The sequence below is a fragment of the Spea bombifrons genome, chromosome 2, assembly GCF_027358695.1.
Source record: "Spea bombifrons isolate aSpeBom1 chromosome 2, aSpeBom1.2.pri, whole genome shotgun sequence".
In the NCBI taxonomy this organism is placed as follows: Eukaryota; Metazoa; Chordata; class Amphibia; order Anura; family Pelobatidae; genus Spea; species Spea bombifrons.
This window is the reverse complement of record NC_071088.1, coordinates 62461743-62533831: the sequence shown is the minus strand read 5'-3', so window position 1 is coordinate 62533831 and position 72089 is coordinate 62461743. Positions and strand designations below refer to the sequence as shown.

The 72089-nt window shown below is 41.8% G+C and overlaps 2 protein-coding genes across 2 annotated transcripts; both read right to left on the bottom strand.

The window, feature by feature from the left end:
• Positions 1-28536: 28536 nt before the first annotated feature.
• SLC30A2 (solute carrier family 30 member 2) lies at positions 28537-35313 on the bottom strand. The gene is made up of 8 exons (XM_053454512.1): positions 35045-35313; positions 32295-32509; positions 31354-31500; positions 31045-31198; positions 30731-30914; positions 30224-30329; positions 30006-30140; positions 28537-29025 (listed from the first exon to the last, which is right to left on the bottom strand). The coding sequence occupies exons 1-8, from the start codon at positions 35086-35088 to the stop codon at positions 28880-28882; spliced, it is 1131 nt and encodes a 376-aa protein (XP_053310487.1). The 5' UTR covers positions 35089-35313; the 3' UTR covers positions 28537-28879.
• Positions 35314-35596: 283 nt separating this feature from the next.
• TRIM63 (tripartite motif containing 63) lies at positions 35597-44057 on the bottom strand. Its single transcript, XM_053454517.1, has 9 exons — positions 43769-44057; positions 42892-43055; positions 42495-42663; positions 39057-39152; positions 38736-38969; positions 37476-37498; positions 36937-37061; positions 36315-36377; positions 35597-35986 (listed from the first exon to the last, which is right to left on the bottom strand). The coding sequence occupies exons 1-9, from the start codon at positions 43925-43927 to the stop codon at positions 35964-35966; spliced, it is 1056 nt and encodes a 351-aa protein (XP_053310492.1). The 5' UTR covers positions 43928-44057; the 3' UTR covers positions 35597-35963.
• Positions 44058-72089: the final 28032 nt, after the last annotated feature.

The following is a 72089-nucleotide window of genomic DNA, read 5'->3' as shown; positions in this document are numbered from 1 at the left end:
ATAAATAAACATAACAGACCACAAAACAGAACAGGCAGCACCAAAGCAACCACGCGCCGTGAGTGTGAGCAGTTAAGGACAAGGCAGATTTGCCCGCTTGAGTGAAGATGTTGGGTGCATCAGCTCTGGAGTAGCTATGCTGGAGGAAGCTGTTCCTTCTCATAGCCAAGGGAACAGCCCCTCTAGTATGAGTGGGGTTGAGAGCGTAGGAAAGGCTAGACAGGTTGTGGTGGTAGGGGACTCTATTATTAAGAGAGTAGATAGGGTAATCTGCCGCTCTGATAGGCTCAACCGGACAGTTTGCTGTCTACCGGGTGCTCGGGTCCGGCATGTTGCTGACAGAGTGGATGGATTATTGCGAGGGGCTGGGGAAGACCCGGCTGTCATGGTCCATATCGGTACCAATGACAAAAGTCAGTGGAAAATGGAAGGTCCTAATGAATAAGTTCAGGGATTTAGGAAATAAACTGAAGAAAAGGACCTTCAAGGTAGTATTGTCAGAAATATTACCTGTGCCACGCGCAACACTAGAAAGGCAGTGGGAGATCAGGGAGGTAAATGCGTGGCTAAAGTCATGGTGTAGGAAGGAGGGTTTTGGCTTTCTAGAGCACTGGGCTGATTTTGCGCTTGGGTACAATCTTTATAGGGGTGATGTATTGCACCTAAACGGAAGAGGGTCTGCTGTGCTAGGGGAGAGGATGGCTAGAAGGCTGGAGGGGTTTTTAAACTAGTGGTATGGGGGGAGGGACACAGAGATCTTGAAAATGGAGATAGCACAGAAAGAGGAGGGGCTTCAGATCAGAACAAGGGGGGTGGAGATGGGGGAGGGGCAAGATCAGAACAGAGGAGGTATGTATTAATAAAAATTCTCATAAAATTCAAGAGAATCAGGATAATATTAAATGTATGCTTGCTAATGCAAGGAGCCTAAATAACAAAATGGGAGAACTAGAGGCAATAGCATACACTAAGCAATATGATATAATAGGCATAACAGAAACATGGTGGGATGAGACCCATGACTGGGAAGTTAACTTAAAAGGTAATACGTTATATATGAAGGACATGCTTGTATGTTAAAAACGAGCTAAAGTCAAATATTAAGCCTCTTGAATGCGACGAGGGAAATGTGGGTAGATATCAACTTGGGGCAAAAAAAAAAAGGAAATTAACTACTGGTTGGGATATGTTATAAACCACCTAATGTTAATAATGATGAGGAAGAGCAGCTGTTAGAACAAATTGAGAAAGCTGCACATCTGGGTAACGCGTTAATTATTGGAGATTTTAATTACCCGGACATAAATTGGGATAGAGGGACTAGTAGCTCTGCAAGGGGATTGAACCTGTTTTTGCACCTGTTAAATGACTCCTTCATGTCACAACTGGTACAAGCACCAACTAGAAAGGATACTTGTTTGGATCTGGTGATAACAAACAATGTTGATCTTTTATCTAACAGTCAAGTGGGGGAGCACTTGGGTAATAGTGATCACAATATGGTCTCTTTTGAAATAAACTCAAAAAAGAAATTGCCCATGGGGTATACTAAAACGTATAATTTTAGGAAGGCCAATTTCAATAAGATGATGGCAGCTTTACAACTTATTGACTGGCAAAAACTTTTCAGGGATAAAAACACTGAGGAAAAATGGAGTATTTTCAAACAAATATTAGCAGGGTACACTTCTCAGTATGTACCACTAGGAAACAAATATAAAAGAAACAAATTAAACCCGATGTGGTTTAGTGGGGACGTTAAGCAGAAAATTAAAAAGAAATTGGCTTTTACAGCATTTAAATCAGACGAATCAGAGGCATCCTATATAAGATATAAGGAAGCCAATAAAGCATGCAAAAAGGTGATTAGATGGGCTAAGCTAGAAAATGAGAGGGTGATTGCCAAAGAGAGCAAAACTAACCCCAAAAAATTCTTTAAGTACATAAATTCTAAAAAAAACAAAAAATGAAAACGTAGGTTCATTAAAAACAGAGATGGGAGTGTTGGTTAAGGAGGACCAGGAAAAAGCAGAAACTTTAAATAACTATTTTTCCTCAGTATATATTAAGGAGGAACCTATGGCAATGGATATACATAGGACCACTGAAAAAATTTTGCAGTCAGACTGTGATTGGATGGCTCAGGACAAGGTGCTGCAGCAACTAAATAAAGATAATGTCAACAAAGCTCCGGGGCCTGACGGTATTCACCCACGAGTACTTAAGGAGCTGAGTCAGGAAATAAGTGAACCTCTGTTTCTAATCTTTCGGGATTCTTTTCTTTCAGGAATTGTACCAGAGGATTGGAGGAAGGCAGATGTGGTTCCTATATTCAAAAAGGGTTCAAACTCTGTGCCCCGGAAATTATAGACCTGTGAGCTTAACTTCTGTGGTTGGGAAGGTATTTGAAGGGCTGTTTAGGGATAATATTCAAGAGTTCATTGGGAAGAACAGTATTATTAGCAAAAATCAGCATGGTTTTATGAAACATAGGTCCTGTCAAACTAATTTAATTGCATTCTACGGAGAAGTAAGTAGAAGTGTAGATCAGGGTGTTGCAGTGGATGTAATCTTCTTGGATTTTGCCAAGGCGTTTGACGCAGTTCCACACAATAGGTTAGTATTCAAACTGAAAGAAATTGGTCTAGATGCAAATTCTTGTTCTTGGGTAGAACATTGGCTTAGAGGTAGAGAACAGAGAGTTGTTATAAATGGTACATTTTCAAGCTGGTCAAAAGTGGTAAGTGGTGTCCCTCAGGGTTCTGTTCTGGGACCAATTTTATTCAACATATTTATAAATGACCTGGCAATAGGCGTTGAAAGTTATGTTTCTGTGTTTGCAGATGACACTAAACTAGGTAAAGTTATACAGGGCGAGCAGCATATTACTGTGCTGCAGAGGGATCTAGATAGACTGGGGGACTGGGCTACCAAATGGCAGATGAAATTCAATGTAAATAAATGCAAAGTTATGCACTTCGGGGTAGGGAATGCACAAGCAACCTACACCCTAAACGGTAGTGAATTAGGGGTAACGACAAATGAGAAGGATTTGGGAATTGTTATAGACAACAAACTAGGCAACAATGTGCAGTGTCAGTCTGCGGTTGCTAAGGCCAGTAAGGTATTGTCGTGTATAAAAAGGGGCATCAATTCGCGGGATAAAAATTTAATTTTGCCTCTGTATAAATCAATGGTAAGGCCGCACCTTGCAATTTTGTAAGGATTCAGAGGGAAATTTAAAAAATTTGTTTTTTTTTCTTCGCTAGTTTTTACTAAATTTCTCATTCTAAATTTTCAGCTAATCATCCAACTATGGTATCACAAGAAAGCTCTATCTCTCCTTGAAAAAAACAATATATAGTTTACATGGGTACACTATTCACAGGAAAGGAGTCGCTGAACTGGCATAGCGCAAAAATGGCAAAATTGCTCTGGGACTTGAGGTACCAAAACCCCCTGGGATTGAAGGGGTTAAACCAGGAAGAAGTTGTCATCTTGTCAAAGCTACTTGCGTAATGGTTCTTGGAACTGCAATCCCTACAATCACACTTGAGTTTGTTTAGCAACCTTTAGAATGTTAAATACCCTAAAGTTATATATGTCACTTTCTGCTTTGGCAGCATATGTATTCGCATTGGAACTTAAAATCCGCTGAGGTCAAATAGAGAAAAAAAAGGTCAAATAATTTATGCAGTAACTTCCAACCTGTATTGCTAAAGGGGCAACTGATCTCTGGGTTGTAATTTTTTAAATATTTTGCGCCATTAACAAAGCCTTTACATCTGTTTTCATTGTGCGTGGGTTTTTTTTGTACATTCACTTTCTGCATACATGTTTTGAGCTGCTACATTACTGGACCACTGGACTGTACTTGCACTTGAGACCAAATGTTTTCTTTATACGGCTTATATCAACTTTAGTTTCAAGCAATGTACAAAGGAGCCTGTACTATTTGCCAGCCACAGAACAATAGCTTGGAGAAAGTATGATAAAGATAGGATATTACAGGAAATTATTTAAAATGTTAATAAATCGTAAGACAAAAAGCCACATATTAATGTTAAGTTCATATCATATGAAATACAACAATTCACAGGGATTTGAGAAACTGAAGAAGCAGAAATAATCAAGGTCCCAGATGCATCTGTACCTTTCCTTATCCTGCTCACACAGAATGAAGAAATAATGCAGGACAGGGTCGTCAAAAGGACCTGTTCCAGAACTCTGCAAAATATACCTTCTGCCATTTCATCTCATTTGCAGCCCCCTTGCCCCTTGACCATGGGAACTCTCCAGGTTTGTCAACACCCGAATGGTCCAGATCGCGTGAGTGGGGTCCTGACACGCCCTACTACTCACCCATTTCCCCTTTAAATTGGGGTGTTTCCCAGGATGTCAGCGGGCACATCCACTGATGTCAGTGGGCAGTACTAGCTGTGTCATGCAAGGGTAGGCTCCGAATAATTGGAGCCCAGAAGTTTCCAGGTATGCCCTTGACTTTTGAACAATGCTTTTCATCTTTAGTATATAATCCGCTACATCCACCCATTCCCCGACAGTGGGGGGGCTGAGGTCAGTCTCCACTGTCTAGGTTTGACAGCTTTTGCTGCATTATGCAGATAGACTGTCAGGGATCTTTTGTAGGTATCTAGAGCTTCATATGCGTGGAATAATAAATTAATAATGGCATTAATTATTGATGCTTAGTAGAGCTGATTTTTTACACACCTGGAGAGACCCTCTTGGAAACTTTTGCAACTCTGTGCTCCGAAGAGGCAGCAGAAGCCCAATACGAAACTGGGTCCCCACAAGGGGAACCCAGACAAATTCCCCCCCCCTTCCCGCAAGGAAGTAGCCCCCTTTAGGCTTCACCGCCAAAAGGCAGTGTCCAAAACAAAGGTGCCAAATCGAAAAACAAAAGGTGAAACGTGGCCTCGCAAAAGGGTTTGGTGACCGTGAAAAACCAAAAAAATGAATTGGCACACGTGCTTCCACACATCGTGTTTATATAAATAATAAAAATAAATAAGGGCAGGCCATGACTGACCTAGCCAGGTTCAAAAATAAATTTCACTCCATACCCATATGGTGTGCGTTAACGCCACGGGGAGGGGCCAGACATGGCCCTTGATGCCGCTCTTGGTGTTGCTGAATGCCTCAACATCTAATGAATATCTACCAAAATCCATTAAAAAGTTCCAAATTTCAGTTGAGGGGGGGGGCAACCCGTAGGTATTCCCATCCCCTATACACAAAATAGGATTGTGAATACTGCCTCCTGTGTGATAGATCTAACGAAAAAAACAGTTGATCTTACCGGATCTAACCAATATCTACCAAAATCCATTAAAAAAATCTAAATTTCAGTTGAGGAGGGGGGGGCAGCCCATATGTATACCCACCCCCCCGCACACAAAATAGGATTGTGAATATCGACTCCTGCGTGATAGATCTAACAAAAAAAACAGTTGATCTAACCAGATCTAACGAATATCTACCAAAATCCATAAAAAAAATCCAAATTTCGGTTGAGGAGGGGGGGCAGCCCATATGTATATCCACCCCCCCGCACACAAAATAGGATTGTGAATACCGCCTCCTGTGTGATAGATCTAATGAAAAAAAACAGTTGCTCTTACCGGATCTAACCAATATCTACCAAAATCCATAAAAAAAATTCCAAATTTCAGTTGAGGAGGGGGGGCCAACTCGTATGTATACCCATCCCCCTCACACAAAATAGGATTGTGATTACCGCCTCCAGCGTGATAGATCTAACGAAAAAAACAGTTGATCTAACCAGATCTAACGTATATCTACCAAAATCCATTAAAAAATCCAAATTTCAGTTGAGGGGGGGGCCAACTCGTATGTATACCCATCCCCCGCACACAAAATAGGATTGTGAATACCGCCTCCTGCATGATAGATCTAACGAAAAAAACAGTTGACCTAACCTGATCTAACGAATATCTACCAATATCCATAACATTTTTTCCAAATTTGAGTTGAGGGGGGCCAGTCCCCCTCATTAAATATGCAATACCTCAGTAATAAGACTAGATCTAACAAAAATGTTGTCTGATCAAACCTGATCTAATGCAGAGCTATCATAATCAGTAACATTTTGTTGAAATCAGAGCTGGCCTTAGGTGTTCTGGCGCCCTGTGCGGACTACTCGTCTGGCGCCCCCCCCATCCCAAAAAAAGAAAGGAATCAAAACTTGTAACAAAACCCCAATCACTATATACTACGCCAAACATTGATGTGGTGTAGGCCTACCACTTCATTGTCTGGCTTAGTAGTAGGGATGCACCGAAACGAATTCTGGACTGAAACCAAAAGTGCAACATTTACCTGGCCGAAACCGAATATGACCCCCCCCCACACACCATAACACATAACAAAACAATTAAATAACAATATTTATATATATATATATATATATATATATATATATATATATATATATATATATGATTAACAGCAATCACATTCTTATCATGCCCGCAGATTCCAGGATGTACTCGTAGACTACTTGGCATGATAGGAGTATGATTGCCCTATGTACCCCGTCTCACTCCATTCTCCCTATCTACCCCCTCCTAACTATCTACCCTCTCCCTCTTTGAAGTTCACTTACCTTTCAGAAGTCCTGCGGTGAGGGTGCAAGGCCTCTGCCTCCCAGCTCTGCCACTGTATGGAACAGTATAGAGTGATGGGAGTTATGATGTACTTTAGAGCATAATTATATAATGAAAAATACATTGGAAATGGTACAGCATAACACCCATCACTCTCACACCCTTACCAATCCACACACATACACCAATCCACACATATACACCAATCCACACATATATACCAATCCACACACACATACACCAATCCACACACATACACCAATCCACACATATACACCAATCCACTCCACACATATACACCAATCCACACACATACACCAATCCACACACATACACCAATCCACTCCACACATATACACCAATCCACATATATACACCAATCCACACACACATACCAATCCACACATATACCAATCCACACATATACACCAATCCACACATATACACCAATCCACACATATATACCAATCCACACATATACACCAATCCACACGCATACCAATCCACACACGTATACACCAATCCACACATATACACCAATCCACACATATATATACCAATCCACACGCATACCAATCCACACATATACACCAATCCACACATATATACCAATCCACACATATACACCAATCCACACATATACACCAAACCACACATATACACCAATCCACACATATACACCAATCCACACATATACACCAATCCACACATATACACCAAACCACACATATATACTAATCCACACATATACCAAACCACACATATATACCAAACCACACATATACACCAATCCACTCTCACTGTCACTCTATGCTTTCCTACCTTTCCTCTTTCAGTTTCTTTGCCTCCTCTTCGCTCTTCTTCTTAGTTCTTCTGTCTTCTCTTCTTCCGGGTCAGAGGGCACGGAGACCGGTGGGCGCGGCTTCAGTGCTGTGCGCCGGGATCTGACAGCAAACCCCGGCGCACAGCAGCTGTTGCCGCGGGGATCACAAGGGAGCGGTATCAGAGGTCTGTTAAAGACCTCCGATACTGCTCCCTTGCGAGCCTGCTCCTCCAGCGGCGGACATTACTATCCGTCTCTGGAGGGGTGCCGGGTGCCCCCATACTGGCGGCAGCGGACCCCGCGGCGGCAGGGGCGTCGGACCGCGCTGCGGCGGACCCCGCGGCGGCAGTGTCGTCGGACCGCGCTGCGGCGTCGGCGGACCCCGCGGCGGCGCCCCCTGGAGTGTGGCGCCCTGTGCGGTCGCACAGGTCGCACACCCCAAAGGCCGGCCCTGGTTGAAATTTTTGTTGAGGGGGGCTGGCTACGGGTTAGCCCCCCCCTGAAAAAGATTGTTAATATTGCCTATTTTAGAGTAGATCTAAAGAAAAAAACAGTTGATCAAAGCTGATCCAACAAAGATCTAACAAATGCAATGATCTTTTGTAAAAATTCTTAATATGGGGGGGCTAACCCAGGGGAGGTCACATCCAATGGTATTTAGGGAGCTAAGCCTATTTCTGGCCAGACAACATTTTTTTTTGAATTCAGGTATAGTGCCAATAGACTGGCTTAAGGCAGATGTGGTACCAATATGTAACAAGGATCAAAATCTCAGCCGGGCAACTATAGGTCAGTTTGACATTCGTAGTAGGGAAATTATTTGAAGCATTGCTAAATGCATACATTTAGGAATACATCTTAAATAAGAATTTAATTAATGGAAGTGAGCATGGTTTTGTGAAAAAACAACCTAATAGCAATCTCTGTCAGTAAAAACATAGTTCTAGGAGTAGTAGTAGATGTGATCTGTTTGGACTTTGCAAAGGCTTTGCACGCAAAATGTTACTGTACAAATTGTCAGAAATAGGCTTAATGGTAAATGTATGTACTTGGATTAGAAATTGGCTAAACAATTGAATGCAAAGAGTAGTTGTAAATATAAATTTTTCAAACTGGTCCTCTTCTTTTTAATTTGTTTATTAATAACCCCCGATATTGAATTGAGGGCCATGTTTCGGTGTTTGCTGATGACACAAAATTAGGCTAATACAGTCTTACCTTGATGTTGTTTCTCTGTGGGAGGGCAAAGTAGGGTACTGGGCAGGCAAGTGGCAAATAAAGTTCAATTTAGACAAATGTAAAAGTTATGCATTATGCGGACAATAATAAAAAATCCATCATTTACTTCGAATGGTATCTCTCTTTGAAAAAAAACTACTAAGGAGAAGGATTTAATAATAATTGAAGACGTCAGAATGCCAGTCAAATAATAGAATATAACAATACTGTTTTAGAGCTTGATCAAATGAGAAATCTTACTACCTTTTGGCGTCAACTTGAATTTTTCCTCATAAATGACAATTTAAAAAAAAAAATAGCTTCATTTTATATTAATTTCAATTTTTACCTTATTTTGGATCAAAAGCAGGAAGGATTGGTAGAAGGGTTGGACTCGAAGGACTTAGGTCTTTTTTTCAACCTAAATTACTGTTAGTATGTTACCGAGAAAGTGAAATAATGCAATTTTGCAGTAGTAAATGATTATGGACACTAGATGGTGCTAAAACTCCAGGGGTTCTTTTAGTGGCAGAACACATGCTTTCATCACAATAATGTGACTTGCGACCATTGTTCAGTCTTTGTGGTGTCTGTTGAACATAGCACCCTCCTTTTCTTCAAATTACCTATTTAAGAACTAATGCTTGTCCAAGGTAATTGTGTTGTTGTTGTTGTTGTTTGTATGCTGCAACCCAGACTAGCTCCGGGATCACTTACACCATCTCAGTTATTGTCGCCAGTCTGCCTGGCACTGGTCCAGCTGAGGTACTCATGTGTTTGTCCACATAGATTGCATAGATTGCTGTTAAGAGAACTCATATTGTGTATGAGTAGCTCACTAATGTATACAGTATTTCAGGTTTCAATAGAGCATCTGGACCTCAGAGCACAGATATCCTGGGGTCATTGTTATGCTGACAGTGGAAGAGTCCCATTACAAGCAGTTCTGAGAACTTTGTACAGCGCTCATATGTACTTTAATGCATAATGCCAGATGAGGGTTGGCATACCCTGGCCTGTGGGAGGGGCAAGTAAAGCCAAATGGCCCCATTGGCATAAACAATTGTATGTATGCATAAGTGTATAGCGCTTTGAGGGTGTGTATGTCTGTATGTAATTATGTGCAAGTGTATGGCTGGGTGTGTGCATGTACGTACGATCACACATCATAATTCATGTCATCCTGCAATCAGTTTTTACAAGATTCCCTGTGCCTTTAGAGCTCACACCCCCAAAACATCAGTGAGCCACTACCATGCTTTACAGTGTGGATGGTATTCTTTTCGCTATAGGTCTCGTTGACCTCCTCCAAACATAACGCTTATGATTGTGACCATAAAGCTCTATTTTGGTCTTGCCATTCCAAATTACAGTGTGCCAGAAGCTGTGAGTCATGTCAAGGCGTTGTTGAGCATATTGTAACTGGGCTTTTTTGTTGCATTGGTGCAGTAAAGGCTTCTTTTTGGCAACTCGACCATGGAGCTAATTTTTATTTAAATCTGGTCATATTGTGCTCCTTGAAACAATCACACTGTCTTTTTCCAGAGCACCCTGTATTTCTCCTCAGTTTACCTGTGGGTTTTTCTTTGTATCCCGAACAATTCTTCTGGCAGGTGTGGCTGAAATCTCTTGGTTTACCTGACCTTAGCTTGGTATCAATAGATCCCTGCATTTTCTGCTTCATAATAAGTGATTCAACAATAGTGACTGGCATTTTCAAGGCTTTGGATGTATGTTTTTATATCCTTTAATATCTTCATAAAGTTCCATTACGCAGGTCTGCTCCCCTTGTCTCAGTATCTAGTCTTCTCAGTACATCCACGTGAGAGCTGACAAACTCATTGGCTATTTATACACCAATTGTAATTTATTATTTGTTATAAAAATAAAATATAGTTATATATTTATTGTGGCTGGATGGCCAGTTATTGAATTTGGAGTTTCTTGTCAAACATTAAAATAAATAAAAGTAGAACGTGGTTTATTGTGCCTTCTCTTTGAGGTACACAGTGCTGTGCGTCACAGTGGTAAATAAATAAATCCTACTCCATCTTGGCGACTACCTATACAAAGAATCCCCTCACTGACCAACTGGCCAGCTAATCCAGTTCCTAGTCACGGTTAACTGCCTCTCTCCCTGTTATCAGACTGATAATGCCTCCAACTGCTGACCTTTTAAACATTGCAGTGCAGGTTAATTGGATTCACCTGAAAGGGCTGACTTCCATCTATTAACCCTTTCATGCTGGGAATAGAGCGCGCTCCAATCTGCCACTGATATAGACAGATACTGGTCACTGGAAGTTCAACATAGCACCTCATGGCAAAGAACTCTCTGAGGATCTGAAAAAAAGAATTGTTGCTCTACATAAAGATGACCACTCAGAACAGGCCTCGCCATGGTCGACCAAAGAAGTTGAGTGCATGTGCTCAGTGTCATATCCAGAGTTTTTGGGAAATAGACGTATGAGCGATGCCAGCATTGCTGCAGAGGTTGAAGGGGTGGGGGATCAGCCTGTAAGTGCTCAGACCATACGCCGCACACTGCATCAAATTGGTCTGCATGGCGTCCCAGAAGAAAGCCTGCAAACAGTTTGCTGAAGACAAGCAGACTAAGGACATGGATTACTGGAACCATGTCCTGTGGTCCGACGAGACCAAGATAAACTTATTTGGTTCAAATGATGTCAAGCATGTGTGGCAGCACCCAGGTGAGGAGACAAGTGTGTCTTGCCTACAGTCAAGCATGGTGGTGGGAGTGTCATGGTCTGGGCCTGCATGAGTGCTGCCAGCACTGGGGAGCTACAGTTCATTGAGGGAACCATGAATGCCAACATGTACTGTGACATTCTGAAGCAGAGCATGATCCCCTCCCTTCAGAGACTGGGCTGCAGGGCAGTATTCCAACATGATAACAAACCCAAAACACACCCCCAAGATGACCACTGCCTTGCTAAAGAAGCTGAGGGTAAAGGTGATGGACTGGCCAAGCATGTCTCTAGACCTAAACCCTATTGAGCGTCTGTGGGGCATCCTAGAACGGAAGGTGGGGGAGCGCAAGGTCTCTAACATCCATCAGCTCCGTGATGTGGTCACGGAGGAGTGGAAGAGGACTCCAGTGGCAACCTGAAGCTCTACTGAACTCCACACCCAAGAGGGTTAAGGCAGTGCTGAAAAATAATGATGTCCACACAAACTATTGACACTTTGGGCCCAATTTGGACATTTTCACTTAGGGGTGTACTCACTTTTGTTGTCAAGGTTTAGATGTTAACGGCTGTGTGTTGAGTTATTTTGTGGGGACAGCAAATTTGCACTTATACAGTTATACAGGCTGTACACTCACTACTTTACATTGTAGCAGAGTGTAATTTCTTCAGTGTTGTCACAAGAAAAGATATAATAAAATATTTACAGAAATGTGAGGGGCCTCAGGTGAGACTGGAGGCAGACCCACCCTTCCGTGATAAATATAACCATATATACCACAAATAACATAGTAACTACACATATTAACATACTCAAAATTCTTCTATGGTTGCTCCGCTCCACAGACCTTAATTTTACATTATGTCAGAAGAGAGACCAATTATGTTACTAAGAGCATGTAAGTTAGTGAATTCCAGCCCCAAGGACAGCATTAGGCACCCCTGAGCTACAACATATGTGTGTTTTATTCACTGTTTTAAAATAAAAACTTGTAAATACAACTCTAATATCTTTAGATGTTAGTATTTTGTTTTGATACATTTCACTTACATGGATTTCATGTTTTATTTACAGTGCTGCAGAATATGATAAATAATATCCTAAATACTGGTAGTACTTCTAATACCCCCTTAGTGGCCCCCTTAATTACCCCCTTCAGATTGATAGTAGGCCCATCTGGACACACTGTGCAGCTAAGCATTTTGCAAATAATTATGCCATAACTTAAAATGTTTGAAAACTTCAAGAAGTAATTATGAGTCATTTAAAAAATCAGCGATGAAATATAGAAATGTTATCACCTCCAAAGTGAAATAAATCAGAAAAACATAAAAAAATGCTGTATGTGTATCAAGAGATTGGTGTTGGGAATTTCTTAAATGTATAGAAGGCGTATATAACACCCCAAGCTTCTATGTACTCAAAGCCATGTTATCCTAAGCCATTAAGTGGTTGGCTTACTATAAAAAAGGACAAACAATATATTCAACCCTTCAGGAACTCTAACAAGGGGGCTCAAGCCCCAGTTTGCCACCTTGCACAAACATATTAATTCACGTCCACACAGACTGACACCAACAACCAGAAACTCAACACTGACACTAACATACCTACATTCACACACACTAACCAGTATCGCTGCCAGGTTATATTGTACTATATTGGGTATCCCCAGGCACTCCAGTCTACTTAGCACCTGCAGCAAGCAAAATTGCATACAACAAAGTACATATACCTGCAGCGACAAGGCAGTGCCAGGTGAGTATCACAGAATGTGGTTCAGTGAAATGGACAGGAGAAGAGGATAAACAGGTCTAGTAAGACCAACTAAGTACTGGCAGTAGGTGTGTGCATACCGCCTTAGTATACAGAGTCACAGAGAGTTGGGTAAAAGGTAAAATTACGAAACCAAAAACAGAAACCAAGATCAAACCGTGAGCGGTGTTATAGACATAATTAAGAGAATAATGGGTCAAGGCAGGTGTGTAAAAAAGGTCACATAAGCACGTGGCTAAGGTTAATACAATAAAATTACTCAAGTAGACAGCAGCGTTTCGACCCCCACAATGGTTTTGAACTGCGGAGAGAGGAGGAAAACCTTCCATTGGAACCAGCGCAGATCATGCTTGTGCGCGAATCCCTTAGAAGCCATCACCAGGTATTCCATATGATATGTGAAGATCAACTTCTTCAGCCAAATCTGAATCAGGGGAGTGGAATGAGATTTCCAAAACTGTGGGATCAAGGCCCTGGCTGCGTTTAAAAAGTGTAGAGTAAGAAAGCGTTTGTAACTTCTGATCGGGATAGAGGAGGCCTGCAACAGGACCAACTGAGGTGACAACTGAAAGTCGGGGTCACGTACCACCTGGTAAGTATTTTAAAGGCCAATTCCTGTGTTTTGCTGGAAATAACCCCTTTATGAGTTAAGTAAGCAATATTTCTCCATTCCAAAAACTGTAGTAGTAAGGTTTAGTCATACAATCAGTGTCCAAAATGGCAGGAGAGAGAGAAGATGAGGGGTCTCCTTACCCGCATCACACAGGGTCTCAAAGGACATGAGCGGGCGCAGCACCCGGGGATCCTTGAGCAGGCCAGAAACAAAGTGTCTAAGTTGAAAATAAAAAAAAATTAAAATACTTCGGTATGGGGTGAATTATACAAAGATTGTGTAGTGGTCGCAAGGATGAACCATGTAGGTGCAGTCTGAGTACATGGGTTCTGGTTGGCAGCAGAGCGCTCAACCATGCAGCGCTCAAACCCAGAGTGAAAGCAGGGTTATGAGAGATAGGTATAAGAGGGCTAGGGTGCAAAAGGATACGTCCTCTGGTCAGTACTCTCTTGAGAACCTTTAAGGTAGGCACGATAGTTGGGTGATGTGGGATGAGCGGGAGTCGTAGCTGCTCGGGAACCCAGGGTATGATGGAGACATGTTGGTCAAAGAACAAGTGCTCGACGTGGACCCAGAGTTTAGCAACAAAGATGGACCATTCGACAATACACCTGAGGTGGGAAGCCATCCAATAGAGTTCAATATTAGGAAGCCCCATACCCCCTTGTGATTTTGGTATAGTTAAATGAGAGTAAGAGAGCCTAGGTGTCCTACCCCTCCAAACATAGCCGTTGAAGATTCTATGACAGGCCTTAAAAAAGGCTTTCGGCAAAAATATAGGGAGGGTCTGAATGGAATATAGTAATCTGGGAAGAATATTCATTTTGAGAACACCCATTTTCCCAAACCAGGAGAGATGGGGGAACGACCACCTCCTCAAATCAGTTTCAATGGAACGAAGGAGTCTAAAAAAATTAAGATTGGCAAGGTCAAGTAGATTAGGGGAGATAAAAAAGCCCAAATATTTGATGGTATCCATACGCCATTGAAAGGGGAAGGAGTTAGCACAGCGAATTTGAAGCAAATGTTAAGCCCAATGATGTCCGACTTTTGGAGATTGATTTTGTAATTGGAAATAGCCTGGAATTCCCTCAATTCCTTAAGTACATGAGAGATAGAGTCAAATGGGTTCCACGGGAAACACAACATATCATCTGCATAGACTAAAACCTTACGTTCAATTTCCCCTATCGGCAAGCCCTAAATTGAAGGGTTGAGACGAATTGCGTTATGCAGTGGCTCCGTGGACAGGATAAATAATAATGGTGAAAGGGGACAGCCCGGGCGGGTAACATTTGACAGGGCGACCCGACCCGACAGGACTCTATTGACTCTGACCTGGGCCGTCGGATTGGAGTATAAAGATTTAATCATAGTTAAATAGATGGGACACAGACCAGCCCTATCCAGCACCGCAAACAAGAAGGGCCAGGCCACCCTGTCAAAGGCCTTCTCGGCATCCATAGACACCAGCACAGTCGGACATTTGTGATGTTAGGAATAAGCGATAAGATTCAAAAGTCTAATCGTGTTGTCACTTGCCTCTCTACCTGGGACAAAACCCACCTGATCAGGGTGGATAAGAGAGTGGATCAGAGGTTGGATTCTAAACGCCAATATTTTAGCCAATATTTTCAAGTCAGTGTTTATCAGCGAAATTGGCCGATAGCTGCCACAGTATTCATTGTCCTTGTCAGGTTTGGGGACTACAGTTATCACAGAAGTATTTGAGGAGGGGTGGAACGGTATTCCATCGGAAAGGGCACCAAAAAGTTTTAGCAATTGAGGGCCCTGGACCGGGAAGAACTTCTTATAATAAAACGGGGTAAAACCATCTGGGTCTGGGCATTTACACTGGGGAAGGAGTTTGATAACCTGATCCAGCTCCTCCATGGTGGGGGCATCTAGCATCGCCCTATCATCCCTTGAGATCTCAGCTTTTTGATACTTAGACAAATAAGCATCTATGGCGTCCTGCATGGAATCACCCGGGGAGGAGGGCAGATTGTACAAGTTTTGGTAGAAGGACTGAAAACATTGTGGAATTTTCTCAGAGTGATAGTGTTAGGACCCCTTGGTGTCCCGGATTTTAGGTATGTATGTAGTCGAGTGTTTGTGTAGAAGGGCTCTGGCCAAAGACTTTCCGGGTTTATCCCCCAGTTCGTAAAAGTGTTTTCTCATTAATAAGAAATTCTGTTTGACCTCCTCATTTAAAAGGGAAGCCAGGTGATCCCTCAATGTCTGTAGTTGGAGTAGATGGGTAGCGTCACCAGTACATTTATGTTGCATTTCTAAGCGTGCAATGCGTTAAGTAACATTTAAGATATTTGCCAATTCTAGTTTTTTGTTTTGAGAGCCCAGCTGAATCAAGTGACCCCTGATAACCGATTTGTGGGCCTCCCAGACGGTGGGGAAAGAAGTGTTCTCCTGGAAATAGTTACGGAGATGATTCGATAAGTCCGTTATATCCTGAGGGTTCCCCAATAGGTTTTCGTTTAATCTCTAGGACCACAGTCTTGTAGGCAAGCTTGGGAGTTTAATGGAAAGATGGACGCGGGCATGGTCGCTAAGTGTTTGGACTCCAATGTCTGTAATAAGAGAGGCAAGTGGTGATGGGAGAGAAAGAACGTATCAATTCTAGTGTATCTGTTGTATAGGGCCGAAAAATAGGTATAGTCTCGGTCCCTAGGATGCTGTGCCCTCCACACGTCAACCAATTGATTGAGGTGCAATTGGTGTTTCACCTTGTTGATGTTTGAAATATGGGATGTCGAGACCGAACAATCCAATTTAGGATTCAGGACAATGTTTAACCCTCCCCCCCTTGTACAGTGAGACCCTCTTGAAGACAGATAACTTAGCTAATACTTGCACCAGAAACGCAGCCTGATTCTTATTAGGGGCATAGATATTAACAAGAGTGACCTTTTGTTGACTAATATAGCATTTGATAAAGAGACATCGTCCCTCAGGGTCCCGCCAAACCTCAAGCTCCCTAAAGGAGATATGTTTATGAATGAAAACAGCAACCCCTTTGGTTTTTTAATTCGGACAACTGGCGTAATACACCGTATGAGAATATCTGTCAGATAATTTGAACTGTTTCACGGCCAGAAAATGTGTTTCTTGAATGTAAGTGATCTTAGTTTTCATAGATCTTAAGACATAGAGCAATTTGGACTGTTGCTGGGGTTTGTTAAGACCTCTGACATTAAGAGAGGTAAATTGTATTATCTCAGGAGACATAGAGAAAGTGGCAGGGACCCCTCAGGAAACGTGACAACACCGCTCACCAGAAAAAAGAAAACAGAAACCCATAACAACAAAACAAAACCCGAAACCAAGACGAAGCAATCGTCCAATGCAGAAGCATTGATATTTGAACCAGTAGATCGAGAATACGATCTGAGACCAAGACCTCCAAACAAGACGCTTGGGGACGACAGGCTCTGTCAGGGCAGCAGGAGCTAACAAATACATGAGATGAAACAATCATTATTCAAAGCATAAACCTTCCTTATTTGTGAGAAAAAGGGTAAAAACAGAATTCAATAAACAAACTATATAGCATGTATATAGTGAACCGAAGAAGAAGAAGGTGTGAGGATCAGGAGTGCCTGAAAAAAAAAAAGATGTGTGTATATTATCTCCAGAAGGAGGTGTTTCGCGGGTAGCAGAGGAGGGAATGCGCGTGAGATAACTCACCACCAAAACCGGGAGGTCGTAAATTAGTGAACATTTGTTATATCAAATACAGCGAAGTAGCAATGATGCAAAATATAAGCAAGAATATGATAATAAATGACCAGACCCTAAGTGGCGAACAGTAGAAGCATGCGGCACAATAAACAGACCGTAAGCCCTTAGCAGGGTTATAACATAAAAAGCGCTGCAAATAGAAGTGTATAGAGCCGCTATCAGGAGCAGCCGAGAGCCTAGCATCATGATATAAGAGCCAGCAGTAGACCGATAAAAAGGAAACATAAAATACAGCTGAAAATAAAAAGAAGAAGGCACATAAGCACCGCTCACAACTTGTCCTCCACGAAGCGTTCCACTGATTCCTGTCAGTGACGTCTGATCAAGGCAGATTGCGTAGGAAATGTTCAGGGGCAGGTGATCCAGAGAAGGGAAGCGAGGAGATGGAACGCGGGATAAAGGCAATCTGGACCTAAACACTGGGTAAGCGAGATCCTGAGAGTATCGGAGATGGACTTGGTATGTTCCTCGTAGGCGAAAATTAACAAGAAGAATCTTCAGTTGGAGATGAAAAAAAAGGAATCACCGTAGATGAGATGATGGGTGGATAGGGTGCAGCAATCAGGCAGACGTTGGATCTTTCAAGTTGCGCTGGCGTTTGCGACTGTTATGGTCTAGCTGCTTTTCTGCTGCATTGCTGGAGGCTATACAGCCTCGCTGGGTTGCCATGGCTACACTCCTGTCACTCCTGTGACTCAGCCCATTGTCCAGCCCACAGCCAGCCCTTTTTGGCTATTTAAGCAGCTAAACTTCACTTCCTCCTTGCCCTTGTGTTGTTTCCGGCTGCAAGTGCTATTGCTGTGTTCCTGTGTTCCTGTGTTCCTGAATTCCTGTGTATGACCTGGCTTTCTCTGACGTCCATCCCGGCTCCTGATTCCTGGCTTTTTCCTGACTTCGCTGATCTCTGTATTCCTGACCCCGGCTTGTCTGAGTATCTGTCTTGGTTCCTGACCCCGGCTTGTCTTTTGGTATATGCTTTTGGATCACGATTTGGCTTTGTTCACTATTGTCATTACAATACTGGTGATTGCATTTTACGTTTTGTGTCCGTCTGGTTCCTGGTCCCTAACATTACACAAGGGCCATGAACCCAGAAGGGGCAGGCAATCCACCAAATGTTTTTACCAGGCTGGACCAGGTAGACCAGCGCATGGACCAATTTGCGCTAGCTCTCCAGACCTTGTTGCTCCGTACTGCACATCTGGTTCTGCCAGGTCAGGTCCCCACGGCACAGGCTGCCTCTACACCTGCTGCTGCTTCCGCTCCGTCTGCCACTGGTGATTTTAATACTGCCAGAGGCTTGACAGGGTCTGCTCCGCTTCCCGAACGTTATGGGGGCGACCCTAATTTGTGCAGAGGTTTTCTGAACCAGGTCAGTATCTATCTGGAGATGGTACCTCAGGCCTTTCCGTCTGACAGGAGTAAGGTGGGCTTCGTGATTTCTTTACTCTCAGACAGGGCCTTGGCATGGGCGAATCCCCTTTGGGAGACACAGAAACCTTTAGTACACAATTACCCTGAGTTTGTTGCGTCTCTAAAACGGGTATTTGATGTACCGGCACGCTCTGCTTCGGCTGCCAAACTATTAATGTCCATTCGGCAGGGTACAAGGACGGTTTCGGACTATGCTATTGAGTTTCGCACCCTGGCCGCTGAGGTTGGTTGGAATAATGAGGCTCTCGTGGCTGCTTTTTCTAATGGGCTCTCGGATATACTTAAGGATGAGATTGCGGCCCGGGACCTTCCCAGTGATTTGGAGGAATTGGTCTCTTTTTGTATCCTTATTGACTCACGAATCCGTGAGAGACCATCCTTCCGGGAGCGCCTGCGGAGGCCTCCTATACGCTTAGCCCCGAGCTTTTCATTCCCACCCGTGCCTCCCTCTCCTCCCATGCCTCCTGGTCTCGACACTCCGGGCTTTGTGGAACCCATGCAGCTTGGATTTACTCGTCTCTCGGTTGAGGAGAGGGCCTTTAGGAGGAGGGAGGGTCTCTGTCTTTACTGTGGTAAAGCAGGGCACCTGCTGCGAACTTGCCCTACACGTCCGGGAAAACGCCTGCACCTAAGGCTCCAGAGGGGACAGTCCTTAGGTGGCGTCTCGGCGTCCCCAGATGTCCAGAAGGATAAACCTCTAGTCTCGGTGGGTCTCACTTGGGGCAAGATTTCTGTCATTTCAGAGGCACTCATTGACTCGGGGGCAGCGGGCCTTTTTATTGACAGCACCTTTGCTCAGAAGCACTCTATTCCGTTGCAGCTTCGGACTGCTCCGCTTGCCATTGAGGCGATCGATGGCAGACCGTTACAGCCCCCGCAGGTCACCCATGAAACCGCTCCTTTGTCTATGGCTGTCGGGGCTCTCCATCATGAAATAATTCAACTTCAGGTGATACACTCTCCTCATTATCCTGTGGTTTTAGGATATCCATGGTTGCGCAAACATAATCCCGTGTTTGATTGGGTAAGGGCCGAAGTCTTGGCATGGTCGCCTAATTGTTCCAAAACATGCCTAGGGAGAGTGGTGAAGGTGCTAACCACTTCTCCGGTCTCTTTGTTGCCTGAGGAGTATCAAGAGTTTCATGATGTTTTCGATAAGGGCCGGGCTGGTGAGCTCCCACCTCACCGCCCGTACGATTGCGCCATTGAGCTGCAACCTGGTGCCATACCCCCTCGAGGTCGAGTCTACCCATTATCTGTCGCAGAGAATAAGGCCATGGAGGAGTATGTTGCGGATGCGCTGTCCCGGGGGTTCATCCGTAAATCCTCTTCCCCTGCTGGGGCCGGATTCTTTTTTGTGAAAAAGAAGAGCGGCGAACTGAGACCCTGTATAGATTACAGGGGGCTCAACCGTATCACGGTTAAAAATGCCTACCCGATTCCACTCATTACCGAGTTATTCGATCGCTTAAAAGGGTCCAAGGTATTTACAAAGCTCGACCTGCGAGGGGCGTATAACTTAGTAAGGATAAAGGAGGGCCACGAATGGAAAACCGCGTTTAACACCAGGAGCGGGCATTATGAATACCTAGTAATGCCCTTCGGTCTCTGCAATGCCCCCGCGGTTTTCCAGGAATTCATAAATGATGTCCTAAGGGACATGCTCCAACAATGTGTGGTGGTATACCTAGACGATATTTTGATCCATTCCACCTCCATAGAAAGCCACCACGCTGATGTAGCCCGAGTCCTACAGAGGTTACGAGAGAATAATCTCTTTTGCAAATTGGAGAAGTGCGAATTCCACCGCAAGCAGGTCACCTTTCTAGGGTACGTAATTTCAGAGGTCGGTTTCGCTATGGATCCTGAAAAACTCTCGTCTGTTCTCGAGTGGCCACGACCTGTAGGTCTCCGCTCCCTTCAACGGTTCCTCGGCTTCGCTAACTATTATAGGAAATTCATTCGGAATTTTTCCTCTATTGTTAAGCCTCTTACGGACATGACCAAAAAAGATGGCAATGCCTCTCTTTGGTCCCCAGGGGCCATCAAAGCTTTTGAGTCATTGAAGGCCGCTTTCGCCGCAGCTCCTGTTTTGGTACACCCGAAGCCCGAACTTCCCTTCATACTTGAGGTCGATGCGTCTGAGACAGGGGTAGGCGCCCTCCTGTCTCAACGTCCTACTCCTGAGAGCCAGTTGCACCCATGTGGGTACTTCTCCAAGAAGCTAGGTGCTGCGGAATGCAACTATGAAATTGGTGACCGTGAGTTGCTTGCGATAATACTGGCTCTCAAAGAATGGAGGCATTTGCTTGAGGGAACTTCTGTACCAATCCTAATTCTCACGGATCATAAAAATCTCACCTACCTGTCCGAGGCTAAACGCTTAACTCCGAGGCAGGCCCGTTGGGCATTATTTTTATCCCGTTTTAATTATGTGGTCTCGTACCTGCCGGGGACCAAAAATGTCCGGGCCGATGCTCTCTCTAGACAGTTCTCGAAAGCTAAAGAGGAGTGTCCTCCTAGTCCGATTATTCCCCCGGACCGAGTACTGGCTACCATACGTACCAGCATAACATCTCCCCTCGGGGACAGAATACGGGCCGCTCAGGTGGATGCACCTGCTGAAACCCCCTCAGGGCGATGTTTTGTACCTGTCAACCTGCGTACCAAGTTACTTTCCACCTATCATAATCCTAAATCAGCAGGTCATCCCGGGAAGAACCAACTTCTCTGGTCGGTTTCCCGTCTCTACTGGTGGCCAGGCATTAACAAAGATATTGTTGCCTTCGTAGCAGCCTGTCCAGTCTGCGCGCAGACTAAATCACCCCGTCACCTTCCAGTGGGCCTTCTCCAACCCATACCTACTGGTGAGAGGCCATGGTCTCACCTTGCCATGGATTTCATAGTCGACCTTCCGCTGTCTAACGGTAACACAGTTATCCTCATGGTTGTTGACCGGTTTTCTAAAATGATACACTGCATACCATTCAAAAAGCTCCCTTCCGCTAAGGAGTTGGCTACAGTTTTTATCAAGGAGATCTATCGGCTACATGGGGTTCCCAAAGTCATACTTTCTGACCGGGGTAGCCAGTTCGTCTCGAGATTTTGGAAGGCCTTCTGTGCGCAACTGGGTATCCAACTCTCCTTCTCCTCGGCCTACCACCCACAATCTAATGGGGCTGCGGAAAGGGCCAATCAGGGCTTGGAGCAATTCCTGCGGTGCTACATCTCGGACCACCAAAATAACTGGTCGGATCTGCTACCCTGGGCGGAATTTGCTCATAATAGTGCTGTCTCGGCCTCTACCCGGTTCTCCCCTTTCATGGTGAATTATGGGTATCAGCCCTCCATGATTCCTGATAATTTCACTTCCCAGGGGATTCCGGCACTGGAGGATCATCTCCAGCAGATCCGTTCCACATGGGTGCAGGTTCAGGAGGCACTTCAACGCTCACAACAGTGTCAGGAGCTCCAGGCTAATCGTAAACGCCTACCCGCGCCTTCCTATCAGGTCGGGGAGAGGGTCTGGTTATCCTCCAGAAATCTCCACCTCCGGGTGCCCTCCCAGAAACTGGCTCCCCGGTATGTGGGGCCTTTCCGTATCCTTCGACGGGTAAACCCTGTGGCCTATGCCCTGGATCTTCCTTCAAACATGCACATCCACAATGTGTTCCATGTCTCTCTGTTGAAACCTCTGATCTGTAATCGTTTTACTACAGTCACTCCTCACCCCCGTTCGGTGACCGTAGACAACCATGAGGAGTTCGAGCTCCGCTCCATAGTCGACTCTCGTTGGTTCCGTGGGAAGCTCCAGTATTTGGTCCATTGGAAGGGGTACGGTCCAGAGGAGAGATCTTGGGTTCCAGCCTCAGATGTCCATGCTCCCGCTCTCCTTCGTGGCTTTCACTCGCGTTTTCCCCTCAAACCCGGCCCTGCTCCGCGGGGAGGGGGTCGTTGAGGAGGAGGTACTGTTATGGTCTAGCTGCTTTTCTGCTGCATTGCTGGAGGCTATACAGCCTCGCTGGGTTGCCATGGCTACACTCCTGTCACTCCTGTGACTCAGCCCATTGTCCAGCCCACAGCCAGCCCTTTTTGGCTATTTAAGCAGCTAAACTTCACTTCCTCCTTGCCCTTGTGTTGTTTCCGGCTGCAAGTGCTATTGCTGTGTTCCTGTGTTCCTGAATTCCTGTGTATGACCTGGCTTTCTCTGACGTCCATCCCGGCTCCTGATTCCTGGCTTGTTCCTGACTTCGCTGATCTCTGTATTCCTGACCCCGGCTTGTCTGAGTATCTGTCTTGGTTCCTGACCCCGGCTTGTCTTTTGGTATATGCTTTTGGATCACGATTTGGCTTTGTTCACTATTGTCATTACAATACTGGTGATTGCATTTTACGTTTTGTGTCCGTCTGGTTCCTGGTCCCTAACAGCGACATTGCGTCAACGTGTACCTTAGGGAGACCGAGATGGTCCAGAAAGTCCGGGACGTCAGAAGCTATGGTATGGCCGTCTCCTCTGACTAGCAGAGCCGCCGGGAAACCCCACTGGTAGGGGATCGACAAACGTCGCAATGTTTCAGTAACGGGGCATAGAGAGCGCTGGAACTGCAGCGTTTGTGGCGAGAGGTCGGGAAAGAGCAGGATCTTGTGTCCTTTCCAAGAGACCGAGTTCGTAGGGCGGTAGTTGGAAGTGGTTGAAGAAGACCCGAGGGTCTAGAATGCATGTCTTTAGCCCTGGCACATGTAACGCAGGAGGATACATATGATTGGACGTCTTGTTCAATGTCAGGCCACCAGAAGGAGCGTTTTATAAGGTCTTTGGTGACCCGAATACCTCCATGCCCAGCAGCCGGGATATCATGATGAAGTTGCAGGATCTGTAGGTGGACTTCGGGCGGAACATACCGTATTGGCTCGAGTATAGGCCGCACCCGAGTATAGGCCTCACCCTAAAAGTTAGGTGCTTTTTTAAAGGTAAAAATTTAATTTAAAGTGTAATAGATACGCTGCCACTCTACCCCCTTAGACATGCTGCCACTCTGTGTGTGTCCCCCCCCCCGAGATATACTGCGATTCTGTGTGCCCCCCCAGGATATGCTGCCACTCTGTGTCCCCCCCGAGATGTGCTGCCACTCTGTCCCCCCCGAGATGTGCTGCTATAAGTCTAGAGCATTAGAAGGCACAGGAGGGGAGTTTACAGTCTTTACACCTTTGAAGGTCCTAAAATATCATATTCAGAATATAGATTTAACAAACTGGACCCTAAACAATATCTTGACACTTGGACATCTTAAACCGAATGATTCGCTTTTAAGTTTTGTAGAAATACAGTCTAGGTTTACGCTTCCTGATAATTAACTATTTTCTTATCTTAGACTGAAACATTTTCTGAAATCCCAGGTAGTCCATCCACCTTCGCAACTGGATATTAGTTAAGACGGCAGTTCACTCAATTAATATCCAGGAGATGTTTTTTAAAATGCTACATCGATGGTATTTAGTTCCTTCTAGCTGTCCCCGTCCATTCCTACACTTTGCTGTTTCATCTGGGCCTACCTTCTTCATGCAGTTCACGCAAATTATTGGCAGTTAACATCTTATTATCTATAAAAATTTGCCTGGCTAGATCTTGGAGGAAAGAGGAAGCTCCTACTTGGAATGAGATTATAAATCAAATTTCGTTTCAAGCAAATATGGAAAGATATTTTTATTCTCCGAATCAAAATCTCTCTAATTATAACGGTCTTTTGCCTATATTCAAGGCACTCACGCTTATAATTCCAATTCTATTACTTAGATATTTTTCGTTTTCGGACGCAAATCGTATTCTCCTTAAGCTTTTTTTCCGCCATTCTTTTATTTTTTTTAACACCCCAATGGGTTTAGTATCCTAGAGATATTTTCCAGTCATTGATAACTAACTTCTGCCCCTCCCCCCATTGCCACTGATGAATTTATACGTCCTGTATGAATGTCTGTGTGCTAATAAGTATGTTTAATATATAAACTAGGTTAGGCCCATTATGGTCCGTTTTCCTTTGTTTTTGTTTGTTTTGTTTTTCAAGCCCCATTCAGAATTTGCTTTTGGCATCCTCTATGGTCTATGCTCTAACTTGTTTGCATGAGCAATTATATATCTGTTCTGTATATATCTGTTCGTGACCCGAGGACCTCAGGGATGCCTTGTGGAGTCATTTGTAATATTGTTCCTGCAGGTTTAAACAGTGGACTGCCATGCCTTGTGCCAGTTTTGTCTGGAGACCTCTTCCCATTTTTGAATGGCTTTTATTTTTTCAAGGGGTGTAAAACTAGCTAATAACTTTGTTACTTTTGATAGTATGTTGGTTTGGGGAGATTCTAGAAAGTGCTAGTCCCATTGCATGTTCTTGAGGGCCTATTATTCCTTGTATTTACTGGGTATTTCTTATCAGAGCTGCTAGGGGTTCCATGGTTAGGGCATAAATCAAGGAGGCCAAGGGGCAACCCTGACGGGTGCCATTTTTAATGTTGAAAACATTTTAGTCAATTGCGATTCCCTTTATCCTAGCTCTAGGAGTAGACTATAGGGCCATAATAGATCTTTTAAACCAACCGTTTAATCTAAATGGTCTCCTCCATAAGTTTATGGAGGAGACCATTTAGATTAAACGGTTGGTTTAAAAGATAACAAGTTAACTCTGTCAAATGTCTTTTTTGTGTCTGAGGCTAATAGAACGGAGGGGATTTCTTCTAATATATTGAAAACCCTACATGTGTTACCCTCTCCCGATCTACCTGAAATGAAGCCGGTTTGGTCCGGGATGATCTTATTGAGTCTATGAGCTAATGAGCTAGAGAAATAGGCCTATAGTTAGTGACTGATGTCGGGTCTTTCCACCGGTTTCAATATGGGGGTTATGGAGGCCTCCACTATTTCTACTGGAAAATCCCCAAAGTCTCCCACTGCATCAAAGTCTTTTAAGGATCAGGGTTACGACCGGATCTAAAATTTCTATTAAACAGTGATGAGAATCCATCAGGACCTGGAGCTTTACATGACTTCAAGGTATTGTTTCCCTGATCTCTATGTCAGAGAAGGGCTGATTTAACAATTCTAGTTTATCAGTTGTTAGACGAGGGAGAGCAAGTTTCTCTAAAGAAAGATATTTGTGCTTTAGTGTTATCTGCAAATTATAAAGGGCAAATGCTGGTATTTTACCACCAGCCTTTATCAAAGTTTGCAGCAGTAGTATTTTTTGTGTCTATTTTTCCCACACACGTAATTTAGGTAAAATTTACAGCTCCTGGTATGTCACTGTCACACAACACCGTGATATGTGTTCATCTGAGTACAGCAATACCCCACATGCATGGGTTTGCCAGGTAGTTTAGGGGCTAAAAGGCCACATTTGGGATGTGTGCATTTTTAAGTTTGAAATTTGACACATGGTCATCCTGCCCCTGTGCTAATTGGGACATTTGTTGAACCTGGCCAATTCAATTTACCCTTTCAAATCATATATTTATGGGGTGGCAGAGTGGCATATAGGTGGGTATACTGCTTATCTGGGAGGCAGAGTGGCAAGTTAAAGGAAATAAAAACAAAAAATGCATTTTTCTCAATCATAGTTTTTATTAATTGTGAAAAAAGTTTACATGTGCACTAATATTTACTAGTAAAACTTTTTTTTCTATAGAGTTATATTTAGGCTTTTTTCCTAAATTAATATTCTAATTTTAGGGGGTCATCCTATAATCAGGTTTGTTTTAAAATAATCACATTGTGATTAGAAAGCTGGGCTCAATTGACTTGCATGGTTGAATGTAGTACCTGTATTCAACCTGCAAGGGGAGCCAGAGTTACATAGGCTGAAAAAAAGACATGCGTCCATCAAGTTCAGCCTTTCCTATATCTGTTAATTTGTTGCTGTTGATCTAAAAGAAGGCAAAAAAAAACCCCAGTTTGGCTCTTTCCAATTTTGCACTAACCAGTGAAAAAATGTCAGATTTCTCCTTGGATCAATAAGCAGTTTCCCCATAATTAAAGATTATATCCCCGAGTATTGTTTTTCCAAGTATTCATCCAGTTGCTCTGTAAACGTCTGAACAGACTCCGATAAAACCAAATCTGCAGGCAGATAATTCCACATGCTTATTGCCCTTCCTGTGCTTTAAAAAAAAAAAAAAAAAAAAAAAAAAAAGAACCCTTTCCTTTGCCTTAGACTAAATCTCCTTTCTTCCGGTCTAAATGCGTGACCACGTGTCCTATGCATAGTCCTGTTTATGAACAGGTTTCCACACAATGGTTTGTATTGGACCCTCCTGGAGTTTTTTTTTTTTCTTTTCCCTTCTTATTTTAAAAGATGCACCGCCATCTGGCAAGTGGCAAAGTATCTTGCAGTGGCAGTTGTGACTGCTCTCCAGAGCAGTCACATCACGCCCTGGGGTGGGTGTTGAGTGTTATTGAATGCTATCAAGGCAGTTGATTGCCTCCTAAACTGGGAGTCGACCGCCAGAGCATGGTGGACGTTGATGCCCGAGGGAAGGGCCAGACATGGCACCTGATGCCGGTCTCTGCATTGCTGAATGCCTCAACATCAAGGCATTACAGCAACATCATTTGGGTGAAGAAAGCGAACGTAGATCGCTTTCTACACCCTTTTAAAGTCATGACGGTCCTGGCATGTCAATTGTTGCTAACAATGTTTTTGTGCGACGTGCCTGGACAGTCAATTGTCGTCAAGGGGTTAAAGCGATCACGTGCACTGAACTGCAGGGAATTGGCTGCAGCACAATTGTCATCTACTGCTCGCCCGCATGATCCCGGCATGCAGAGAAATGCGGGATCGCACAATAGTGACGACGTACCAGGTACGCAGTGGAACTGCTGGGACCACTTCCCCACGACTTACCAGGTACATCTGTGGACGCAAGGGGGTTAAGCCAGTAGTAATATGTAAGGGATGGATGTGGCCCACTACAACATAAAAAAAGATCACCACAAATGTATGCATGGTTTCCCATCATTCTATCATGCCTATGAGTAGTGCAGTTTGGCACAGAATACATAAGGCTTGTTACCCCCCATCTTTATCTCTTCCTGGCTTGATAACTTTTACAAATAAATCCTCATATGCCACAGCTATCCAGACTTCTTTACTCTGTTACTGGGTCTACCCAGTAAACCTAAAACCATTAACAGTTTACGTTAATTAAAAAATAGCAAGGGGATGCTAAGATGAGCAATCTTTTTACGTTTCATTTTATTGCATTCTTTCAAGTTCCATGGTTTTTGTGCTTCTGTGCAGATTGAAATTAATTTCAATGGGAGCACCTTCCTGTCACCTTAAGCAGAAAATGATTTTTTTTTTTTTAATTTAATAGCTGTATACTCAATGGAGTAGCACAGACCTCCATGGCAGCCCCAAAATACACTACAGCAGAGCATCACCAAGTGTCTCCTCACCAAACATCTTCTCACATCTGCACCTCTAGCCACACCCCCAAAGGTGCCCCAGTGTCATCTGAAACCGTTACCATGTAGAATGTTTTTTTTTTTAAGAACTTTGTAATGGCTGAAATATCATAAAATGATAAAATATTTTATTAACATTCTATGAGCAATGATGGAGTCTTATTAGCAATGTGCAAGTGTCTAGAATGAGAGGAGCAACAGGAAGCAAACATTCCTCCCTATGCCAGTGCATGTTCCAACACCTGAATCCTGGTGGAGTAGTGAGAAGTTAAACAGCAAGCATTCGTATAACACTGTCAAGATCTCTTAAATATTGGCACCAGCGAGCAAATACTGCAAGTAGAACAGGCCCATGACAAAAGTGGTCAGTGGTTGAGGTAGTTGTGCTGGAGTTCTTGAAGTTCCTGGGAACCCTTAATTGAACATCTGCTTGTTAGTGTACAATGTGCTCAGTCTGATGGATCCTGGCACTCTTGACAATCTCTCATGTCTTCAGAGTAATTTTCTATTTGGATGGTCGTGGTGTGAAAGTGAAATTTCTCCTGCAGCACAGTATTGGCCTCTTTCAAAACTACTTGGGAATCTGCATCTGCATCTGGAAAATAGTTTAGATTGAGGTTTAAGAGCAAGTATGGCTCAAATGCTAGCAATTCTTTTTATATACTTAACATTATAATTTCCACTGGTTAATGATTTACACACATCTTCTACCCAAAACATGAGAGCTTCACCAGGCTGTGTTGTGATTTTCCAAAACAGAACATGCAAATGGCCAAACTGATCAGAGTTTCTGTAAACCATAAGCTTCTTTTCTTAATAAGATACACTAGGCGGGAATAAATCTAAAATTACTATATTGCCAAACTAAATCCTAAATAATCTTATCCACTAGAAAAGTATGTTGCGGCATAGTGTTCTGGTGTATCAAGTGATACCCGAAGAAGCCATCATGGCAAAACACGTCAGGTTCTTCTAGCCTTAACGTCCACATTCATGTTACTTAGCACTTAACATTCTTTATTCATAATTTAGATCAATTTTTTATTGATAGGGACACACCAATTGCTTTACAACCTCCTGCACTGTAGGCAGACATTTTAATTCTTAATAGATAGAAAGGCAGGGAGGAAGGTGCAGTTGCATACAACTTTCCCTTAGGTGTTATTAGTTAACCCTTACTTTAATACAAGAAGTCACTACTGCAGCTATGTAATGGTCACTGGCTTGTGTTACAACTTAACAGATAACTGTATGCACCAGTACATCAAGCTGCAACATACTTTTAAAGTGGATAAGGATATACGATTCAGTCATCTAGGGTTACTCTCTTTGGAAGAGTTAGGGTTATAAATTGGGGATTTCTTCCTTATGTTTTCTCTGAAAAGGCAGTAAAGTTGCAAACAAGCAAACAACCATAAATTACGGAACCATATTCATGTACATGAGCCTAAAGCCCATCAAAAGATCCATGAAGGCCTTCTATTTGCTAATGGGTTAAGATGTAAATACTTGTTACTTACGAAAGCATACTAATAAACAATTTGCTGTAAAAGAAAAGGATGAGATGTTCCTTACTGATTGCTATGTGAACAGACAGGACAGGTTGGGACACTGTAAGAGCCCAGATGTGCAGGCTATGAAGCGCTTTCACCCCATTGATGGACAGCAGAGTATCTTTAACCAAGTTAAAGTCCACTCCTTTGGGGGTACCTGTAAAACAATCAGTGAAAATTGAGGTAATTCCTTAAACAATGACTCCACAGTCAACACTTCAAAGCCTTTCCCTTTCTTACCTTCCATCAGTACCAACAAAACATCTCTGAGGATGGTGAGTGTAGTCCCCAAGACCAAAACAGAGAACAGGAACGTGCAGATGGGATCAATCATTTTATACTCTGGCTGGAAAGATATGAAGGTCGGCACATTCTAACAATGCATATGTGCTTGCAACAATTGATTCCGTAGTCGATATTAACTAAACATTCAACTTGTATTTTCCACCAGAACACAAGTCTAAGTCTGCTCAAGCTAATACATGCATCTATCATTGCCCCTTAGTTTTCATCATACATACCATTTTAATCACACTCCACACATACACAAATCACTGAAAGAGAAAACTCCCACAGGAATTCAAATGCTTGTGCAAAATCAAAAAGAATGAGACTATACCATGAAGGAAACAATCTATAGTTTGTGAACAATGGGTGGCATCGTATGTTTAGTATTCATGCATAGAAGTTACTGGAATATTTCTTACGCTACATTAACAGCCAGCTAGGCACCCTGATTTTCCATACCTTGAAATATATTACAAAAGCAGCAGTTAGAACCCCAACACTCTGCAGGAAATCTCCTAGCACATGTATGAAGGCAGCCCGGACACTGGGGTTATGGTGGTTTCCAGAACTGTGTGAGTGACTGTGTGAGTTACTATCACCATGGCTATGCCCATGTCCTGTTTGATGAAGGATCAGGCCCATTCTGAAAGACAAAAAGCACACAACCAAATTGGAAGCATGTCTGGGGCCACAAAGTAATCGAGGGATAGACTGGGAGGTGTAAAACCCATTATCTTTCAAATCCAAATTATACTGTACGTCCACACACTTACATAATATTTACAGCTACAGCACAGGCTGAGGTGATAAGCATTGTTGTTTCTTCAATTTCATATTGTCCAGAAATCAAACGTTCAACAGCCAAATACACCAGGACGCCAGTCACAACCCAGATGGACAGGACAGAAACAAGAGCTCCCAAAATCTCTGAGAACAAGAACAGACCATGATGGCAAACATTCCTTGTTTAATCTTATTAAACACCACATAGTAATCATGTTTAATATATGATGCCAGTCTTGTGAAAGCAAGAGCACCATCCACTCTCCCAAGAGTTATTCTGTCACCAAATACCTCCATACCTGCACGGTGCCAACCAAAGTTCATTGTTTTTGTAGCTGGACGTGAAGACACCCACAGGGCAAACAAACTTATCATCATGCTGGCAAAATCAGTTAGAAGGTGGGCAGCATCTGTCATGATTGCCAAACTCTGTGCCAGGTATCCCCCTGCCAAAAGAAACATAGCTAGTGATCGTGAAAAGGTCAATTTGCTAGGATATAGACACACAAGGGCTTCAAGACCCAAGGGCTCCAGGTTTACTGTAGTCCTGGTGGTTTGGTTAAGCTGCCAGTCAGATCTATTCCTTCTCATTGTTATTTGCACATGCCAACAGTGTTCTATTTGTGTAGATTTTCCTGCTCCAACACCAAAGCAGCATAAAGTCTTGTGCCAAAAGGAATGTGTAAATGGTTTTGGCCGAACTGACTTGGAGCACTGGACTGACACATTGCTACACCTTACAGATTAGAACTGCCTGTAACTGGGTTTCTGCTATTTTAAATAAGAACCATTTCCATAATCAACTAATGAGCTAGAAAAATTGTTTGGCATTCTTAAATTGTATGCACTGTTTAAGATGCTATATTTGGCAGTCCCAAATAGGGGAGAAATAACATACAGACGTTCACATCCACTGCGTTCCTGGGATTATTATTGATATTGGACCACTGGTGCGACTTTCTAAAATATGTTCAGAGACATGCAAGTTAATAGAGATTTAAGTTTGTTTTCATATTATACACAAAAGGTAATTTTTACTCTTACTTAACTTACTTACTTTAACCACTTCAAAAGGTGATCAATGAACTAGTAACCTTAAGCAACTAGCTTGGGAAATAACTATTTTAATGCTATTGTTATCTAGCAATTTTTAGCAATAGAATGCTTCCAATAATACCGAGCAGAATGTATTAGATTAAAGCCCAGAAACCATAACCTCTGCCTTTCACACAATGCTCACCTATCACCTCGCCAGTCATGAACAGCAGGCAGACTACAGATGCCACGTAAAGTTTCCTCCTTGCACGTTCCTTTGCTGTGCTTTGAGAGCCTTCCTGTGACCGGTTAGAATGGCAGTGCTTGTTACCCTGCTGACCCATTTCAATGTCCTTTAGATCAGCCATGTATGCAAAAACCTGATTGTGTAAATCATTCCCCAATATTCCAGAGTATTTTCTAAAAGATGGAACACAAAGTTGCAATTAAAAGGAATCCAGTGCACAACTTGTTCAATTCATTATGGGCAACAATTTATTTTGTCCTTAACAGTTTATCGCATGTTACAGAAGTGTCAGTAGCTACATTGGTAACAGAGAAAAGCAAAACCAGCATGTACAATATCAATAAAGCCCTAAGAAAATCCCAAAATTGACAGAAATAAATTCTGGTTATTTAAGCGTTCGCTTGGGAACACACTTACTTTGATCTCAGTTTTGCATTAAAATGTGTAAGAAGGTCATTATTCATATGGTTTAATTTACTGAGTAAATTCATGGCCTCATGGCCTCGTTTGATTTTTAAAAATTCCAATTTTAAGGCTTGATTGCTTACAGAAATGTAAAAATCCTGAGGCCATATTGTTTGCGCATATTCATATTTCACAAAGTCTGGCATGGGGACAGATATTCTTAGCTGAGCGAAAAATATTCAGAAATAGAACTCTGATAGATACATGCAGAATTCCTTCCTATAGTCCCTCAAAAACAGCCCCAGCACTGCAATATCTGATGGCCATGGTTCCCTAAGTGACTGGACAGTTTGGATGTAGAAAGGAATATGCATGTGAGCACATCTACAAAAGCGTTCGAGCAGGAATCAGCCCGTGCAAGCAGTTATATGCATGCAAGCAGATGAGTAGGAACTGCTTTCAGATTCTAGAAGCAGATGAGACATCAGCATGGGGCAAGACCTCCTGCCTCAGGTGCCAAGAGCCCTAGTTACAGCTTATTTACAAAGAACGAACAGCAGCTCTTCCACTTGAACTGTAAACCCCCCATGAAGCGCATTCAAATGGCTGGCTGAACGTCATGGAATTGGCAGTTTAACAGCTGAGGAATTCACCAATCCCAGGATCAGATCCACCAATTCCATAGTGTTTTACTTGCAGGATTTAGTGCAATGCCACAGATAAAATTCAGCTTATGTTATTGTTTTATTTGTTACAAAAAAGCAACATTTCTTTTATATAGTGGCAACAATTTACACAGCACATAGATTCAGTGGTATGATAAGACTAGAATTGACAGATTAAAGTGAACCAATACTTTGGTGAAAGAGGGCATTGGTCCTATGCTTACCATGCATTTATGTAAGCCTGTACTGTGCTAGAACAGTTGCACCACTTCAGAACTGCTGTGATCACATAATACACTTATTACCCTTTGGCAAGAAATGATTAAGCAAATCTTACTTATAAGAAAAGTATCATCTAATTATAAAGAGTAAAATGGTTATTGCTTACCATACCCACTAACCACTTCCAACCACCACTTTCACACCCTGATAAAATGTTAGGGTCTCTTAATCATTTTCTTGAGTATAAACAAAGTTGACTGCCTCTTTGTCAACGGAGAGCTAAGAAAACCTTTGGACGCCACTTGGCTTTAAGTTGGCTTGCCTGTTAACAGGCACATGCCCAGTACACCCACTGGTGCTACCTGTTAGGAGGCAGATGGAGACTTCCAGTAAAAAAGTGGCATTTAGCCCAGCACTTTTTATGGATCCCTGGAAAAAAATGGGCATTACTACTCGTAATACAGTAAAGGATTTATGCATGTCCAGGATAGAGAGGCAATCCTGAATTTAACAGAAGGCCAAGGCTCAAGTAATGTTTAAGGCCTTAATGCAGATAGAAAAAGTTGGTATTTCTATGTAAAAAAAGCTGCAACTGCTGCAAACCATAATAAAAATAAAATTAAAGTAATTTGAAAACACAACATAGATAAGGAAGTTCAAATATACATAAATCATTTAAAAATAAATAAATTGGGAACCTGGAAGCAATGTGTATTTTTATTGGCGTATAAACAAAATCTGTTGTAGCAAAAGCAACAAGCAGGGCTAGTAAACACAGCTTTAAAAGTGAATGTGTAAGACATTTTATGTAATTTGGTTAATTTTTGATTGTAGAAGAATGTCTAACTTCTACTAAATTATTATTACTACTAATTACTTAAGACTGTTAATATTAGTGGATAATAAAAAGGAGCAGAGATGGCATAACTGATTAAATGTGACGTCAAAGTGGTGCAAGTGATATGTAATATGTAGCAAACAAGAGCAAAAATGTACTTTAGAATTTTACTTCTTTCTCCCCATGGCCAAACGAGACACGACCAGCTGATTTAACTATATAAAAAAAGGAATAGCCCTTTTCACAGCTGTTGGTCTTTATTTTTCATAACTTTTTAAAAGCTATATTTAAACAATAGTTTAGATTAGCTGCGGGGGGGCCCCGCAATAAGGACGATGGGAATTCAACGGCCAACAGTAACTATGCCAACGCGGGTCACACAGGCATTGGCGATACCTGCACGACGTTTTATGGGAAATGGAGTGCATGGTTACCAGGTAATGCTGGGGCGCTATACACAGGTAGGCTGGCAGTATATACGGAGATGAGCTTTATGGGTCAGATGGTGGTGATGAGGAGGAGGATAATGATGTATGGAATTGCGTTATAAGATTTTAAGCCGCCAAACTAGTTCTCACCTGCTGTCCTCTCTTAAAAGGTGCATTTTCTCGTCTGCGTCCATCGGTGCCTCGGTTGTTTGTTTATTTAATTAATCGTTAAACCCTCTTGTCCCGCTCGCTTTCTTTCTCTTGCTGTCTATGAATGGACTCCCTATTGGTTGATGCCTCTTTATCTCCTCGGTATCCGTGTGAATTTAGCGTCGGGTGCAAAGGGCCGGCTGCAAAACTTCCCAAATTCCCAAACAGCGCCTCCCCCTGTATTCTATCGTCTGACCCCATTGTGAATAGCACTCAGATCGCGTCCCAGTCCCATCCCCCCATGGATATCGTCTGAACAGCTTCTTCTCCCGTAACATCCAAGCTTAGGACCGAGCGCAAAACTTTCTAATACGGAGTGCAAAGCACGTGGAAGGCACTCGGAAACCTGCCATGCAAGAGTTAACCATTCCATTTAACTCATTCGGGTGTCAGTGTGTAGGTTCGACCACCATGTAATTCACATCGCAATTTACCCTCACAGTCATCCCCCACAGGACATCACATTGAGTGAGTAAATACATAACGCGTATAGCAACACTAAAGCGTTTTATTCAAGTGCAGTAAAAAGTAATCAGGCATACATCACACACAGATAGGTGCCATCCGTGGGCCCGTTATGGATCCCCTCCACCTGGAGGCAGTATTCCCCAGAACATGTGAACTGACTTCAATAGAGTCACAGCACCTATTCAAGTTATAAAATATATTTAATAAATATATACACCAAGATCATGGTGACCTAGAAAAAGGGGTCTCCTGATTAATAGCAGCAGTCCTGAGTTATATGCCTGTGGGCTGTTCTTCATACAGAATCATGTGATATTCATGTTGCTCTCCTTCCAGGGAGATTTTGGCACAATCTTTACTCCCTTCTTCCAAAAGGTTTTCACACGGTCTGCTAGTCCCCCAGTTCTTGCTGCCCTGCAAAATAAACAGATTGGTGAGAAAAGCATATGTATACTAATAGTACATGATAATGGTATACAGAAGCAACAACAACCATGGAAAAAAACAGTAAAAAGGTAGACAGCTCCAGGGACACAGAAATATCTGTCTGCTAATATTATGGACGCTGTGTTTCACATTCATATAACATCGCCATGGCTGTAATAAGTCAGAGGGGATCAAATATCCCTAATTTTTAAGCAGAGGTTAAAATAGGAAGGCCTTAGGAATCGGGCCAGCCCTAAATGTGTACTCCTTTATACATGGGTTGAGTTATTACTTTTTGTGCTAAGTCAGGTCTTACCCTCAGGCCTGTCTTCCTCTGTCTCTTCATACTCCTCTGTGTCCTCTTCTTCATCATCACAGCCTACAGGAAAGGCACTCTTAAAGGGTTTGTTTACCCACATTAGTAGTGCTCACCTCCCGACATTTCAAATGGCCAAAGAGGGGCACAAAGGTATACCATAACTCTCTAGGTTGTAAGCTCATTTGAGTAGGGCCCTGCCGACCTGTTGTTTCTATAAGTCAAATTGTTATGTGCTGTACAACTTGTTATATCCTGTTTTCCCACTCTACAACAATGCAGAATATAAAACAATGAATGATAAAAGGCGTACAGAGGCTCTACCACCACTGTGTTCCAATGGCACATTGTGTTGGCCAATCCAAGTTTAAGTTTAATAGGCTAATTGGTCATTAGAGGGACAAAAAGGAAGGAAAGAAGGTCAGATGGATTTGGGATCCATAGACAGGTACTGTCCATCCAAAACAGGGATACTCGGGAGATATGGTATTGTTTTAAGCATGTCTGTTCCAGTCTCCTTTCTTACAAGGTTGCCCTTTCTCACCCATAAAATCTACCTAGCACCATTCCCTTTCCTGTCTAACCTGAAAGCTTATTAATGGCATCATGACATCTTTCTTACTTGGACTGAAATCAATGTTTCTCAGTAACTGAATGACTTGCTCCATGTCCAGCATGAACTCATCCATATTCTCAAATCCAGGCTCTGTTTTCTCCAGCTGGCAACCTTTTGAGGCATCCATAATCCTGCACATTGGAAAGGTAATCAGCACTCGCATTCCTAAATTCACAGGCCACAATACTCTTTCCCTTGATTTTCCATATTGCTAGCTCCTGATAGTGGCCGGACATTACCTCATTTATACCTCTATCTGGTCTAGTCAACTACAAAAAGAGGTAGGCTTAAACATAATCCACATGCGAAATTATGGCTGTAGATGTTAAGTATTTTCAAATAATAGGAGAAAAATAATATACATATTAAGGTATTCGTTTCAAAGGGCAAGATCCCACAAACTCCCCAATTCCTTTACTTAATGGGTAATCCAGATCTGGGCCATAGTTTATTTTTGGTTTTCCACAATCAGTATCAAAGCAACCACCAGTTCTCTCCCTACAATATCATATGATCTTTTTATTTGAATGTGAAATGCCACTTACGTTTTCATCAGCTGCTTGGACTTCTGTAAAAAAAAAAGCCATGGAGAGGAGTCGGTGAAGAGAAAAGAGAAAAATAGGGTAAAATTAAAGTTGCTGACTTAAATGTTGAATGCATCGTGTCGTCATGAATGGTGACCTAACGTCAGGAACAGACTTGAGATAAAAATCTGCCCTAGCACTAAGCCAGCAGATGATAAAAGAAATGTGGCTATATTCTTACACTTTTACAGAATGCACTTTTACAAAATATTTGGTAGTCACCATCAGCCCATGGGCATTTGCCCGTTGTGTGCCTGCCTGATGTATACAAAGCTCCTGAATATGTCAGCAGAAATATGATTGTTTCAGTGAAAGTTACAGCTTACAGAGTACAGCGTTTGGACCCAGGCATATTTTGTTTATCCAGCTAATCAACATATGTAGGGAACTCAGAGTGATTAAACACATTTTCAGGGTCACACAGTTTGGAATTCAATCCTGATTTTACGCTAATGACAGCTGCTGGAATCTGAACTTTTCTTATTAATATATCACAGCTGAAATACAGGTGATTTGTATTCAGAATATCTTTTCCACCAGAGAAATAGTGGTTTTCATAAAGTCTCATCTGTTTCTAAATAAAGCAAGTGACCTCGCTAGGGCTGTCCCTAAATATAAGTCAGTCGATTAGTAGCACGGTGGGGGTGGAAGCTACAATATAAAAGCAAATTCAACTTTTAAAATAATATCTTGGAAAAAGGTGTATCGTTCGTGAGCACAGCAGTACTGAGACAGAAACATTGAAGCAATGGTTACATTGGCTTTTAGTGTGTGACTGGAGATAGGATACCTCATGTTGGAAGCCTCTAACATCAAAGTGCAAGCTTTAAGTTTCCACAACTGAAGCTGCCAACAGTTCTCCTTTGAGTTTGAGTTTTTAGATAGGGACTACGTAGACTAGATGGTCAGGCTACACTACATAAAAAGTGATTCTGGAGCAAAATTACTATGGCACCCAATAGAACAGAAAGAGTCCAATCCACCAGTGATTTTCATTATAATAACCATTAAGATACTCCCATTACCGAGTCAGTACGTTAGAATGTTTGTTACCAAGTGTGAAAGGCTTTGAATAGTTTAACAATCAGCTCATTTGTAATGCTCCAGGTATGATTATCATGTCTTCAAAGTTGTCCACTTATTTATCAGTACTGAATGGTCTTAGACTATTGTAGGAAGATCGTGGATTCTTGTTTTGTGAGATCTCTGCTTGTGACTTACCAGCAAGAAGCCAGCAGGTCCAGGCTGCTCCAAGGCCTGGAAAGCACTCTGCAGCAGGCTGGAGGAAGACTGCGATTGCTCCTGGTATTTGTGAATGAGGGAACGAGCAAAATTTAGTTTCTCCTCTTCAGCCTCTGAAATCCTCTGCACGAGATCTGCTTTCTTTTCCTCCAAGATCCTACGCAACGTTTCAAACATTTCATCCACACACTCCTTCCTACCCTGACTATTTTCCTGCATTAGGATAACGGAAAAGACTTGGTGTCAGAATTAAAAGGCACTGGTTATCTGTATAATCAGAGTGGACTGATATAGACTCACCTTTATGGCTTGGCACGATTCCTCCAGCTGACTAAGGATACACTGTATTCTGTCACTACCAGCCACCAGCATAGATATACAGCTATTGAGTTCTGTCTACAAAGAAGAACAATGGGAAATTGTTACATATGAGCCCAATATTTAAAAAAATAGTAAAACACAGAAGTTTAAGTTTTTGACACCAAGCATGATGAAGTGTTTTAATGTACAAAGACAAATAAACAAAGACAATATTGGTTAAGAGCTTCAGAACTACTTTACCATAATTAATTGTGCATGTATGTATGCTCATTGTGTTGCAAGGCGGCATTAGCATAGCAGATTATTTATTCTATTTTGAGAAAGCCATGTGTTCGTTTTATATGTATCAAATAACACCACTAAGTGACTAAGTCAATATATTGCCAGCATCAATCAAATTACTCATAGGACAGACCACATGTACTAGGCAGTTCTTGGAGAATATCAAATCAATCTCAGCTGTGAGGTATACTAGGGAAAATAGATATAGCCATATTGGTCCAAGAGAACATTTTTTTTCTTCCACTTTCTTTCAGCCAATATAGAACAGAAGACATGGTTACACATGCTTTAACAACCTCAGAGATCTCTTCGTCAGCGGGTATGCAGAAGATACCTATGTGGTCCCAAAAGCTGTCCCAATTATAGGTACCACATTTGACCAAAGACTACAGCTGCAACATATCTCATATATCAAAATTTTAAGGGGAGCCATACCAAAATGTTGGGGTCTGCAAGTAGGATTAGCTATGGCTTATTGTTTCTAGCAAAGCTGATATCCTTTTAAGAAATAATCAGACAAAAATCAAATATTTCATGACTGTTCCTTACATGTCTTGAATGATATATAATGCACAATCCAGTCCGCAAGCCGGTAAATAGAATTAATCTTCATATACTTAAAATTAATGAAACTTTTTCAGACATCCAGTCATATTCAGACAAAATTGGAAGCATGCATGTATGTACTATTCACTCCGCTACACAAACTAATTTGCTGGCATATCATCACAGTCCAAGGTGCCCCAATGTCCACATGGAGTAGGACAGAAATACTGACAAATAAGGCCTATTGATAGATCAATGCTCGTGGGGTGAGGCAAGTTGGCAATACAGATCAGACTAGGAGAACCATACAAAATATATTTACTTTTATAATAGTCCTTTATTTTGACATTTTCTTCACTTATTCCTTTTTGTAAAAAAAGGAGTTTTTTTTTTTTTTTTTAAAAATCCGTATTACACATCATCAGTAACTAAGGATGGTATATCCTAGAAGCCAGAGACTATGGCTTTAACATTTTGTTGCTGTCCATTTTTTTTTTGTTTTTATTTCAAAGGGGAGTCTATGGATGCATTTTATTCGCACTCCTAAAAAATCAAACTGTCTCCTAAAAATAATTGGTGTGGTATTAAAAATATTAATATTGCTTCAGGCTGATGAAGGATAGCTCTGCAGATACTTTATTAGCAAATATCCCTCTTTAACCTGTCCTGCCCCCACACAGCTGTGCCCTCTGTGAGACCATACTGCAGCCTCATCTGTTTCTAAAAAAAAACAAGTGACCTGACTAGGGCTGTCCCTAAGAATAACTCTGTTGATTAGTGGCACGGTGGCAATGGAAGCTACAGTATTACAGCAAATGGAACTTTTGAAATAATATGGGTTATGCAAAGGTGTATCATCCATGAGCACAGAAGTACTGAGACAAGAACACTGAAGCAATGATTACAATGGCTTTTAGTGTGTGACTATGGAAATTAGATACCGTTGAGGCAGGACCTCATGTAAGAAGCCTCTAACATCAAAGTACAAGCTAAAAGTTTCCACGACTGAAGCTGCCATGACAATGAGCTTTTAGATAGGGAATAGGTAGAATAGATGGCCAGGTTAAGCAATAGGTAATGTATAAAATGTGATTCTGGAGCAAAGTTTAAAAAAGTGATCTTATTACCATGGAAACAAACAGAAGAGTACAATTAGCTATGGTGATAAGATGACTTATATAATACGATTACAATTATTTTAGCAAGTCCTAAAATGTATCTTGAACTGGAAATTCATATATGAGATTCCACCGTTGTGGTTAAAAAAAATATTTATTTCAAAATAGGCGATACACCATATACTTCTGTGAATTACATATTAAATCAGAACCCTTTGGACATTGTGTTTTGTGCATGCATTGTCTATTGCTTTAGAATACTAGAAACATTTTTTTATGAGATACTCCACTAATTCTACCAAGCTAGTCTTGTAAAAGATAGACAAATTGGTTCGTATCTACATTTTATATTTTATATTTGTGGATAATAACAGTTTTGTCAGCTACTCCCAGTGTTAGTGGCAGAACTTATTCTTCACTAAAATATATATTTTTTTTTTACACACCATAACATTTTGGCTATAGTATATACTTGTGTACTACACATACTGTATTTTGAGTTAAAGTTATTGAACTGCTATTTATACTACACAGAATCATAAATGTTTATGTATCAAAAAGTGATTTTATTACAAAAGTATAGTGGAATGATCCACTTGGTAGTTAAATGATTTGGGCTGATAATACCACTTTTCAGACTGTTACTATCATATTCTCTTCTTAAACATAATCCTAATAGAATTCAACTGTACGTTAGCAAGTAACCTGTTCGACCTATTTAGTCAGACCCTTTTTTGTATCTCACGTTGTTATATTACATTTGAAACGTTTCATATATGTTTAATAAAGTATATGGATGCGCATCTCAAAACTATATTTAAAATAACACAAATCTTAAAGTAAATTCCATGCATTTACTTCAAGGCAACATTCCGTAATCTTTATTAAATATTAAAATACTTAAGATCAATTCAGATTGTGTCTAATAAAATGACCTGGTAAATTAAGAGAAGAAATGCTAAACATTTTTAATATTTGCCAGGATGAAAAAATCGTGATATTTAGCCCTCTGCATAGGTTTGCTGGTCATCGCTAGGGCTTCTATCACTTTTTGGGTTGTACTAGACACAATGCCTTAGAGATTATATAAATTAATAAAGATGTACATATAATTTAATTTAAAAATGGGGGAACTAAAACGTTTACACAAGGTTCAACAGTGATATTACAACCATGGCCACCAATAGGTTGTCCACCCTGACTGTACCATTCCATTAGCATCTAAGAACATTTTCTAACCCCAGAATCATTATTCAAATGTATTACCCATATTGTATGTACGTTGTCACATAAAACTTCAATAAATTCATTTTAAAACCTGTTCACATAATTACTAAAGACACCTCGTTTTGGACAACTCTTTTCTCATTCTGTGTTTCTTTACCTGAACACAAGTAACTATGGTTCAGAATTATATTTAGATGAGCAATGGCAACCTACATGTATGTGCCGGTCACTGTATAGTGCTTACCTTTTGGGACTGGTAAACACTCTGCAGAGGAGACACTTCGCAGTCTTTGTGAGCGCCAAACACTTTACACATAGAACAGGTAGGTACTTGACAGCTTAGACAGTAAATATTTATCTTCTCATCTTCATGTTTTTCACACATTGGGTGGTTTTGCTTTTTTTCAGGTCGGCTAGTTGCATACACAGGAAACAAGCACATGACAAACATTTTAGTCTGAAAGGTCCTTCTACAATGTGAGCATTCTCATTTTTATGTTATGTTTCAACGTGTCACTGACAAGAGTAATAATACACAAAGAGAGGTAGATGTATTTTATTTAATAAATAAAATATTAATGTTTAGTTGTGTTTACTTGTGTGTAAGTCACTTATTTCCTAAGTTTCCCTGTGCTGCTCACCTGGTACAGTCTTGTTTGTAAATTTCTATTATGTTTTCCACAAGTAGGTTTCTCTGCAGGCCGTAAACACCATGGCGATCAAGAATTACTTCATGCCTACAGGTTGGGCAGCGAAATCGACCCCCAGACACTGAAGTTCGTGTGGGCCAATATGGATTGCCAGCCTATAGGGACAGACCAGGAAAAGATTGGAACTTCTGATTAGAGACTCAAACCTTGATTACAACCCACAGCAGAAACACATGAACTTACACCTGTAGTTAAATGCTTCCAATAAGCTGATGTAATACTTCATTAAACATATTCCTAGTGCATTCATAATGAACACAGAAACATGGCATGTTGTGAGATCCAACAGGTAAAATAACTTTACCATTCAGCTCAACTCACTGACTGTGCATTTGGGCATGCATAAGAGTCAAAGGTATATTTGCCACCTTGATCATTTAAGACACCTACTCTCTGAAGATTAGTATGAAAAATGCGGCCTGGTAGTATATAGAATTCATAAACGGCAATGAATATGTGTGAAGTGGATGGGTTTAACATACAGCTGCACTTGTTAGATTGACTTGCAGTATGTAGAATTCATATGTGCCTGTTTTTAAACAGTCATGTTGGCAAATCCACTTGTATGGGGCAAACAAAAAAAGGCACCAGAACATCAGGGCACATAGTATGTATATTCAAACATATCAATCACATGTGCATGCAGTAGAGGGCTAGGGCTTGGGATATACCGGACAAAAGATTTAAAGACAGCATATATGTAATAAGGCAGCACATGCAAAGCTCATCAGATATAAGTACAGGCAGCTGATTGTTGTCGCACTTGTTCTAGGTATTAGTTTCTCTAGGCATTGCAAATGTCCCTCACCTGAAACACATCATTGGCACATTTCCGGCACAGATTGTGTTGGCATGGAAGAATCACAACAGGTTTGTTGAACATTTCTAGACAGATGGGACAGATGAGCTGCTTCTCCAGACTGTCCATTGGATTATTGTCCCTGATAATTTCTGGATTGTAATCCATGTTTGAAAAACTCTACTTGCTGAGTCTTCCCACCAGTCCTATTTACCAACGTCTTCCTGGGCTATCTGTCCTCTTCGCCTCTCTTATAAACGGTTTCGGTTATTCCCAGATTAGCTCTTGTTTTCTCTGCAGACCCTCAGCCCATCCTATATATAACTTGTGTGCTGGTCACATGCATATGTTGGGGACGGACATGTCACACATTCCAGTGTCTCTTCTAACGGTTCAGGTTTCCTGCGGCCTCTGAAAGTTTTCAGAGCTGTCACATGAAACAGTGAGTAATCTCAGACAATCTGTAAACAGGGGAACATTGCGGCCTCCTTATGATATGGAGTTGCGTTGTCTTTTCCTGGGACCCAGGAAAAATACAAACACAAACAACATTTCCAGAAAAGTCTAGATATTTTCTAGAAAGGTTCGAAATATCAACATGCATGATACTGCTGTAAACACTCCATAAATTATAGTTAAGCTTTAACACCTTGTTGGATTTAGAAATGGGTTGCCCATGTGTTTTCTGACATCAAAAGTGAGTATTCATTAATTCACTTTAATTAATTTAGAAAATACTTTACGAGCAAGAATACATTGAGAAATCTCTTGATATCAGTATGATCTAAAGAACTTTAAAGAAACTGTACAACCTACCTGAAATGTACATACATGTAGCTCTAGAAACATAATTTACCAGTCTTATTAATATTTTTGCCCAGGAGACTTACTTTTGGTGTGACGCAAACACACACAGACTAATCTAACTATAGAAATTGGAAAAACATGTCCTTTATGTAAATAAACTTTATGAGGAAAGGATAACATGTCAGATCTACTGAACTTTTTTCTCTTAGCATACTAGAACAGCATCTTTAAATATTAAATAGGTATTAATGACTTGAGGAAGTTTAATTAATAGTAAAAAAAAAACCCTGAAGGCAACAGTCCCCTTTTTTCAGTTCAGCCCTATACCGATATTTTGGTGCCCCTTTAGTGTGTGCTCTACCAGCTTTCATGTTTTACCACCTGAAGCAATTCGTTTTACACTCTACTCTACTTTGATGTTGGCAGCTATTATTGCTCTTAAAGTTATAAGTAATTATTAGTTATTGTATGGTGAGTGACCCCTAAAACGTCCACAAAAAGATGCCAAGCTACGCATTCACCTAATTCATAAGCCAACTTTGTTTGAGATAAAGATGTGATCATTAACAACAGGAGCCATGGGGCTAGAATTAATGCACCATGGGTGTTGGAGCTAAATCAGGGATCACACTGCTGCTACTTCTACATAGAAAGCAGTGACAGAGCGACTTTGGTTCACATTATTGAAAGGGAGTGTGCAATGTGTTCTGTAATACACTTAGATAAATGGCTGGCATATGGCAATTTAAATGCAAGAAACTACATTGACCCAAGGACAGAAGCTCACATCCAGTCTATATATGAGCAATCTTGGCTCAAGGTGAAAAATAACATTTTAAAGAAAATGAGAGGTGTAAGTCGACAACTCTTCCAAGCGCATCTTGATCATTTGTGCTGGAAATTTTTAAGAAATAGTCGTTTCATTTTTGAATGACATGAACACAGTGTATCGTTCTTAACTAAATACGTTGTTCCAATTATGGTTTTTGGTGTTGTTGAAATTTGTGAAACAAATAAATATGTTGTTCCAATGACACATTTTATCAGGGCCGGCCCTACAATGGAGCCGAGTGGCGGGCCCCAGGCGGCACTTTTGAAGGGGCGGCACTTTGCCACCCCAAGCGCTTTTTTTTTTTTGAAGCAGAGGAGAGAGAGGGGCGCTGAGTGGTTTTCGCTTACCCGCTCAGCGCCCTCTCTCTCCTCTGTGAGCCCTCTAGCTCGGTCTCGGTGCCGGGTTGTAATGCTGAGCGCCGGAAGTGACATCAATTTCCGGCGCTCAGCATTACAAGTTGGCACCGTGGCAGAGCAGGGAGACTCGCTGCAGGACTGTCTAAAGGTAAGTACAAAAAGGGGGGGTAGGGTAGATAATAGGGAGGGTAGATAATAGGGAGGGGGGGTAGATAATGCCGTCGGCGAAGTTTAAAATGCCGCCCCCCCCCAGACGGCATTAAGTCTCGGGCCGGCCCTGCATTTTATACTTATCTGACAATGGATAAGAAGACTTGGGGTCAGTAATGGCCAAATTATTTTTACAGGCAACACTGCTTCACTGTAGTCTTTCATTCTGGGGTACATACATACATACATTATGTCATTCAGAAACTATAGAATGTCTACCACTTCCTGGTAGGCAATACCAGTGGCTGTACTTTGCATGTACATTTGCAAAAGACTTGGGCATACCTCCCATAGCTCCAAGGTTCAAAACGATTTCAAAAATTGCTCACAATGATATGAGAAAGCATGGCATGATGAGTATGTGGTTTTAGAGAAATGTATGCAGGATATCACAGTTTTCTAATTCAACTTGAATGTTTCCAATGTAACCTGACTTCGCAGGGGGTCAACATCTTGCCATATAAATGATTCTTATGGGATGTTCATATTACCACATTTCCAAACTAGCACATGCATTAGGTGTTAATCATTGTGTAGCAATTAACTTTAATTAGTCATACAACCTACTGAGCTCAAACTGTGAATCAAACACCGTCTCCACCTAACTCAGGCTAAAAGGATGAAGCTCTTCAAGAATAGTATAACTTTGCTAAGAAAAAAAGGTTCGCTCTGCATTGCAATTCTCAGTAGTACGTTCAAGTCGTTTTGGTTGTCAAGCAAAAGGTAGATAGGTATGTGAAGGAAAAGGTCATTCATGAATGCAAGAGACATGTGTGGTGAAATATATAATTTAAATATTATTTATCCAAGGATATGTGAAAAATAGGAAAAGCATTTGAGGACAAAAGAAAAATCAGTAAACATCGGAATAAAATTCTGGGGGAAAAGGGGAGGGACCTTATTCCCTATGAATTTTTAACAGGGGGCATATGTGAGACGTTGTGCAAATATAAATGTTCTCCTTCACACACACACGTTAATTGTTTGTCTATGCCATTACACAGCTATAAAGTGTCTGGACATTTCATAACATGTTTCTGTTCAGCTTGTAATAGGGTCATATGATGTTCCAGATGAGTCCCTGTAGCAGGTACAGTGCTTCTAAGAAACGCACAAGCAAAAGAGACAAGGGGTAGCTACAGGGGGAGGAATGGTATTGCTTCACATTAAGAGTTACTGAGGCACATGATGTCTGGTGTCAGGCTGCAGTGACTATTAGGTAAACAAACAGACATGAAACTGAGTATTGTTACAAAGTTGTAAATAAATAAAGGATCATATGGGAAAGCAAGATAGAGAAGAATGATGGAAAAGGGAGCAAATATAATGTGATTAGTAATTCCAATTAATAGAGAGTTGGAGTGTGAGACAATGACAGCTTAGTAGAGGCTGAGTTTACCATACTGCAAGTTAATTAATAGTTTATTTTAGTATAGAAAATGTACTATTGTAGGGTGAACTGGAGAAGCTGTAGTCACTGTACAGGTACTGTAGCAGACCTTTTTCCCATGTTTAGTAGTGTCAGGTTCGGGATGTGGAACCCGGTATGCAGGATACCTCACAGAAGGTGAGGGCAGGTAGCAAACACAGCAAAGTTCAGAAATAAGTAGCCAAGGGGTCAGGATTGGAGAAAATAGTGAAAACGAAATTCAATAGCCAGGGTACAGCAACAGTAATCAATAGGATAAATCAGCAACACAATAGCGCTCCGTTAAGCACAATAACTGAGCACTGAGTGATAGTGCTGGGTAGCTCAAGCTCTACAGCCAAAGGGGATATGAGGCGGGAGATGCGAAAAGGTCCTATGTATCTTGGACCCAGTTTCTTTGTAGGACAGTCAAGACGGAGGTGTCTGGTTGACAAGCAAACCTTATCACCCGGGTGGTAAACAGTTGCATTGGAACGACATTGGTCAGAAAAAGATTTGTGTTGCAGCTGAGTCCTTCTTAGTGTCTCCCGTAGCATGTCGTACGTCTTCGTAAGCTTGCCGATCTGTTCAGAAACTGAAGGAATAACGCATGGAATAGGTGAGCCTGGGAGCATTGAAGGATGTTATCCGTAATTGGCGTAGAAAGGAGACATGTTGATGGAGCGATGAATGTGATTATTGTAGGCAATAAAGTGTGCCGTCTTGGTGAAGCGGTCGACTACCACCGTTATAGTAGACTGGTTGTGTGAAGGAGGTAAGTCTGTGATGATATTGGTCCAGGGTCTCGAGGGAATCGGAAGAGGTTGTAGAAGACCGGCGAGTATCTTTTGTATTTCTTTGGAGCGGGCAGAGGGAGCGCAGGATGCAATGTCTTTCTTTACTTCAGGCCACCAGAAGGACCGTTGGATCAAATCGAGGGTCTGTTTAGTACCTCCATGGCCTGCAGCCCGTGTGTCATGTAATGACTGTAGTATCAGCAGATGGTCCTCAGGTGGAACATGGACAAGGTCGTTATGATAATAATGACCGTGTTGATATCGTAATCCGGGAATCTCCAGGGGATTAATGTTTCTCGAATGTCGACGCACAGAGTCCCATACTGAGTGGGTAACAGCTAGAAAATGGTAAGGGGAGAGGATCGTGTCCTGATCTGAATGTATCCATAAGTAATGTGCAGTGGAAACCTGGTAAAAAATAGTGACCATCTTGCTAATCGAGGTTGCAGATGTCTAGCCGAACGTAGATACTCCATTCTTCCAGTGCTAGTTTTATGGCTAACAATTCACGTTTGCCTATACAGTAATTTCTTTCGGGAGGTGTGAGAGTTCTGGAAAAGAAGGCTACGGGGTGAAGTTGACCGTCGGAGTCTTGTCTCTGGGAGGGGTTAGCGCCTACAGTGGTGTCGGATGCATCAACTTCGAGTGTGTTCAGTCTTTGTGGAACTGGTAGTTGAAGGATAGAAGCAGAGGCAAATTTCTCCTTCAAGTAGTCAAAGGCCTTTTGGGCTGCCTCGGTCCAAATAAATCTTTGTTTTTTAGAAGAGAGTAAGACAAGTAGAGTTTAGTTGATTAACACTGTTGGCCATTTATGCTACTAGCCAAACCTGTAATTTGTGTGCACGTATCATGTATTGGTGACAATATCATGTATCATATATAATATTGTGGAAATTCAGTCCTGCTCCATGGGGCTGCATGTGCCATCTGCCAGTGTGTGCCTGCCATGGCACAGTGCTCTACTACTCATGCTGCACCTCTTTGGCTGTCTGTGGGAACCTTTTGTTAAAATTTCTGTAATAAAAAGTGGGTTCAGAAGGTGTCAGGGACCTCCTCATTTCGGAACACCCCCTGAATGTCATTCTGAATTAAAAAAAAGGCCCGCAAATTTGTTGCCTGAAAACTAATGCAAAAAACAAAACTAAAATTTAGTCTGAGGCGATTTTGCTCACCTTGCACATGTCTAGTTGTTGGGATCCCCAGCCGAGACCCCGACGGAGTGACTCACATGAGTACCCGCTAGTCGCAGGTACCGGGTCCTATGATGCTGCTCTGGGTCCCTCTTCATTTTCTGGGCGTGCCCTTTATCCATCCCCGAATGGAGACGGGGGGGAACGTGCGTCGATGACGTCGCGCACGGGGACGGAGTACAGTATATCTGAGCACTGAGTGTACCAAAGCACACAGATTTATAGGAAGGAGGGAGGGGTACTCCCTCTGATGTCAAGATGAGCATAATTTCATACACCTGAGAATGCCACCTACTGTGCCTTTAAGAAGAGGTTTTGTATGCGCGCGCGCCACTAGAGGGTGTGCGAGAGATGGAACATGTTCTCCGTCTCTGTTGGGACGGCCATGCAGTTGTGTTCCGGCCGTCCTGAAGACCACTGTCCCGGGAAGAAGATCGCGGCACAGTCAACACCGGGGAGTGAGCGGGTCTGCCACGTTGGACCCCTCTTCATGCGTCTCCATATCAGCGGCGCGGGTCAGAAGGAGGACGCGGCGTGGGATGAAGGGGAGTACCGAGGTGGGGACCTGACACAGAGATGGCTCCAGCCTGGCTGCCAAACAAAGATTGCACAGGCATGAACTCCATTGTGTAAACTAATCTCATTAACAGGATTGCTGCCAGGGGGAGATTTGGTAGCTAAAGGGGATTAAAGGTTGGGTTGTCTACATGTACCTGTTTATCAATGTTAATTTATGTTAATTAAGTTCTGTGGATATATGAGTCTATGTTTTACAGCAATAAACCGTTCATTCCTGCTGTACTCAATTCAAGGTAGTTGTGTCTACTTAGTAGTTGTGATACTTATTGGGTACACATAGCAGGGTTCCAAGGTCTGCATGCTGACTGGTGCTGGAAGTGATTTCGGGGACAACAGGAGGATACATGTGGGTGATCTCTGGGAGTTACTGCAGCTCTCTTGGTGAACCTGTTACAATAATAAATATATGGGGTATATCTACTACTCAGTCCTGGTTTAGTATATAATAGTTACCTAGTATAATTTAACTAAGTTAGTTTGACAAGATTCTTCAAATTTGTTTCTGATCTTGCAAACTACGTACATCCCAATATTTAACAATCTTCTCCTTTAGCAAGGTTTCCATTAATTTTTGTAAGACTTAATGGTCTGTAGAAAGTCTTCCCTGCTACCCTTTTTGTGAAGTGGCACCACAATTGCAGTCCTATCTTCTAGAACTAATCTTGACAAAAGTGACTGGCTAAATAAGTCTGCTAATGGTTTTGTCAGCACACTCCAAAGCTCTTTTAATGATTTTGTGTGTATACTATCGTAATTTGTCTGTCTTTACGTTCCAGTAGAACCTCTGTTACGTGTCCCCCTGTTCCTCCTTTCAAACTGAGGTCCCTTACCTTTAAGTTCTTCTATAAAAATTGAAGTACTTCGAGTGCCGGAACGGGGATGATGTGCTGACGTGTTGGCATAGGGCGGGCGCCTCATCCTAAGGCTGGCGAGAGGATGGCGCCTGACGATAGCGATGCTTTGAAGCGGTGAGGCCCCGAAGACTTCGAGGCCTCGAAGCGGATCACCGACGAGGTGCCGAAATAACAGTGAAGCAGCGAGACGACGAAGCAGCGAAATCGCGAATCGGTGAAGCAGCGTAGCAGTAAAGCTATGGAGCTGCGAAGCTATGGAGCTGCGAAGCTGAGAAGCTTATGGAGCTGCGAGGCTGGGAAGCCGCGAAGCTTCATAATTGTATGCTGTCAAGCTGCATCCATATACAATCAAGTGATGAACTACTGACAGCCGCATAAAAAGAAAAAGGGGACCAAACCAAAAGGAATTCATGAAATAAAATTGGGGACCAAAGTGCAACAGCTAAACTTAATGGAGAGCTTATAGAGACTGAGATAGAGAGACAGAAATACTCACTCAAACGATTCTAAACATCACCTAAGACCACAGTGAGTATAAAAATATAATTTTATACTCACAAATATAATTTGATGATGTTTGTATGTATGGGTCTGAAGATGTAATAAAAATATATGTGACCTAAATAAACAAATCTGCATTTTTTTTTCTCTCCTGTTGACCTCTGATTAGAGCAATTTACAAAATCAGTAAAATTGTATTTGAAAAATCATGGTTCCTAAAAAGGACAATAGAGACAAAGACAAAAGTATATCCATGGAAAAAGGAAAACTGAATTTATATTATTCACCCAAGGGTTATAACAACCGACAAGAACTACAAAGGAGGTCAATAAATTTAAAAGAGGGTCAGATGATGCAAAATCCTAGTATTATAAATGATGAAATAATAAGTCCAACAGAATTAAAGGAACCATTGTCAGAATTGTCATTGTACCGTATTTGCTCGATTATAAGACAAGGTTTTTTCCAGAGCAAATGCTCTGAAAAATCCCCCTCGTCTTATAATCGGGGTCGTCTTATAATCAGACCTCAAATAGGTCTGACTATGAGACTAAGATCCAGATTCCCTGCAGCGATAAGACTAAGATCCAGATTCCCTGCAGCTTACCGGTACTTCTGAGTCCCTGGTGCTTAGTCCAGGCAGCGTGTAAAGCTATACGCGATTCGCGTAGACAACTTCTGCTCTACACGCTGCCCGGACTAAGCACCGGGGACTCAGATGCAGGGGACCTGGATCCTCCTGTGCTATGCCCCCTCCCTCAACTTACCGGTGCTTCTGAGTCCCCGGTGCTTAGTCCGGACAGCGTGTAGAGCTCTATATTACAGGGATACTCCACAAAACTAATTCTATACGCAGATGATGTCTTACTAACTCTCTCAAATCCTACAACGTCAGTTCCCTCAGTTTTTTATACTATTCATAGATATAGTAAATTAACTAATTATAAAATAAATGTATCTAAGACGCAAATATTGAGTAATAATCTCACTTTAAAAGAGCAAAATAATTTAAAAACACTATATTCCTTTAATTGGGATAATTTATCAATTGACTACTTAGGAATCAAATTAGCAAGGGATTGGTAAAAAATCGGTTAAAGTAAACTTTTCTGAATTATTGGAGAAATCTAATAAACAAATGTGGAAAGCAGTAGAAATCTCATGGCTGGGGAGATTAAATACTATTAATTCATATCTATTGCCGAAACGTACTTATCTTTTTAGAACTATACCATTTGGGTGCCATATCCTCTTCTAAAGCAGTTCCAGGATCTATTCTCTAAATATATATGGCAAAATAAAAAAAACAGAATTTCCCTAGACTCGCTAAAAAGACACATAAGTGAAAGAGGATTATCTTTACCAGACATATATTTGATACATTATATTTGCACATTGGTACATTTCCTGGCTTATGCAAAATGCAAAAGTTAGAAATCCTAAGTGGTGTGATATGGAGAAAAAAGATTCTAATTTATCTGATCCTTTATATATTTTTTGGCTCAACAACATCATACAGATAAAAAACTGAATATTTATAATCCAATCCTTATCTCTATTATATATTTTGTAAATTATTTTAAGAGGAAATTCCATCTAAATAAAGGAATAATTAGTTTTGCACCCTTAGATATTAATTTATGTATTGAGAATATCAGACTAAAAGAGTGGACTAAGAAGAACATTATCTATATTTCAGATATATTATCGGAGGATAAATTAAGCTCGTTTGCAGAAATCCAGAAACAATTCAACCTCGGTTCAGAGGAAATCTTCTGATATTTAAGAATAAAGAACTTTCTTAGGGGACAGCAGGTTCTCAACAATCTGGCGGTTCTAAATTATAGAGAAAAAAAGGAGTTTCTAGAATCATTAGATTGTTGAGGTCCCAGTCAAATCAACAGAAAGACAAATCTTGGATAAAGTGGGAACAAGATATGAACTCTGAATTTGAGAGTCAGGATTGGCTAAAATGAATAAATATTGTTAAGAAATATATACATGGAATTAACATATGGGAAACCCATAACAAAATAATTTACAGATGGTACCTTGTCCCCACTAGGATTAAAAAAATTAAAAGCTCAAACACTTCCACTTGTTGGAGATGTGGAGCGGAGCACGGAGATATGATTCATATGTGGTGAAGCTGTAGAGCACTGGATAACTTAAAACTGAGTCTTATTAAGCGAATTGATAAGGTACTCCAAATTAATATTGAATTTACAAGCCGTCTTTTTCTTTTCCATATAGGACTTCCACCTCTAAGTGAGGAAAACAAGGGACTGTTAATACATATACTAATGAGGACTAAACAATGTTTAGCCAGAAACTGGAAGAATACAATCCCAATTAGCCAATCCGAAATTATAAACCAAAAAGAAATACAACATAATCTGGAATATGGATTTTATTATTATAATAAAATGGTGCCAAACTACAATAAATTGTGGGACCCTTGGACTTTATATATTAATAATTGAAATAGAAGATAATCTAATTATTATAGACAATATTAATATGAATAATTGCATAATATCTCCTCCAACGGATAAAATTATTAATCTATTTATAAATTTACAGGTATGAATGGATGAATGAGTTCTCATGTATTAAACTTGATGCTATTCTTTTTTCTTTTTTTCTTTATATACATGAGATATTAGATATTATTAAATTTTAAAATTTGTCGATATATTGTCCTTTTCTTGTATGTTTATTAAAAAAAAAATAACATAATTTTTAACAAACCCATTCTATCCAAACAGAGCCATAGCTAGCTCCTTTTGCGGTTGAGGGAAGAATGGAAAATTGTGCCCCCCAGCTATTTTTTTAAAGAGGTTATTTTATTTACACTGCCTTTACACAATGCCTTTATACACACCTGCCCCTAAACACAAACATGCACTGCCCTTACACGCTGTCTTTACACACACCTGCCCATAAACACACATATACACGTACACAGTGACGTAAGACACACCTGCACATTAACACACATATACACATACACTGCCCTTACACACTGCCGTTACACACACCTGCCCATAAACACACATATACACATACACTGCCCTTTCAGACACCTGCCCATACACACATGTATACGCATATACTGCCCCTTACACTCCCCTGCCTTTACACACACACATATACACACACACCAGTTTACAAACACAAAATCCTACACTGCTCTTACACACACACTGCCCATACACATACACTGCCCATACACACACCAGCTCACAAACATATTCACAGCCCTTACAGCCCTGTCTCCCCATCTCTTACTATTCTCATCTTCCATAACCTTCAATCATCTTACATCATCTTTTATCTTCCATCCTGTCATGGGAGCGCGAGGTCTGTCACTTCAGACTAGAGCCCTTCGCGGGACTACTTTTTTAATCCCGCTCCCGCCCGCTCCCGCGGTTTTTAATCCCGCTCCCGCCCGCTCCCGCAATGTGGGTGTTCCGCTCCCGCCCGCTCCCGCCACTTTTGTGGCCAATCCCGCCCGCTCCCGCCACATTTGTGGCCAATAATGCCCGCCTCCTTACCTGATTTCCCGCGCAGTCCCGCGCAGCTGCCCTCAAGTTGTTCCCTCACGGCGTCTCTTCTCTTGCTCCGCCCAGGAACAAGGCGGAGTCACAGGAAGTGACGTCACATCACGTGACTCCGTTTTGTTCCTGGGCGGAGCAAGCTAGGAGTCCCGCCTCCCAGTGCAGTCCTCTACTTCAGACCTCTGCTTTAGTGCTCCCTCATCACTACGTGCCGGCTATTGATGCAAAGTCCCAAGGTGACGTCCTATCCCGGCGCTCTGCATCATTTGCTGGTGTGTGGGCCTACATACCTCTATTTTTGCTCGATTCACGGTTCCTGCATATGAATACACTCATCTACAGACCTCATCACTGCCACAAGCATATACCCCATTTTTGAACATGTTTAAAAAGTAAGGAGTAAACACGTGTCCCCAGCTGCCTTACCTCTGTCAATGGTGGAGATATCCAATTCCTGATGGGCTCCTAAGCCTGAAAAGGGTGATCTCACCAACATCCAAGTATGCAGGCACAACCTCGCTCTTACCCACCTCCTGGGAGTGACTGCTATCATGAGAACACGTCCACAGTATGCAGGAGAGCATTGCCCTATTCTGCCACACTCGGGTTGGCACAAGGAGCATGGCCTGGCTCCTACCTCCATACAGATCCCAGCCTGGGCACATTATCTCCTATGCATCTGAAGCCCCATTTTGGATAACTGGGCCTACTGGACCTACTGGAGCCATGTACGATGATCCTCAAAAAGCATCCTCAGCAGAGTTATCCCTGCATCATCTTAAGCAGAGGAAAAGTCCAGTGGAAGAGTACATCTCCGAGTTCTGATGTTTGTCCCTGAAAAGAGATTATTATGAACCAACTCCCCTGGATTAATTCTGTTGGGGTCTTAATGGTTTCTTAAGGATGAACTAGCTCATGTGGGTACTTTTCACACACTTAGTCATCCAGCTTGATAGATGGTTCAGAGAACGCTGACAATACGCCTCTACATTCTGCATATGTCCTCCAATAATACCTGCTGAGGAACCTATACAAATTGGTATAGCCTTCATTGATTCAGAGGCCAGTGATTGTTTTATATACAGCACTCTTGTGGACTGTAACAATATCCCTATAAAAAAAGAAAATCCATACCATTTCATGTTCAGTTGGTGGACGGAAGTCCTCCCAAGTCTGGTCCCATTACCTCTGAGAATATACCACTGAACGTTTCACTGGGACAAAATCACTAACAAGACCTATGCTTTGAAGTGGTAATTCACCTCTTTTTGACTGTTCTTTTGGTTCTCCCTTGGCAAGACTCTACATTATACGTATCAATTGGGATCTTGCAACCCTAACACTAAAGTGTTGCAGAGTCAGGACTCAGTACATGCTCGTAAAGTCTCTATGTCCATCCCTTGGTCCATCCCTTTCCCACCTATTTAATCTTTCTCTATCATCTGGAACTGTACCAACAGCCTTCAAGCATGTGCTAATCACACCCATTCTAAAAAAATCCTTCCTCAGATCCCATCTGTCTGACTAACTACCGCCCTATCTCTCTGCTTCCTTATACCTCTAAGTTGCTTGAACGGATTGTGTACAATCGCCTTACTAACTTCCTCTCCTCTAATTTCATCATTGACCCTCTACAGTCTCTGTCAAAGCAAAAGGTCACTTCTCCATTCTAATACTATTGGATCTCTCTGCTGCTTTTGATACTGTTGATCACCACCTTCTTCTTGACTCACTTGCTTCTACAGGCATTCAAGATACAGCTCTCTCCTGTATCTCGTCATATCTGTCTAACCGTTCCTTCTCTGTCAGCTTCTCTGGCAAGACATCATCATCCCTTCCATTTTCGGATGGCGTCCCCCAAGGTTTAGTCCTTGGCCCTCTGCTGTTCTCTCTTTATACTTCATCTCTTGGCAAACTAATCAACTAGTTTGCCCTCCAGTATTATCTATATCAGGGGCGTCCAACATGCGGCCCGCGGGCCAAATGCGGCCCGCGGAACCTCGAGGTGCGGCCCGCGTGAGATCAGCAGCCAGGATCACAAGAGCCCCGCTCCTTACTTGTGGGAAGGTCTATTCTCTGCTCCAGTCCTGCTTCCTCTGTGGGGAGAACCAGGGAGGCCGTGCCCCCTGCTGAAGTCTGTGAGCGGCATCGAGAGCTGTAGAGCAGGTAAGGGGGTGGGGGAGGTTGTGTGAATGAGTATGTCTGATTGAGGGAATGAATCTGTGAATGAATGAATTTGTGTGTGTGTGATAGCATGGATGTGTAAGAGCTGGAACCTAGGCATGATGGGACTGTGATTGCTGTTAGCAATCACACTCCTATCATGCCAAGTCAGCCAGTACATGCTGAAACCTGGCTAGCTGCCCCCCCTTGTGTATTGATGCTGCCAGCAGTATGGGGTCTGCACTTACAGCCACCCTGTACCAGCACGTATTGGCTGACTTGGGATGATAGGAGTGTGATTGCTAACAGCAATCTGCTAACAGCAATCACAGTCCCATCATGCCTAGCTTCCAGCATTCACTGGTTGCCTGGGTATAAAAAGAGTGTGTTTGCTGTTAGCAATCACACTCCTATCATGCCAAGTCAGCCAGTACATACTGAAACCTGGCTAGCTGCCCCCATTGTGTATTGATGCTGCCAGCAGTAAGGGGTCTGCACTTACAGCCACCCTGTACCAGCATATACTGGCTGACTTGGGATGATAGGAGTGTGATTGCTAACAGCTAACAGCAATCACAGTCCCATCATGCCTAGGTTCCAGCATTCACTGGTTAACAATCATAATACATAATTTTTTTGTACAATTTTGGTGTGTAACTTACTTTTATTAAAAGTGTGTGGGGGGGTCACTTTCAGTTTCGGCTATGTGAACCCTGAATTTTCGGTTTTGGTCCAGAATTTTCATTTTAGTGCATCCCTAAAATAAATAGAACTATTTTATTTTTACTTATCCAGAATCCTGAATTTGTAGGCCCAGAAATCCCAGAAATCAGTGAGAGGAAAAGTAAAGGTTTTGTGTCATTTACTTTATTTTAATCTGTATATCTTATTAAAGGCCATATTTTCTCTCAGTGAAAAATGAGTGCGGCCCGTCCACGTATACAATTTTGATGAAGTGGCCCACTGCATAAAAAACTTGGACACCCCTGATCTATATGCAGATGATACCTAAATCTACCTGTCTTCTCCTGATCTCTCTTCATCTCTCATGTCCCGTATTACCAATTGCTTGTCTGCTACTTCTTTATGGATGTCACAACACTACCTGAAACTTAATCTTTCTAAAACTGAACTCACCATCTTCCCTCCTTCTATCTCCACTCCACTACCCGCATTCTCTATCACCATTAACCCTTGGGGTCATCCTTGACTCTAATCTCTCCTTCATCCCTCACATTCAGTCCCTCACTAGATCCTGCCACTTGCACCTAAAAAGCGTCTCTCGCATCCGCCCATTACTCACCCAAGAATCCACAAAAACTCTGGTTCATTCGCTTATCATTTCCCGTCTTGACTACTGCAACACTCTTCTGGTTGGCATTCAACTGTCTCGACTCTCTCCTCTGCAGTCTGTCCTAAATGCTGCTGCTAGGCTTATATTCCTTGCACGCCACTCTTCTTCTGCTTCCCCACTCTGTGAAACCCTCCACTGGCTCCCTATTACCTTTAGAATTAAATTTAAAATCCTGGTACTAACATATAAGGCCCACCATAGCACTGCTCCTCCATTCATTTCTGCCCTCATAAGCAAATACTCTCCTACTCGATCCTTACGTTCTGCTCGTGGGCTAAGGCTCTCTTCCTCATTCATCACCTTTTCCCGTCTCCTAGATTTCACTCGGGCTGCGCCATATCTCTGGAATATACTTTCACCAAACCTTCAGCATTCACCCTCCCTCCAAACATTCAAGAAACATCTCAAAACTCACCTTTTCACATTCAGCATACCATTTTAGCTGCTAGAACTTCCTTGTCATTGATAAGACACCCACACTACCTTTTACCCTTTCTCTGTGCCTTATGTTTGTCACCCCATTCCCTCAAGATTGTAAGCTTGCAAGCAGGGCTCTCTCCACCTAATGTATTAGTTTGCCTTAGTTTGTCAAGTCTCGTCTTGTCATACCCCTTGAATATATGTATTGTATTAGGCGCTGCGTACATTTTTGGCGCTATATGAATAAAAGATAATAATAATTCTGTTCCTGCATACAAGTACACTAATTTAAAAACCCTAATGTTACTAAAAGAGTATACACCTTACCTGAATGTGTTTAAGAAAAAAGTTGCCGATACCTTACCCCCTCATCGTCCATACAAGTGTCCAATTGACCTTTTACAATGAGCCCCCATACCTTTTGGGTGAATATACCTTTTGTCTGAACCAAAATTGAAAGTCCTAAAGAACTACGTCGAGGAAAACCTTACAAAGGCTTTATAAAGCCATCTACACCAGAAGAAGTTGACATCTTTTTTGTTAAAAAGAAGGATGGAGCCACAGAGAACCTAACCAGACAGACGCACACTTTTAAATGGCCAGTAGAAGCCCAACATGCTTTTAACAAACTCAAACACCTCTTTACCACTGCTCCAATTCTTACCCTACCCGATTCCATAAAACAGTATGTATTTGAGGTAGACGCTTCAGATCCAGCAACTGGAGCATTCCTCTCCCAAAGAGCATGGATAAACCAACAACTCAATCATGTGGCATTTTACTCCAAAGAAAGACTGTACAGTGTTTGCAAAAAGGAATGACTGGCCATAAAACAAACTTTGGAGGAGTGGCAACATCTCCTAGAGGAAGCTAAATGCCCTATACTTATATGTACCAACCAACAGAACCTGGCATAACTTTGGTCTGATAAATGCTTCTGTCCCCAACAAGCCAGATGGGTTATCTTCTTTTGTTGCTTGCGAATGCACATCATCTACCGTCCAGGTAACAAAAATTGGAAAGCGGATGCTCTCTATCATATATATGAAGATGCCATTACTGAATTACCTGTCCCTCTCCGCTATTGCTGGATTTTTGCATGCCCTAAAATGGGAGACTAAACAAGAAGCAAGACCTCCTCCTGTTTCCTTGGAAGAACAAACCAATCAGACGCTGGAACAGTATCTACTCTGTTACACCTCATGCTCGTGCTCAATTTGTATACAACAATCAAAAGCACCACTCCATAAATGTCACAGTTCTTTGCCAACTATGGTGTATATCGTTCTATGGTCCTGGCAATTCCATCCGTGATCCGATTCCAGAGATCAATACTCGGGTCCAGGAAATGATCAATACATATTCCATGCTACGCCATATTCTCCTGATATACCAATTGCGATATGAAGATGCAAAACGGTCTCTGGCCACGTCTTCAGCGTCAGAGCCTGGTTATCCTCTTTACACCTGAAGACATTCTGTCTAACAAGGAAACTAGGGCCCCAATACATCAGTCCTTTTGTAACACATCAGCTATCATTGGACTCTATAACTTGCATTTAGAGATGAGCATATAACCGTGCCCATGTCCTGAGGGAGACAAATGGAAAATGGCATTTCACAGTTACTTTAAGTATACAGTGATGCCTTTGGCTTTTCGAATGTACCTTCTACGTTCCAAGGCTTCATAAATGATATAGTCCTGGAGTAATTAGACCATTCCATGGTTGTTTATTGGGATGATATTTTTCCCTCCCTCTTTAGAGGAACACATAAAACATGTGATTCCAGTATTACCGTATTTGCTTGATTATAAGATGACCCGGATTATAAGACAACCCCTCAAAATTTGAATATTAATTTAGAAAAAAGAAAAAGCCTGAATATAAGACTACCCTATAAGAAAAAAGATTTATTAGTAAATATTAATTCACATGTAAACTATTTTTTCATATTTGTTTTTATTTCCTTTTATGTGCCAATCTGCCCCCAGCTTGCTACTTTGCCCCCTAGATATGCCTTATACCCCTATATGCCATTCTGTTCCCCCTGATATGGCCTATACCCCCTATATGCCACTCTGCCCCCTGATATGCCTTATACCCACTATATGCCACTCTGCCCCAGATATGCCTTATACCCCCTATATTCCATTCGGCCCCCCTGATATGGCTTATACTCCCTATATGCCACTCTGCCTCCCTGATGATTTATACTCCCCTATTTGCCAATCTGCCCCCTGATATGCCTTATCCCCCCCCCCAACTTAACGATGCATCCCTAGACTTGGCCCCCATGCTCCAGACTCCCTGGTGTCTAGTGGGGCAGCTGGTGGACGTCTGCAGGATCTGACAAAAGCCCACAGATACCAAACACAATATGCTAATACTCGACTCTCACCAAGTACACTATAATCATTGCACTTAATCTTATCTTGTTGATCTTATAATCAACCTTGTGACTGTGGAACTTATCCTTCCTTACCAACACTGATTACAAATGGCCTTTCATGTGGCGCTTGTCAAATGGTGGCCACACTCGTCAAATGGTGGCCATAGTCAGTGTTGCTATGGAAATGCCATAGCAACGCAAAAAACTATTTATCCAGAAAGGTTACCCTACTGCCCTCTTCTATTCCAGATTACCTTCTGCCTGTTGTCTCAACCAAAAATTATAACCGCCAGCCCTGACTTTTACTAACATCTTACATTGCCTGCCTTGCTCCGACGAGCTATTTGGGAGAGTGCCTTTGTTTGCATCTGTGTGCAGGCTTTCTCCTGCTCCTGGATTCCATCATGTGTAGTAAGAGACCCTGCCATAGCAGAGGGGATTAAACCCATACGTGCTGATCACAGTATGATCAGTACAGGGGAGAGAAAAAAAAGTACATATAAAAAGAAAAAAGGGAAAGTAAAATAAACATAACATGGAGCCCAGAAATGTCACCATGACATCACTAGCATCCATAGGATACAAGAGAGGGCTTAAAAAGGATCTTTATACATATATTTGTAATGGGAACAGTGTAACACACATATATATATATATATATATATATATATATATATATATATATATATATATATAATTTAAAAGCACCCTAAAAATATATTAATTAAAACCTCCACTGCCCCAAATCCCTTAAACCAGTAGAATAAACCATGAAGTTAACACTAATAATTATGGTTTTTAATGTACCGTATTTATAAGATTTCAAAAGATAGCCCTATTTGACCGAATTTGTGTGGGTACATTAAATATAGGAAAGGAGAATCACGGTTTAACAAACGTATGGTAAAATTGTATAAAAAATCTGCAGTCATGAAGGCCTTAATATGCATTATTTGGTAAGACTGTCTGGGAATATCCAGTTAATGGCTATTGAATCCCGTGCAGCCAGTCCATTCTAGAGATATGCTAGCCACAAGTACTTTTCACTTTGTTTGTAGGTGATATTTCACTTTGTCTTAATGTTGATTTGTATTTTACTGTACCAGGACTCTATTCTATTAAGGATGAGGGTAAATGATTTACCTGAAAGGGTGATGGATATCTACTATTTTTTCTGATGAAAGAAGAAGAACGTATTGCCATGCTTAGTAGAGCTCCTTAGGGTGCAATGATATACAAACATATGGATAACAGCTCTTCCCCTTTACTTTTTCCCTTTTACACAGATTAATTCAGGCTAGCTATTTTGGCTTTGGCTGCTACAGATCCCAGAATGGACAGTGCAAGGCCCTGCATGACAGCACAATCTGAAATAGATGATGACATAGTGTCTGTATTAAGGTACCTAATACACTTTAACTAACTTGGCACTGATTGCTATTTGGAAACTAATGACATTGGTCTGGGTGTTAGCACATGGGAGTCCCATATAAAATGCAATCCTTATGAAAGTTTAAAATATGCTCAATCAGAGGCCCAATCAGCATATCTGGGAACTGCTGGGCTCCTTGCGGGATGTTGCCAGGACTGCCCGCTGTCGGTGGGAGGTCCAGCTGACGTTGGGGGCGTTTCCGCTGACGTCAGGGGCGTTCACGACGATGTCAGTGGAAAACACCCCCATTTAAATGAAAAATGGGTGGGGAGCGGGGCGTGACGAGACCTCGCTCCCACGACCCGGAGGATTGGGGCCTGGAACCGGAGATTCAGTCAGACATGCCAAGGGTCAAAAATCGGATATCAGAAGTCTACAGTGAATGCACAATACACAGGACCACAACAGGGTACCTGTAAGCTGCACTTACAGATTTTTAAAGCTTGAGTCAAAGAAGCCCCGCCTCCTGTTGCGCATCACAGACAAGCCCCCAGTCTTTCCAGGAGACCGATAGTACTTGTTGGCTGGCAGAAGCCTGCCCATCCACACAGGGACCTGGCAAAGTGACACCAGGAACTGCTCATGTCCAGTAATAGAGAGGTTAATTATCTTAAACTTTAAGTATGGTAATGACGGTAAGTATATTATAATATAAATATATTATTGGTTCTCAAGGCTTCCTAATACATTATATAATGAAAAAATATTTTTAAGTATATTTCACAGTGTGTGCATATGTGAATCAGTGTGGATATGTGATATATATGCCTATGTGTAATCAGCTTCATACTGTGTCCTTCAATGGCAGAAATAAAATGTGCTTGCCCTAGGTCACACCTGGGAATTTTTAATGAACTCATCATCCAAGATGCAACAAATTTGAACCTTTCCATAGTCTATGATAAATATTCTACTATTGTGACATGCTAAAGATAGCAGCCAAATCGTAATATTGTACGTTATGATCAGCAACATATGAAATGTATGTCCTGGAAAAATGGCCAGGAAGTCACCCCACTCTTACCAAAGATAAGTATACTTCAATGTCAATTGTATTTTATCAATCAAATCCTTTTGAACACCTTGGCTCTTGTCAAAGGAAAGAAAAACTAATGAAGTTATCACTAGAAATTGGAAGAAAGGTTGAATAATGATGTCTATCACTGGAAGAAATGTTGACTAATTCTGTCTTACTGTAACTCCAAACGCTGAGTAATGGAAAACCTCAGATATAATATAAAAATTTGTATAATACATATACAGAAATATTTGGACACTGATACAATCTTTATAATTTTGGCTCTGTACACCACCACAATGGATTTGAAATTAAACAACTAATATGCAATTGAAGTACAGACTTTCAGCTTTAATTCAAAGGATTGAACAAAAATATTGTATAAATCGTTTAGGAATTGCAACCATTTTTATACACAGTCCCCTAATTTCAAGGGCTCAAATGTAATTGAAGAAACCAGCACAATCATAAAAAAAATGTTAATTTTTAATACTTGGTTGAGAATCCTTGGCAGGCAATGAGTACTGGAAGTAATGAACACATTTGTTGTTGTTTGTGGGTCTTTCTGCCTAAGGTTTTGTCTTCAGCAGGTGAAATGTATGCTTGAGTAGATTGAGATCAGGTAATTTACTAGGCCATTGCAGAATATTTCACTTCTGTGCTTTAACATGAGCAGTTTCAGGGAATTGACCCCTCTATTACTAGACATGAGCAGTATGTTTTAGGTCATTTTCCATCTGTATAGTGAAGTGCCATCCGATTAACCGCTGACTTAGGCTGAATCTGAGCATACAATATATCCCTTGTGACAGAATCCAGGACCATGTGTATATCAGCCAGAAGATATCCTGGTTATTAAATAGTTAAGCTTTTTACCCCTGCAAGCACACCTTCTCCAGGCATTGCGGTGCCCGCCAGGCACCCGAATACCCTCCCGCGCACGGAGCCCTTTCTCAGATACTTACCTTAGCGGGCTTAGTGCCGGCTGACATGGACGCCAGCAGTAAGAATGGAGGCTGGTCAGGCATGCCCTTGATGACATCATCGCTAACCTATACCCCCCCCCCCCCGAGAAAGTTCCTGTTGATCCTTGTTTGGTATTCTGTAAGCCTCTGTACCTAGCATTTCCTTGTTGCTCCTTCTGAATATGACCTGGATTGTTAACTGTTTATGCTGTTTCTGTGGAATCCCTGACCAGTGCTGTTTATCTTCTCCCTGTGCTGCAGGGATGTCGTCTCCTGCATAGTGGGTTCCTGTTTTTAACACTGAGACCTATAGGTTTTAAAAGAGCCTGGGAGAAGCTGCACTGGGATAGAGTGTTTGGAGACCTACATGGCAGCAGTCTGCCTCTACAAACCAAGGAGTGGCGAGAGACACTTGTATTCCAAGACAGATTAATTTTATGTGGTACTAAAACCCAGAGTAGCTGGTTTCAGTAAATGTAGTAATGGAACTCCTTTGAGTTAGCCTCCTAAAAGGAATAGGCCTGTTTATTTGTGTGTCTTCTATTATTTGGTATATAAAAAAACTGATTGTTAAAAAGGGGAAGCATACCCTTAAAGTGCAATAAGACTTTGTTTTTCTGTTGCTGTTCACAATAAACTGCACCTAAATCACAAGCTTCTGACTGTGTTTTAAGTGACTCTACCACACCCTATACATTTCAGAATTCATCCAGCTGTTTCCTTCACATCAATAAACACTGTGACCCAGTGTCATTGAAAGCCAACCATGCCCCATGCCCATGCCATCACACTGCCTCCACTGTGTTTTACAGATGATGTAGTGTACTTCTGATCATTAGTTGTTCCAGGCCTTCTCCATAATCCCCCCCCATCATTCTGGTACAGGTTGATCTTAGTTTCATCTGTCCAGAACTGGGCTGGCTTTTTTAGATGTTTTTTTTGACAAAGTCTGGTCTGGCCTTTCTATTCTTGAGGCTTATAAATGGTTTGTACCTTGTGGCGAACCTTCTGTATTTGCTCTTGTGAAGTCTCCTCTTTATGCTAGACTTGGATAATGAAATACCTACCTCCTGGAGAATGTTCTTCACTTGGCTGGATGTTGCAAAGGGGTTTTTCTTTACCATGGAAAGGGTCATACGATCATCCACCACTATTGTCTTCTGTGAACATCCAGGCCTTTTTGTGTTGCAGAGCTCGCTAGTGCATTCTTCTTTTTTCTCAGGATGTACCAAATTGTTGATTTGGTCACCTTCATTTTTTTATTGAATATTTATTGTTCAATAAACATAATATCAGTAAACAACCGTTAGTAAGAGCAGAAAGTCGATGAGCAGTACTGCAACACAGCGCAGGGCAATGGCCCTGGAAGTCACCCCACTCTTGCCAAAGATAAGTATAATTCAATGCCAATTGTATTTTATCCTAATGTTCCTGCCATATCTCTGAAGTTTTTTTCTTCTTTTTTTGCAGCCTAAGGCTGCAAAAAAAGCAACAGCAAACAATTTGCACCATCATTTGGGGCCAATCTTCCCAGAGGAGCAGACATTCGGAATAAAGCATGCCTTACAAACCACAGAAAAGAGACAAAAGGGTCTACCAAGTAAATGACATCAGGAGAGGGCAGATACTTGCCATTTATCCTAATCCCTTTTAGCTGGGTGAAACTTCTAACTTGTAAAGGCTGGAAAAACTGCCTAAGGTCAAAAAAAGCAATTTCCACAGAAAGGCTAAAACGCCAGAAAAAACTGCAGAAAAAACGCCAAAACGCAGGTAAATGCAGTGGCAGTTTTCTTGGCAGTTTTCCTGGCGTTTTTCATCAAGAAAAAAACGCCGGACAAAAACCCAAGTGGAAACCTAGCCTAAGGATGGCCTGTTTCACTTGCATTGCAAGCTCCTTTCAAATGGGCATGCCACAGCTTAAATCAACTCCAGGCCTTTTACCTGCTTAATTGATGAAGAAATAAGAAACAGCCCACATCTGTCCATGAAACAGCTTTTAAGTCAAGTGTCCAATAACTTTTGTTCACTTGGAAAAGAGGGGGCTACATATCAAAGTGCTGTAATTCCTAAACCCTTCCTAATCTGGATGTGAAATAAAGCTGTGAGACTGCACTTTTAGCCCATATTCATTATTTACTAAATGAAATTCAAATTACAGCTAAACAGCCGAAATAACAAAACTTGTGTCAGTGTCTAAATATTTCCTTTCCTAACTACAAGTACTCAATAATAATGAATAGCAGGACTTACAGTATATGTCCTATAGTTCTGAGTACTATTAAACTCGGATGACAACTGGATATTACAGTAAGTGGATTAGTTTAATACATTATACAGGTTCTGGTTAACTTAATTAAAATATCACAAGGCAAAATAATGCAACTTTCCTGTTCACTGGCTAAGTACATAAGGAGGCACCATCTCCCTCTTCAATCACCCTTGAATACGCCAGTCCATCTTTCCTGCCACCTGATGGCGCTCTTATAGTATAGAATCTAGGACATAGTATTTACTAAATTATTCACCTGAGCATACCCTGGAGGCATGGAAATAAACCCAGCTCTGACAAACAGAGTAAGATATTTTATCTGCTTGTTATGGCTGAACAGAGGCCTGTCCTTGTGAAACCAATACCTTTTTCAGATTAGCAGTGTCATGCGATGTATTGAGTGTCAGACAAATGTGGTTTATTTATTAATATCCTTAGAATATTAATTAGCATGCAGTGATCTCAAAGACTGTCAAATTTGTATTTCATAAGTAAACCAGGCACCTAATTTATTCTACCGCATGCTCAATTAATCTATTAATATATATTAACCCCATCAGGACCAGGGTTATTTTACAATGTTTGATCTACAAGACCAGAGCAATTTTTGTCTTTTTGCAATGTCTTTATTCAACTGTGATTTCCCGCTAACCAACTTAGTGTACCCATTCAAAGTATATCCCCTTAATGACATGTACGGGCTCAAAATGCATTGTTTTCAATGGGTTTAGGGACCGCCCATTGTCCTTAAGGGGATATATTGTTTTTTTTCCAGGCCAAGTAGGGGAAATTTTTTTTAAAACATTTGAAAATAAAAGAAAAGGCCATATTTTTCAGTTTCACATAAAAACTATAGTGTGTAAATGAAAAAAAGACAAAATATATTTAGCTATTTCTCCTGATTTTGGAAACACCACAAATGTTTGGTATTTCCATATATATTGGTGGTTACAGCACTAAATAAAGAAAAGTTGTGCATCACTGTTTCCAAATTGTTTACAAATTTTTTTTAATGTTTACATTGTATTCAGCAACACATGCATGTCTATGGCATGATTTTTGGTTGTGGGGGTCTAAACTGGATTGTGGATCTCTCTCCAAATGACCCACACTGCTCCTTACGATGACATCATATGCACATTGGCTGATGTGGTAGGGGTGCAATGGGGAAATTGCTCCACTCGAGAAATGGGAGTGAGAAGTGTGTATGTGTGTCTCCCTGGGTATGTATGCGAGTATGTGAGTTCTTGACTCCCTGGGTATGCAAGTGTGTGTCTGGGTATTCAAGTGTGTGTCTGCCTCTGTATATTAGCATGTATCTGGGAAAGCATGTTAATGTCTATCTGGGAATGTATGTTTGTGTCTGCTTACCTGGGTATGCAAGTAAGTGTCTCTGATTAGAGGTGAGACAGAGGCCTATCACTCCAATCACTGGACTTCAGCAAGGTAAGTGATGGGGAGAAAGAGGATAGTAAGAAAATGGAAAGATAAAGAGAAAGATATAGAGCAGAGATAATGAGGAGAAGGGGACATAATAAGAAAGAAGAGAGATGGGGGAAAAGGGGGAGAATGAGAATTATGGATGGGGTGTGGTAAAGAGAAGGTGAGAGAAACAGGATAGAGGAAGAAGTGATAGAGGAGAAATAATGATTAAGAGGACCATGTTATAGAGAAATAAAGAAAGCGAGGAGGGGGGGTCTGGGTGCTAGGGCCAGTCCTATGTGTGTAATATGGGTGTCAAGGCTTGCATTTGGACCTGTGACCTGTGATCAAAGCCTGCAACGTAGGTCAATGCATGAAGGATGGGGTCATGTGTATGTGTTCATATCAAGGTCAGCATACAAGGTGCAAAACCAAGGGGGTGGCAAAATTAGTTTTTGTCTAGAGTGACAAAATCCTTGCACTCCATAAAGACCTGGTTGGATGAGTTTGGTGTGGAAGAACTGTGGAACAGGATTGTATGTTTTTCTTCTGGCATCTAAGAATTCCACCCCGTACAGCATATTTTGGTGTTATGCCTGTTGGACCTTTTTTCTCCACAGAAATACTCCAAAATATTGTGGAAAGCCTTCCCAGAATAGTGGAATCTGTTTTAGCTGCAAAGGGGCGACCAGCTACATATAATATTCAAGTTTTATTCAAAATCTGGAACATTTATTTAACATCCAATCTTTTTTTCAAATGTTATAAGGAACTCATACAAATATTTTTTGGGGTAAAGATTTCTACAAATTTAGTTTGAAAATAATAAGGGGCAACATTTTATAAAGTCTATCATCCTTGGGAAAGCACCCGCTGTTGTTAGTGGAGTGCATAAAGTGTAAAATGGACTCATATCTGGACCTTGTTATCATTTTGGGAAAAATTGAGCTTGCAAAAATTTGGATCTGTGGTCCAGTATGATCGTATTGTGGGTTTTTTTTAATGATTCCTATTAACGTGGTCAACTCCAAGAAAACTTTTAATCTAGACACATTAGTATGATGTCAAAATTAGGGTTGGCTGCCAAAAAATGTACAGCATATACATTTTTTTGGGATGGCAATCTCTTACACAGGTCATCCGCCACAAAAAACTGCATAATTTGTAGAGGCATGAAATCTCACATTCAAATTGATTCTAGGGCTAGGTGTAAAATCAGGTATCCAGATGTAGGTGCCCACTCCTAAGAACCATTCCTGGTAAAGGCAGTACTTCTGGAGAGGGGTTCTGATCTCCTTTTTTTTGCAGGTGGCTCGTCAACAGCAGAGCCATCACTAGATTCTGGCATAATCCGAAGTATCTGATTCAGATGCCAAAATGGCATATGCCTCCTTCATAGAAAAACCTTTTGCAATTATTTCTAACGTGGTAACATTTTTTATTAACATAATACCAAAATACTGAGATTGACAGACTAACATTAACACTAACAGACGTACAATGCCCAGCCGACATCCTAAATTGCATCCTATTCATTAGTTCCCCCAATTGGAAATAAAGAGGGGGAAGATGCGGAGGGATCAATCCTAATATATATCTTTTAATATATTATATTAATTTGCTATAGGGGCCTATAGATATTTCCATTAACACCTATCATTGATATATCATCCCCATTCTGTCCAGGCCTGTTGTGAGGTTTCACTAGTTTCTTTTTCCATCTCTAATTGGTACGTTATTTGTCTTTTTAAAGCAATAACAATTTTTTGCAGCAACTAGGATATGTATAAGATTATAGGTTTTTCTTTTCTCAAACTTAGGCCATGACAAATGTAAAAGGGCTACAACTGGAGAAATCTCTAATGTCTCACCGAGGATATAATTTATTATTGAAAAAAAGAGGTTCCAAAAGAAATTTCATTTAGGACACTCCCACCCAATATGGAGGAATGTCCCTTGCTGTATACCACATCTCCAGCAAATAGGAGAACAATCTGAATATTGGTTGGAGATGGTTCAATCATCCTTTGACACACATATTTGGAGAGGTAAGAGACGAAGACTAGCTCAGATGGTTCTGTTTAAGAAAACTAAGCAGGGTGGAATACATTTCCCCAATATCCATTTTGTATATCAAGCAAATATAGTAGTTACTAGACTTGTGCATCCGTCTTCGGGCGAACATGAAAACGAACACGAAGAGTGCGTTTTCGTGTTCGTTCCGAAGACACGCCGAAGAGAAGACAGCGGCAGTAAAACGTAGGCGAAGACGAAGACACACACCACGAAGATCTTCGTGATCGTCTTCGTCTACCAGTCTCTCCCCCCTTCTAACTTACCGCAGCATCGCGGCAGTTCACGGAAGTGGAAATCCGCAGGTTCGCCGTCACGGGTTACAGGGCAGTGCGAATGAGCCTATTGGTCGCCTACAGGGACCTCCTCTGGCATCAACCAATTGGTTGATGCCAGAGGAAGACCCTGCAGGTGACCAGTAGGCTCATTCGCACGGCCTTTGTCGCTCGTACAGACTTTTAAAACCCCAATGCTGCAACTTACCCTGCAGATGCCACTGGTCTCCCTGTTCTATCAGTTAAATGTCCATACGATCGACTTTATTGAGTCTAGGATGCCACAGGCAGGTTGTTTGGGGCAAGTCCCATGCTTCCAATCTGGGTGTTGGGCAGATCTTGTGGATGCAGTCAGGGTGCCAGGGCTGACATGATACCAAAGGGGGGCCTTAATTCACAAGGGGGTGCTGGCTGGGGGCATCACATAAATCAATACTATAGGGGGGGCTGTGCGGTGGGATAAATATACAATGTGGGGCCAGCTGAGGGCATTACAATATGGTGTGGGGGCATTAGGCTGACCACATCAGCTATGTTTTCCAGGACACATGTAACTTTTACATATTGCTGACCAGCCCAGATAAAATGCTGCCCTGCAGTATGGGTTATGTATAGACTCATGGAAGGAACCAACTAGTCAGATACACATCCTCCATACTGTAGGGCAGCATTTTATCTGTGCTGGCTCACTCGCACGGCCTTTGTAATCCCTGACTGCGAACCTATGGATTTCCGCTCCCGTTAACCCCTTCGATGCTGCGTTAGATAACGGGAGCGGAAATCCGTAGGTTAAAGGGTCGTGCAAGCGACCAATAGGCTCACTCGCACGGCCCCTTAAGGTGCAACAAGTGCACCAGGAGCCTAAAAGTCTGTACAAGCGACCAACAGAGTCGCTCGTACAGACTTTTAAAACCCCAATGCTGCAATTTACCCTGCAGATGCCACTGGTCTCCCTGTTCTATCAGTTAAATGTCCGTACGAGCGACTTTATTGGTCGTTCGTACGGACATTTAACTGATAGAACAGGGAGACCAATGGCATTTGCCGGACAAGTTACGGCACCAGAAGTTTAACAGTCTGTACGAGTGACCCTATTGGTCGCCAGCAGGGGGCTCATCTGCCATCAACCATTGGCAGACGAGCCCCCTGCTGACGACCAATAGAGTTGCTCATACGGACATTTAAACTCCTGGCGCCAGAGCTGCTGCGGTATGCGTTAACCCCGTATTAACCCCTTAACCGGAAAAAAATGAAGAAAAACCGAACACGAAGAATGTCCACGAATATTCGCCCGAAGAGAAGACAGGAACAGGCGAATATTCGCGGAATACGAAGATTTTTTTTTTCCCGAAGACGAACACGAAGAGCCCCCTGGTGCCCAAGTCTAGTAGTTACTTACAAAAAGATCGGAATAAAGACGAACCATGGTATATCATAGAATTTGATGCTATTTC

Excerpts from the sequence above, each read along its gene's own strand:
- SLC30A2 (XM_053454512.1), bottom strand. The coding sequence starts at position 35,088 with ATGGACGCAGACGAGAAAATGCACCTTTTAAGAGAGGACAGCAG. Across the intron at positions 31,501-32,294 it reads CATGACTGGCGAGGTGATAG|GGGGATACCTGGCACAGAGT; the intron begins GTGAGCATTGTG and ends TTCTTTTGGCAG. Across the intron at positions 29,026-30,005 it reads GTCTGTTCACATAGCAATCA|ATGCAGATGCAGATTCCCAA; the intron begins GTAAGGAACATC and ends ACTATTTTCCAG.
- TRIM63 (XM_053454517.1), bottom strand. The coding sequence starts at position 43,927 with ATGGATTACAATCCAGAAATTATCAGGGACAATAATCCAATGGACAGT. Across the intron at positions 42,664-42,891 it reads TACAAACAAGACTGTACCAG|CCGACCTGAAAAAAAGCAAA; the intron begins GTGAGCAGCACA and ends GTATGCAACTAG. Across the intron at positions 37,062-37,475 it reads TCCAAGCAGCTGATGAAAAC|GATTATGGATGCCTCAAAAG; the intron begins GTAAGTGGCATT and ends TCCAATGTGCAG.